Source organism: Eschrichtius robustus, chromosome 6 (genome assembly GCF_028021215.1).
Source record: "Eschrichtius robustus isolate mEscRob2 chromosome 6, mEscRob2.pri, whole genome shotgun sequence".
Taxonomy (NCBI): domain Eukaryota; kingdom Metazoa; phylum Chordata; class Mammalia; order Artiodactyla; family Eschrichtiidae; genus Eschrichtius; species Eschrichtius robustus.
This window is the reverse complement of record NC_090829.1, coordinates 100,361,133-100,425,832: the sequence shown is the minus strand read 5'-3', so window position 1 is coordinate 100,425,832 and position 64,700 is coordinate 100,361,133. Positions and strand designations below refer to the sequence as shown.

Genomic DNA, 64,700 nt, shown 5'->3' with positions numbered 1-64,700 from the left:
ACCTCCATCTCAGTCCTAGGGTCTCTCCCCACCTTCTCTACCTCCATCTCCCAGTAAATCTCTTGCCTACTCTTGTCATGAGGGCTGCTTCTCTGCAAACTGGAACTAACATGTGAAGAAAAATGTTTTTTTCTCTGAGAGAATATAAATTTTCTGAGGGTTCAAGAATTCTTTTGGGAAATGCTTTCCTTCAGACATGTCAAAATGCAGCATTCTACACAGTGGAATAACAAGCATTTTATACGTTTTCATACTGCTAAAGTCATATATAAAGCAGAGAATTATAAAAGGGTGCCTCTGAGAAGTATCTTGATTAGCTGGCTTAAGAAAAGTCCTGGATGACACCTTAGGTAATAGGTAATAGTTCTTAGTACTATAATGGTGAGTAATATTGCAGCTATTATTAGAGTTTATTTGCACCTTTCTCCCACTTCCCTGGAAAATTTAAAGGAAGAATGCCTTAAAATAATGGCATAACTACAAAACTATAATGTGATGTAGTGGGAAACATAAAGGCTTTAGTATCAGAAAAATTTGAGTTGGAAACCATAACAACAAAGCACAAGTTACTGACATTCTCTGCCTCAGTTTCTAACCTGTTAAATAACACTGTTTTCCATGGAGTTGTTGAGGTAGATCACACAGTAATGTCTGTTTTGGTTTTATATTCTTTATTAATCCTGTATGCATAAACACAAATATATAGTTTAACTAATTTAAAGTAATTTAATTGTGAGGACTTAAAATTTATCAAGTTGTTGTTGAGTATATATATGTTATATAAACTACACATAACTCTATATATTAGGCATAATATATACATACCTAAACATGCAGACCCAAAAAAACAGCATCCTCGTTTACTCTTTAAATAAATTATTTAAATTTATTAAATAATAAATTTATTTTAGCTCTTGGGCAGCAAGTTTTATCAATTACGTTTGAGAACTATTTTTATTCAAAGCATTATAAGACATTTATTATTTAGTTCTAGCTAGTGCTGTAACAGAAAATACCTTTAAAGAGATAAGACAATCAGTCCTTATCCCTGTGACTCTATGTCTTTCCTTAGAAGTCTCTGTAAGTAAAGTTTTTCAGCTGGGTTAATTAACACAGCTGTGTGTGTATACCTGTAACTCTATCCGAAATTATATATAAAGAGGGAGGGAGGGACTTAAGGATCTACCAAGCCACGGTTTTGCTCTGAAGATAGGAGAAAGCACTAGCTATAGGCAAGAAATTCTCTCTTTGAAAGTCAAAGTCTTTCTTGGCTTTGACATTTTTGATGACTTAAAGTGCAGAAAAATCTACAAATACAGGTCTGCAAATGTTTAAAATGCTCCATCAAAGATCAAAATATCACAAACATTTTATTTATTCCTCTATGTAGAAAAAATAAGAAATAGATATAATATTTTTCCCACTTGTCTATAACTGTGGTGCCTACAACACTGCCCTCTGGAAAAATCAACTCTGTTTTGGGGCAGGGGTGGGGTTGGCAGAGGGACAAGTAAGGGAATGGGAGATAGCATCATCATTGTTGCTGATTTTCCATTTATTTTAGGAAAAAAGTTCCTCCCCTGTGGTTTTTTTGTATCTAAAATGACTAGCCAGCTGAGAACCTAAGCTGTTGGGAAGGCTTCTCAGGGAGAGTTAGAACAGGCAGGTGAAGCCTGGGAGAAAAACTCATGTTCTCCAGCTGCACTTCAGCTCTGCACTGTGAGGACACTGACCCAGTGGGAGAGCGGAATGACCTCGTGGCCACCACTCCCTCCCTACCCTCCACCATTGGGGAACCCTGCCAACAGCGGCTGCCGTGATTGGATTACTTCAGCCATTGAACCATCTTCACATGAATGCGTGGCTTCCATCTTAACTCTAATTTTTCTTCAGCCGTTTCTGTTTTTGTGCCTCTCTGCTTTCCATTAAATTCAAAACAGCACTAATTTTTTTAATTCAATGAAAGATGCTTTAAATTCTATAGTGCTTTACAATTTTCAAAAGTTTCACACACATGATTTCATATAATCCCATAATAACCCTTTTTATTCCTCCTACCCCTAACTTGCCCCTCCCCCTTCCCTCTCCTCACTAGTAACCACTAGTTTGTTCTCTATATCAGTGAGTTTGCTTCTTTGTTGTTTTATTCACTAGTTTGTTATATTTTTTAGATCCACATGTAAGTGATATATATTTGTCTTTCTCTGTCTGACTTATTTCACTTAGCATAATGCCCTCCAAGTCCATCCATGTTGCTGCAAATGGAAAAATTTCATTCTTTTCTATGGCTGAGTAGTATTCAATTGCATAAATATATATATATATATATACCACATCTTCTTTAATCCATTCATCTGTTGATGGATATTTAGGTTGCTTCCATACCTTGGCAATTGTAAATAATTCTGCAGAGAACATTGGGTTGCATGATCTTTTCAAATTAATGTTTTTGTTTTTTTCAGATATATACCCAAGAGTGGAATTGCTGGGTCATATGGTAGTTCTATTTTTAGTTTTTTGAGAAACCTCCATACTGTTTTCCACAGTGGCTGAGCCAATTTACATTCCCACCAAGAGTGTACAAGGGTTCCCTTTTCTCCACATCTTTGACAACATTTTTTATTTGTCTTCTTTTTGATGATAGCCATTCTGACAGATGTGGTGATATCTCCTTGCGTTTTTTATTTTTAAGTATTATTATTTATTTATACATTTATTTATTCATTTATTTTATTTTTGGCTGCATTGTGTCTTTGTTGTCCTGTGCGGGCTTTCTCTAGTCGCAGTGAGTGGGGGCTACTCTTCGTTGCAGTGTGCGGGCTTCTTATTGTGGTGGCTTGTCTTTGTTGCGGAGCATGGGCTCTAGGCACACGGGCTTCAATAGTTGTTGCTCGCAGGGGCTCAGTAGTTGTGGCTCGCGGGCTCTAGAGCACAGGCTCAGTAGTTGTGGTGCACGGGCTTAGCTGCTCTGCGGCATGTGGGATCTTCCCGGACCAGGGCTCGAACCCGTGTCCCCTGCATTGGCAGGTGGGTTCTTAACCACTGCGCCACCAGGGAAGCCCTCCTTGTGGTTTTGATTTGCACTTCCCTGATGATTAGTGATGTTGAGCATCTTTCATGTGCCTGTTGGCCATCTGCATTTCCTCTTTGGAAAAATGTTTATTCAGTTCCTCTGCCCATTTTTTAATCGGGTTTTTTTTTTTTTTTGATGTTGAGTTGTATGAGCTGTTCATATATGTTGCATATTAACCTCTTATCAGTCATATCATTTGCAAATATTTTCTCCCATTCAGTAGGCTGTCTTTTTGTTTTGTCGATGGTTTCCTTTGACGTGCAAAAGCTTTTAAGTTTAATTAGGTCTCATTTGTTTATTTTTGCTTTTGTATCTTTTCCTTTAGGAGACTTCAAAAAAATATTACTGCTATTTTTGTCTGCCTATGTTTTCCTCTAGGAGTTTTAACATGTTAAAAAACATGAGCTTTTTAACATGTTAAATGATTGGTTTTTTCCCTTGCTTTACTGCAAAACACAGAAAGTGAGAAACAATGAAAGCATGACCTTTAGAAATAATGTATTTGAAATTTTCAATGTAAAAATCTAGTTAAATTCAGACTCAAAGTCAGTTAAATTTCATGTGCCAAATTTCAAATGGAAATTTGGTTCTCTGCATTTTAAAATTTATAACATTCTGTTTATAATTATAAAATTTATAATATTCTGTTTAATACAGACATATCACAATGTGCATGGTAGATCGAATTAAAGGCTTATTTATATAATTTTTTATAGAATACAACACAAACATTTCTTTCAAAGGAATTGTAAATCATCTACTTCAACCCACTCATTTTTCAAATGAGAAAATTAAGTGAAGGGTCTTATTCAGAAGCAAAAATCCTTCGCGTTTTTTAAAAACTCATTGAGCCTGTACACATGGGTACAATTATAAATGCTGTTAAGATAGTGATACATTTCAGTTCCAGGTGGTACGTAGCCACTGTCCTGAGTACTCTGAGTGCTCACCTATCATGGCCTTCTGTCACCTTCTCCAGGAGCTCCTGGACCCTTCAACATCAACCAACTCAAGGGTTAACACTTTGTAAGCAGGAGGGCTTTGGGAGACAGGCTCCTGCACAGACAGAAGTGGTGCCCACGAGGGTATAGGTTGTTAAATAGTTTTGAGCATCACCTCTGCCTGCAGTCAATGACAGAAACTTAAATTCCCAGCTGTACTGGACATTTGTTGATTGAGCCAGCAACCATTCACAAGCTTTACTCCCACCCCCAGGCAGTCATCTGTCTGCTTCTTCCCAAAGCACAGCTCATGCGTTTTGGTAAAAGTTGAACCCACTCTCAGCCCCATGGAAAAGCCTTCACAGACTTCAGGTCCTCAGTACCTTCCAGCCCCTGGCCACAGTCACCACACGGTGAGCATGTGACCAGCCAACCAGGCTATTCAGAACGCCGGCTCAGCCTTGCTCTCTCCCATCCGGGCTCTATTGAAACTTGCAGCCAATTTAAAAACTGAGTTCTTACTGGCATGGCCAAGCTGCTAAATCAATGAACCCTAACTCCTCCCTACGTCTGGACTTTCCAGTCACCTGAACCTAAGTCCGTTTGTTGTCTTCTCTTGTTGTTTAAGCCCGTTTGATTTGGGTTTTCTTTGAAACTTTAAAGGATCTCAAAGTTGTCCCAGCAGTTTTGCCAGAATTCTCCAGTATACCACTTTAGTTAATTACACCACAAAGTTATAAAACAAAGTAGAATTTCCCAAAATGTGTTCCAAAGAGCACAAATTCCAGGAAAAGCTAATAGTTATTATGGTCCTGGAGAGGAACAGCTCAATAAAGTCAGTAAAATAGACCTGGATCCTCTAACAAAGAAGATTTGCGGTGTACTCAAAATATAATTTTTATTTTTTATTCTTCTCTAATCTTTTCAAATTTATTCATTACGGTAATTGTCCCCTGCCTCTGCCTGAAGGCCTTGGCAGGTCTCTTGACTTTTCTACTTATTTGGGGGGAAGCGCTTTAAATCTCGAATCAGAGCATTAATTCAGAAAACATAATAACTTCTGTTCTTTCTTTCTTCTCACCATTCACCTACTCGCCAGCTTTTTGGGGAAAGGTGGGGTGGGATAAGCTTGCCAGATTTAGCAGATTAAAATATGGGAGGCCTAGTTAAATTTGAAATTCTGATGAATAGCAAATATTTTTTAATATAAACAAGTCCCAAATATTGCATGGGATATATGTATAATAAAAAGCATTCATTGTACACCTGAAATTCAAATTTAACTGAAGACCTTGTATTTTATCTAGCAATCGTGGGTGAAAGCAGGGAGAAAAGATAAGGGGATTTTTGTCCTTACTTTGCTGAATGACTTCATGTTCTTTGGGGATGGGAGATGGTGAAGGTGACTCACATGGGCCAATGTTAGGGGTTCTTTGAACATTCCATCATAGGGGACCTCTCCAGCATCAACTCTCAAGATTTGAGGGATACTCCTCATTCCCTCAGGATGTCTACCCCCCTTATCCCCTAGTCCATCAACTGGGAGACGCCACACCAGCCCACCCTTGATCTAGGGGAAGCAATGAAACCTTTGTCCCCATACGTATTTGGCTCCATACAGATTGGGCATCAAAGTGATGATGTGCCAACTTTTGCTTCTACATTTCCCAGGAGAGAAGCAATTCTAGCCTGCAGTGTCCCCAACATATGGGGGCATACATTAAGCTCTTCAAGTAGTCCCATTAAGCCCTTGCTCACTAGGCTGGTATAGGAGGTAGCAACTTTCCCGAGTGGAAAAGTTTGGGGCCCCATAGCACAGCTACTAGTCTCTCCCAAGAAAATCTTACAAAACCTCTCTATTCTCTGAAAAAAATCCAAGTTATGGACTAGCTTGCCGGATACTATGCTTGTACAGTCTGTATGTGATGACTTAGCAACTCCCTTGGGAATTTTGCATTTATTTTATCTTGTGCTTAGTTGAAACCTCAATCTTACATTCTGTTATACAGGTTTCTTTTCTGGGAAAATTCTCACAATTTTTAATATAGACTACATTATGAGTCTACATAGATAGCAGCAATTCCCACATGTATTTAAGTATGTAAATGTTTTCCTTTTTTCTTTTTTTTCAGGAGCTTTTAATAAAATTGGTGTTCTGTGGCATAGACTTTGGAATGTTCTGCCCAGGAAGATTTTTTTAATGATTAAGAGGAAGAGCTCTGAGTCCAGATTTGAATTCTGGCTTTGCCATTACTGTGTAATGTTAAGCTCTGGGCCGCAGTTTCTTTAATTATCAATAATGGTATTTACCTCACTGAGTTGTTGTGGAAGTGAAATTAATCAAAACATGGCAAAGCACTTGGAACAGTGCCTGACACACAATATATGCTCAATAAACATCAACTGTTATCATTACTAGTAGTAGTATCAGCATTAGTAGCAGTATAAGTAGTAGTACTGGGGCTGCTTGGGTGATAATTATAAAATGGCGAACAGAGTTTTAACTACATTGAGATGTGTCATTTTGCAAATTCATATGTTTCTGATTTTGCAGGTCTAAAAAAGCAAATGTTTCCATATGTTTGCATATGGCTAAGTGGATCAAAATGCCTCCAGAGTCCTTAAATAATACCATAATTTTTGTATCCTCTTGCATTTTAGCCATATAAAACCTTTTTTGAAATGTAGACATTTTCAGATAATTAGAAGATATATAATTAGGAATTATGTTTAGCTCTTATTTTTAAAGAAAGGAGGATGCTTAATGTAAAAGAAAAAACATTATTAGCAACTTTGGATAAGAATATAGTAATTACAAAACACAAAGTTGTCTATTTTACAACGAAATTTCCAAAAATATGCAATCACTTTTGTTCTGTGATTTTTCAACTCTTGCAGCTCTGCCTGAAGCCACAATCTTATGACTTAGAGTACAACACAAGCACACCATTGTCATTAATTTTTGAGCCGTCTCACTTGCACATGAAACTCAGAAAGGGCAGAAAGAAAAACAGCAAGCCCCACCAGCACATACCTCAAGACCACTAATTTTAAACACACAGTTGGATCCTAACTTGCGGTAAGCAGCACACCAAGCAAAGGTGGGCCCTAGATGAGCTGGTGAAAAGTCCCGGTCAGAATGTTTGGGTGTGAGTAGCTCAGCAACGTTTGTTGAGTAGCGATTCCATTCAATTTCAACAGACTGTATTGTTATGAGTTGAATTGTGCCCTCCAAAAAGATACGTTGAAGTCTTAACCCCTAGTACCTTAGAATGTGACCTTATTTGAACACAGGGTCTTTACAGAGATAATCAAATTAAAATAGGGTCATTAGGGTGGGCCTTGTTCTAGTACGACTGATGTCGTTATAAAAGGTGGAAATTTGGACACAGACACAGAGGGAATATGATGTGAAGAGACACAGGGAGAAGATGGTCATCTACAAGCCAAGGAATGCCAGAAGCTACCAAAAACTAGAAGAGAGGCCCCAAAACAGATCGTTTCCTAGAGACATCAGAAGGAGCATGGCCCTGCTGACAACTTGCTTTCAGACCCCTGGCCTCCAGATCTATGAGACAATAAATTTCTGTTGTTCTAAGCCACCCAGTTTGTAGTACTTTGTTATGGTAGCCCTAGGAAACCAATACAGTGTATGAAAGTATGTCCCTCCAAACATGCAAATTACTAAAAGCAGTTGTCCTGTACTTTTTTCTGCTAACTTCTAATAGCTCATCAAACCTCAGGATCTGCCCTTTGAAGTTAGTAGAAATTTATGTACAGAAGAACCCCACAAAATGAAGAAACAAAGGAGATAAAATGACAAGAATGCCACTTCAGTATTCCCAATTTTTATTTCAAATGGTTAAGGAAGCATCTCTTTTACTGAAGGGGGTCACAAGCCTATTCTGCCTCTGAGATTGCCACATTTAAAAGTAAAATATTAGTGTCAGAGACCAGCCATGTTACACTAAGAATAAATTTTAATTATAATGAATAACCCTCAGATCCAAGGAATGATAGCAAACCTACAACGTTTATTGGCTCCAGTCAGAGGATTATTTCCAGTAACTAACAGGTCAAAGCTTAAGCCCATTCCTGCACACACTAGTCTCTGAGCCCCACTGGAGCCCTCACTTACTGGGCATGACTTAAGCAAGGCAGGGGAGGAAGTGAACTGCTTTCTCGCTACCTGCCTCATGTATCACCCTATTTGCTGAAAATGTCCACCCTATTGAAAAAAAAATGGCAGGAATTTTTGGTGGCTGGATAGTTGTAGGATTCCTGGTAAAGCACAGTCTTCAAAGCATACCTCAGAAAATTCCCACAGGAGTTAAAAACAGTTTCCCTTTTTTGTACTCTTCTCTTCTCCTTATTCATTCTGTAGAACTCCCCACAGAGGCCTTTGCCCCTCAGGCATCTAATCTGAATAGTATCACGTGTTAAGTCCAAAGTCTCTGGACAGAAAGATAAGACCAGGGAAAACAGGGCTGTGGGTTTCATGGGCTCTAACACTCGCAATAACCACGAGATGTGGGTCTTTGCACGAGGCCCTTCCACATCGGCTACAGAAACCTCAGACTCTTGTGTGTGAAAAGAGGAAGTTGCACTACATGGCTTCAAACAACCCTTACAGCTTGAAAATCCTATGACTTTGATTGTTTTGTTTTGTTTGTTTTTTGTTTTTTAATTTTTGTTGGAACATAGTTGATTTACAGTGTTGTGTTGCTTTCTGCTATACAGCAAAGCGAATCTGTTATACATATACATATATCCACTCTTTTTTAGATTCTTTTCCCATATAGGTCATTACAGAGTATTGAATAGAGTTCCCTGTGCTATACAACAAATATCATATGATATTGCTTATGTGGAATCTAAAAAAAAATGGTACAAATGAACATATTTACAAAACAGAAATAGAGTCACAGATGTAAAAAACAAACTTATGGTTACTGGGGGGAAAAGGGGGGAGAGGGATAAATTGGGAGATTGGGATTGACATATACACACTACTGTATATAAAATAGATAACTAGTAAGTCAGACAAATATCCTATAACTTTGATTCTAAACTCCCAAGGGAGCAGGGCATGGATGCTACAATGATCTCACACCTTAGGTTAATTTTAAGAAGAATAAAAAGAAGAACCCTGACTGAAAAGATGGTGATGTTATCAAAGAAGAGGGGTTTTGTGGTAGATTCCCAAGTGTTACAGTATTAAATGATCCTACTTGGAAATAGAGAAGTAAGACTTCCAACTGCAGCCGACCAAGCCATTCCCAGGCAGTGGGTCCTACTGGGCCAGTAGGTGGTGTGTCTATCACAAGTTGGGTGATCCATTAGTGGAATATCTCTCTTTCTCTCTGTCTCTCTCTCACTCTCTTTCCCAGATTGCTCTTACAAAACTTTCACTTCACACTGGGAATGACTCATATTCTTTCATGATCTTAGGTGTTGTATCAGGATCCCAGGAGGAAAAAGGTGGCATCCCAAAATTTGTATAATTTAAGGGGGGCTTAATAAAGGGAGATCACAAGGGGTAGTGCACTAGCCTGGGATTGGTAACAACAGAGCTTATATCTATTTCCAAAAGGAAGAGGAGAGGGGGCAATTGCCAGCACCTGAAAGAGGAGCGTCTAACCATCTCTAGAGAGGGCTGCCAGCTTGAAGCAACCGCACAGGGAGGGGAACCAGGGGAATAAATACTCTTGAAGCCGATACATGGCATTTTGAAAACATCTCAATCCTTGCTGGTTGAAGCACTTCCTGAAGTAATTCTCTTAATATCTCCAATCTGCTGAAAGTGTATCCCTACTGAGGAGAAGCAGAGGTAGAAAATTTTTATTTACCAATGCACTCTCAAAACAATGCAAAGTTTTTGGTGTGGAATAGGTGTAAGTATACAAATTGAACCTGATTCCTTACCTCCAGAATGTGCTCCTCTACCAGAGATTAAAAGGTTGGCCAAAAAAAGTTCTAAAAGTTTGCTACTTGTTATTCTTTGTAATTAAATACATGAAAGACTGATTTTCTTCAGATACACTCTGTGAATATACTTAACCCATGACCAAACGCCTAGATTTAAAATGGGGGAAGTCACTCCAGAGCTCTCTCTTGAATGCCCAGCATTGCTTCAGAAGGCCATTAGGGTCAAACTTCTACAGTCTTACCATAGAGCTACTTCAGTCTGAGAATCTTACACTGTGTCCTGCTTTATCTGGTATGTTTATTTATTTAAAAACCCCAGTTGGATTTATTCTCTTAATTGTGTTTCTACCCAAAAGAATAAGTCAAATTATTCAGCGTCTAACCTGGGGTAGCCAATATATGGCGAAGTGCTTCCACTCTTCACTCCAGTATACTCACAACAGATGTGACTAATCCACCGTTTCTAGTTCCTGGAAATTGCAAAATATGGTAGCGTGTGTCTCTGTCAACAAATTCTCTGTTGGCCAAAGGAATGAGCTTCTGTTTCTTTCTTCTTTTAGTCCCCTGAGGTTTTTCAAAATGGTATGTGTGTACGTATATGTATAGCTGATTCACTTTGTTATAAAGCAGAAACTAACACACCATTGTAAAGCAATTATACTCCAATAAAGATGTTTAAAAAAATGGTATGAATATGTGCTCTAAAAGCCTTGCTAGGGTCTACTGCAATAAACCATTACAACATAATAATAGCTTACTCCCTGAAATTACCCTTCTGCCAGCTTACTTATAATTCATGCTTCTCTTTCTTATCTGAGCCTCTTAATCTTGTAACATCCCTGGTGTTAAGGAGTGGACACAACTAATTAACATTTATCCTTCAGGTAGGTCATGCTGTAAATACTCCAGTAATCAGTGTGTTTTCTTATGGGAATGTTGTTGATAACCAAAGCCAGCATTCTTCCACTCCTGAGTGAAACAGGGTCAGCTGAGGCAGGGAGAACATCAGCTTGAGGGTATAGCATTCCTTCTGTGTCTTACGCTTTAAAACCAAACAAATCAAACCCTGGAATACCAAAGTTGGGGGGAGGGGAAAAAAACTTTCTTGATGTTCAAGATAGGTAATTTTTAAGATAATATAAGACAATTAAAACAAAGAACCTGTCACGTACAGTTGGTAACATAAACTAAGATTAGCTTCAAGGTAACGTAGATAATTACATGTTGGTTGACTTCATGGCTCATTCATTTGTTCAGCAAATATTAATCACTCCTAAGCCAAACATTTGCCAGGCACTGTTATTGGCATTGTTTATAGGCTCTTCCTAAACTTAGGAAGTTGTCTGGAGGGCAATCAGCAGGTCATTGCATATATTAACCCTGGATCAGTCTGAAACAGGTGGAATTAGGATGCATGGATCATAGATCTGACCCAGTTTGGCATTTCCTGTAATCTAATAACATTTTTATTGTGGATATTGATTTGCTCAAATACATAAGCATAATACACCTAATACAAACCCTTTGATCTGAGTGATTATAAAGAATGTATAAATAGACAAAAGTAAACACTCCACCTGAAGTTCCACCTGTTCACCTGATTAAAATCCTATTTTTTTTTTTTTTAAGATGGATGCTTTGGAAAAATACTGAGTTGACTTTTTCTATCCTCTGTACTGGGCTAAACCAGTTTCTCTAATATCAAAGTTTCCTTTTACACCAACTTTATCCACTCTTCTGCTGCCCAAAGTTCTCATCCCCACAGCTTCACTCTACCCAGTCTGATGACAATACACTGAACACTTGCAAACAAGAAGGAATGCGGGCTTCCCTGGTGGCTCAGTGGTTGAGAGTCTGCCTGCCGATGCAGGGGACACGGGTTCGAGCCCTGGTCTGGGAGGATCCCACATGCCGCGGAGCAACTGGGCCCGCGAGCCACAATTACTGAGCCTGCGCGTCTGGAGCCTGTGCTCCGCAACAAGAGAGGCCGCGATAGTGAGAGGCCCGCGCACCGCGATGAAGAGTGGCCCCCGCTTGCCACAACTAGAGAAAGCCCTCGCACAGAAACGAAGACCCAACACAGCCATAAATAAATTAATTTAAAAAAAGGTTTCTTTAAAAAAAAAAAAAAAAGAAGGAATGCTTGTGGGATACGATGACAAGTGACTAAATAATTTCAAAATGCTATTGATTTGCTTTCTTTCTGGAGCATACATATAGGAACAATAATAAAAGTTCAAAGGAACTAAAATCCTTATCCCTTTCACCACATAAATTAACACCTCCTTTACATGAAAGTGATTAAGTACAAAGCTGTTCAAAGAAGGAGTTTAGATTTGGGTTTCATTTAGAATCTCTCAGTGGCATATTTTGTTTTTCTCCTATTATTTAACAATTATTTTAATGTACATATCATTCCTAGTACTTAAAACAAAAAATGGTTGTGATTTTTTAAAATGCAGTTAGAAAAACAACAGAGAAGAAAACATGGCACCAGTTAGGAGAACAGTCATTGAAACAAAATTTATCTCAAGAAAAGGAAACCAACAATGCAGCATAAGCAAAAAGATCTTTCTAGCATTATACTTGTTGACTAGTGACTGATAATTAAGAGAATAAACACACCCACCCTCTTCTACTATTCAAAATACCTTCTCTTTACACATAATTATGCAGAATCTTACCTTAAAGAGGACGATCACAGGCTACTATATCACTGCTTTTTTATTCAAACTAAAAATCATACCTTTGTGTTTTTAAAAAGTTAAATGAAATCCTGAAAGCCAAATACAAGGCAAATAGAGAGAGAGAGATAGAAACCAGATGCATGCCTGTATTTCTGGAAGAAGGGTTTCTGAAGGGTTTTTTTTTTGAAACTTCTTTAGCTCCAGCTAAAGTTAAGGTTAGCCTGAGCATCGCGTGCCATTTTTGAAGGGTCCTTGGGGCTGACTCATTTGCTTTATCATATCTTGTGAAAACGAGAGGTGGCAGGTATCACTGGAGGGCAAGGGGTGACTTGGTGACTGATCTCTTTACTGAACTGAGGGAAGCAATCACACGCAAGGTTCAGAACCTCCCCACTCCCAGAGAAACCCAGCAGCTTCGTAGAAAGGAAGTTATTTCTATCCAAGAAGACAGGTGGTAACTGAAAATACAAACATGAAGAAAAGAAGAATAAATATCCTTTTCAGAAATATATCAGCAGTAACAGTCAGAATTATTCTACTTCTCACCTCTGTCTGATGTTCTTAACTGTATATTTCAAGTTAAAATAGAATTGATTGTTGTTCTGTGTTTTAAAAATCCTCTCCCTTTCTAAATGCACCACTTCACTTTTAGCTGTCCAAAGAACCCTTTACAGTTTACTTCCTCTAAAACAGGTGAAATTTTAATAGAATGATGGGGGCAAAAGCCACAAACCCACCCAAAATGTTGAGGAGTGAGCAATGCAGACAGTGCGCAGAGGGAGACAGAAAGTAATAAATGCCCTAAAAGAAGTTATGGGAAAAGTCAGAGATTCTTCTTTTCTGGGCCAGTGGGGCTTGACTTCTGACTGAGCTGAACTTCAGAGACAGACAGTAATGTCTTTTTGCATGGATTTGGGAAGGAAATAGAAACAACAAAAACCTTTGTTGGATACTTACTGAGATGGAAGTGGGGACAGACAGGCACTTCTCTAAACACTTTACAAACATATCTTTTTTATCCTAGTTTTAGAGATGAGAAAGTTCAGACACCGAGTTAATGGAAAAGGAGAGTAAAACAGGCAGACTGATCCCCTTGTCAATCTGGAGTCTAAATGTTTCAAAAGCACATCTGCCTTCTTTGTGACTAATAATCAACATTTTTTATTACTTCAATTAATGAAGAAGCATGTTCTCCTATATTAACTGAATTCATCTTCATTAAAGCACTAATAGGACGCTCTTATTATTTAGCTTGTCACTCAGGTGAGAAAAACGCGTCATGGGGCGTTCTCAAGATCACTCATCCTGAAAATGACAGGGCCAAGATCGGAACGTAAATCTTGTGCCCTCAAGCTCTTCTGCTCTTTCAGTTTTTCCTTTTGCCTTTCAACTCTGCTCCCCTCCTCTCTTTAGGATTCAGGAGAAGGCTGTGATGTTGTAAACTCCAACATCCACCTGCAAGCCAGAACTGAAGCTTTAGCCCATCAGCTTTACAGCTTCTTTCCCCATTGAGAGACAAAGGTACTTAAGAGAGATAGCACTTTAATCTTCCATCCATCATTTGCACTTTAGTATGACAAAGGGTCTGAGATCAGTTGCTTGTTTTTTTATAGACTTATTTTTTAGGGTGGTTTCAGGTTCACAGCAAGATTGAATGGAAGGTACAGAGATCCCACATGTACCCCCTGCCTCCACCCATGCAGAGCCTCCGCCCACCCCCCAACCCCTGTTATCAACATCACCCACCAGGGTGCCACATTTGTTACAACTGATGAATGTACATTATTAAAACATCGTTATCACCCAAAGCCACAATTTACATTAGAGTTCTCTTGGTGTTGTATATTTTATAGATTTGGACTAACGTATAATGACATATATCCACCATTATGGTATCATCCAATGTAGTTTCACTGCACTAAAAATCCTCTCTTCCCTGCCTATTGCCCCCTCCCTTCACCCTAACTAAACCCTGGCAACCACTGATCTTTATACTGTGAAATTAGTTTTTGATGGGGGGTGGGGAAAGAAAATTAAAATAAACAAACAAACAAACAATCAAAAAACGCAGAAGATGAGAGCATTTAGTCCTAAGGTATACGGGGTGATGTGGGTGGAGAAATTGAAGACCTAAAGAGAAACTAAAACAACTTTATAAGTAAGTTAGACACAGCTTTCTCTGCCCCACTCATCCTCGCATCTTGCTGAAGACTCAGCTCAGTGGATTTGAAACATTTTTAACAGTGAAAACCTTTACTGAAATAAAAGCTTACATTTTTATACATAATGTAGTAAGAATGTAATCAATATAAATATATGTTATCATGAACGTTTAGCTATTTTAATGAAAGTTATAGTCTTATGTGCATCCCAGCATCTACCTCAGCTGGCAGCATCCAGTCTATTTTTTAAATTTTGATTTACTTTAATTGCATTGAGATTAAAATCCAATTCATAATAACAAATATTTGCAAATGGTTCTTTAAAGGAACTCACACTGCAGTTTAGGACTACTTCCATTAAACTGAATCAGAAGTTTTGAAGAGCACTAACAACTTGCTTGCATTCTGCAGTATAAACATAAAAGGCTAACACACACCTAAAATGTACAGTCTGCATTAACACCATCTATGTCAAAATATTATCAAAATATGACCAAGTTATGTGTTCAATTGCTTTTATCCAATTGTACTGTATCGTATTGTATTGGTGCATGAGAAAAGAATTCACCAAAAAGAGTTCCTGAGTCTTGCCAGAAACATGAACATGTAAGCATTATTATGGTGTAGTTTTAGTTGTGCATATTTATAGGCTTAAATTTTTTAAATGACCAGTGCAAAGCCATAAACCTTTCTAAACCAAGGGCACATCTATAAGAGCAATATATGAAGCCAGGGAAAACTCTGGAAAAGAAGATTATTTAAAAGGACTAGCCTTGTGAGGTATGAAAAGATATTATAAAACTCTAGTAATTAAACTGTTTGTGTGGTGGAACAGATAATCAATGAAAGAGACTACAGGGTACAGAAATAGACCCAAATACATATAGGAGATATGAATATGATCAAATTGAGCACTTCAGTATAGAAAAAAATGAATTTGTCACTTGGAAAAAAAAGCCATATGGAGGAAAAAAAGGAGGATCTCCCTCATTTCTTACATCAAAATACTTTTCTGGTGCAGGTATGTGCTGGACCTGGCGTATACCAGCTGGCAAGAAGCAATTGTGAACAACTTTTTCTAACTAACTCTGTGTTCAGTGAAGTTACATTGATAGCTTGTAATTGGGCATGGTGGGAGTGTTTACACTTCAGAAATTGGCAAATACTACAAATCAGGGCTTTTGTTTCTGTTTTTTGAGATTCAATTTTCCAGTCACCACTTCTGGTAGGGGAAAAAAAAAAACATGTAAGATATGAACCAGAAGATAATATGAGCGTTTTTCTTTTTCTTTTTAATTGTAGTATAATTGCTTTAGAATGTTGTGTTAGTTTCTGCTGTACAATGAAGTGAATCAGCTATATGTATACATATATCCCCTCCCTCTTAAACCTCCCTCCCCCACCATCCCACCCATCTAGGTCATCACAGAGCACCGAGCTGAGCTCCCTGTGCTATACAGCAGGTTCCCACTAGCTATCTATTTTACACGTGGTAGTGTGTTTATGTAAAACCTAATCTCCCAGTTCATCCCACCCTCCCCTTCCCCCTCTGTGTCCACATGTCAGTTCTCTACGTCTGCCTTTCTATTCCTGCCTTGCAGATAAGTTCATCTGTACCATTTGTAGAGATGTGGATAGACTTAGAGTCTGTCATACAGAGTGAAGTAAGTCAGAAAGAGAAAAACAAATATATATTATCGCATATATGTGGACTCTAGAAAAATGGTACAGATGAGCATTTTAATAATTTTAGAGATGGTATAGAAAACTTTATATAAAAATCTAAAATATTTTTTAAAAGATACAGTTTACCACAAAAAGTAAAAATATTCTACTCAGAAAAAACTCTATAAATAATGTCAGAATGGGTGAAAATACGTACACAGGTAAGACAGGGCTAATTTTCTTATTATACAAAGAGCTCTAACAAGTTAATAGGGAAAAGATGAGCAATTCAATATAAAGCTGAGTGAAAGACGTCAATTGACAGCTAACAGAAATATAGATATAACTGCCCAATAAATACAAGAAAAAATGCTCAACCTCATACCTAAGAAATCCAAATCCAAAAAAACTTTTTTTAAACCTATAAAATGGCCAAAATTTAGCGTGGGCTGTGATGATGAGGGCAGATATGGGGAAGCCTATTCATTCACTGTGAGACTTTGTTAACTTAAATTTGATATTATTAAGTAAAATTTAAAATTCACATTTGTTTCGGGACTTTCCTGGTGGCACAGTGGTTAAGACTCTGTGCTCCCCAGTGGTTAAGAATCTGCCTGCCAATGCAGGGGACATGGGTTCAATCCCTGGTCCAGGAAGATCCCACATGCCATGAGCAACTAAGCCCATGCACCACAACTACTGAGCCCGCATGCCTAGAGCCCGTGCTGCGCAACAAGAGAAGCCACCGCAATGAGAAGCCCAAGCACCGCAACGAAGAGTAGCCCCCACTCACCGCAACTAGAGAAAGCCCACACGCAGCAATGAAGATCCAATACAGCCAAAAAAAAAAAAAAGACTCCATGCTCCCTCTGTGTAGAGGGCCCGGGTTTGATCCCTGGTCAGGGAACTAGATCCCATGTGCATGCCGCAACTAAGAGTTCGCATGCCACAACAAAGGAGCCCACGTGCTGCAACTAAGGAGCCCACCTGCCACATCTAAGACCCAGCGCAACCAAATAAATAAATATTTTTTAAAAATTAAAAAAAATAAAATTCACATTTGTTTCATTCTAGTGATTCTACTTCTAGGAATTTGTTTTATAGATTTTCATAGACTCACAAAAGTGAGTAGACATGGATGATTATTATGGCATTGTTTAGGTAAAAGTTATCTATTGCAGCATAAGAAATTACTCCCAAACTTAAAAGCTTAACACATACCAAACATTGCTTTTTTTAAAATAAATTTATTTATTTTTGGCTGTGTTGGGTCTTCCTTGCTGTACGCGGGCTTTCTCTAGTTGCTGCAAGCGGGGGCTACTCTTTGTTGCGGTGCGCGGGCTTCTCATCGCGGTGGCTTCTCTTGTTGCGGAGCACAGGCTCTAGGCATGTGGACTTCAGTAGTTGTGGCTCACAGGCTCTAGAGCACAGGCTCAGTAGTTGTGGTGCACGGGCTTAGTTGTTCCGCGCCATGTGGGATCTTCCCAGACCAGGGCTTGAACCCGTGTCCCCTGAATTGGCAGGTGGATTCTTAACCACTGCACCACCAGGGAAGTCCCCATACCAAACATGATTATCTCATGCAGTGTCTGTGTGTCAGGAGTTGGAGAGCAGCTTAGCTGGGTGGGTATCTCACAAGGTTGTAGTCAGATGTGGGTACAGTCATCTGAAGGTCTGACTGTGGCTGGAAGATCCAGTTCCAGTGTGACTCACTCTCTTGGCCAACAGGTTGCAGGAGGCCTCAGTCCTTCACCCCACGGACCTCTCAGTAGGACTGTTGGAGTGCCCACATGACATGACAGCTGGCTTCCATCAGAGTGAGCAATCCAAGAAAGAGCAAGCAGAAGCCACAATGCTTTGTATGACCTAGTCCTGGAAGTCACACATCACCATTTCCGCAATATCCGTGTTACACAGGTCAGCCCAATTCAGTGAGGGAAGTGAATACACAAGGGCATGAGTACCAGGAGCTAAGGATCACTGGAGGCCATCTTCTGAGGCTAGTTACCACAGTTTGGACTAACAAGGAAAGAAAAGGAATCTCAATATTCATTAATAAAGTAAAATTTAAAAATTTTAAACTTAAAATGTTATAGAACCATTGAAAAGAAGGAAACTATCTATGCTGCTATGGCAAAATGCTCAAAATATAAAGTGTGTGAAACATATCTATATGTTTATAATAAGATTCCCTCAATATTCTTATAAAAATAGGCATGTATGCACAATTACACGCATAAGCGCATGAAATTTCTGCAACAATTTATAAGGAGATCTATCAGTGGGCCGTGGAATTGGGGGTGATAGTGGTTAGGGATATATAGTTTTTTATTGTATGCTCTGAACTTACAGAAATGTTTGAAAAAATGTTACTATGCACATATATCACATTTATAATTTTTAAAACTAGTTAACAGGGCTTCCCTGGTGGCGCAGTGGTTGAGAGTCTGCCTGCTAATGCAGGGGACACGGGTTCGAGCCCTGGTCTGGGAGGATCCCACATGCCGCGGAGCAACTAGGCCTGTGAGCCACAACTACTGAGCCTGCGCGTCTGGAGCCTGTGCTCCACAACAAGAGAGGCCACGATAGTGAGAGATCCGCGCACCGCGATGAAGAGTGGCCCCCACTTGCCGCAACTAGAGAAAGCCCTAGCACAGAAACGAAGACCCAACATAGTAATCAATCAATCAATCAATCAATCTTTAAAAAAAAAAAAAAACTAGTTAACAATATGCTCCACAGATATTACAGGACAGACAGCCAAAGGGGGATATCATTTTAACCAAGCTCAGGCAGACTTCCCCCGGACTCAAGTTCCTGCTCGGAGGAGCTGAGTAGAAAAGCAGGGGAAATATAAGATGGTTTTCTGAGTTGAGGACTGAGTGCTGCCAATCTCCCTAGTCTCCAGGTCTCCAGCCTCTGCAAAGCTGGATTAACATGAGACGGGAATTATCCCCCAAATAGAAATCTGCTGTGGTGGATTTCTCCTTATTCTGAGGCCACGGGGTCCTTTGGAGCATCTGGCAGCTGAGATGTGCAGGAATGATAAGGTTTGCAGTAGGCAGCAGTTACATGGGGTCACACATCCACGGAAAGCCTCTCAACACCTTGACGTTAGTGAAACTTGGCTCCAGTGGATTTCCAAAGCATCCGCTACCAGGAAAGCTGGAGCATGTGAACACCTGTCCTGGAAGATCTTCAGGGACTATAGTTGCTGGAAGTTGAGTGATCACTCCTGATGGATTACCTTGAATAGGTTGGAGACCCAGGAAAGCCCATGCTCAGTTTATTATAAGGCCAAGTTTGGGGTTTGAAGCTCAGAACCGGGGTTTTTTTCCTCAGGTTGAGGAAGAAAATAGCTGAGAATTGTCTACAGCAACATGAGCAAAATAGAGTCACAGAGTTTTACGGAAGCCTCCTAATAGCTTATATCAAATGCCAATAATACAATGATAATAATTATAAAGGTGCATCTAACATTTGTTAAGTGCTTATTATTCACTTACGAGTTAGACTCGTTTTACAGGTTAAAAAGCTGAGAATTGGAGAAGGTAAGCAAACTTCCCAAGGATATTACACACCCTTTTTTTGAGTTTCAGTTTGGCAAATAATTCAGAAATGTACTTTAAAAAAAAAAAAACATGGAATCAAACATTTTAAGAATTCATGAAGCACTTCTGCCCAAGGAAATGGAAGACAACTGCTTGCTAACCTATCACTGGAACCAATGAGTGGCATTTACAGAAGGGGAGATTTCTGTTCAGTATAAAGTATAAGCTTATTCACAATCAAACTATTCAATCATGATGTGTACTTTCCTGAGAGGTAGTAAGCTCCCCATCACTGGGAATGTTCAAGCAGAATCACAATTACCACCTGTTAGGTATAATATAGAGAAATGTGAGCAGCATATCGTTAGGTTCCATTTCAAATCTAAGTTCTGATGTTCCTATGAGAATAGAGGTTTCACTTTGTTATGCTTTGGGTTGAACTGAACTGAAGCTTCTAATTGCACAAGGCTGGATTAAGTATATTTCCTGAGATTGTGGGGTTTTAAAAATGATAGTAAACACTTAAGAAGTGCTTATTATGTGTGTGGCACTGTTTAAAGTGCTTTACATAGATGAACACATAGGTAATCCTTTCTACCACCCTAGTGAGGTACATATTATGTACACAGGATTTACATAAGATCCTAACCTCAAAATCTGGGAACCAAGTCCATGCTCTTCAGCACTCTGCAATGTTTATGCTCCACGTAGTGAGATAGCTGCAATTATAGGACCCTACAAGTGGAGAAGAGTTTAGCTAAGACACTGCAGATAAATGAATAAACAGACAAAGGAAGTGGTTTATTGCATAATAGGGAGTTTCTATCCATGTTTCTATAGTTATGTCACCAAACCACAGACTGATACTAAGAAAAAAATCAGTGCCAGAAAAGCCTCGATATCATTAACATTCCTTGATTCTGAACTCAGTACAAGTCAGCTTAATCTAAAAGTTTAATTTAGTATGGGAAAAGAAAGATAAGGAGAAAATAATTAAAATAGCATTAGTAGAACATAAGTTCCCTAGCCCTTGCTCCTTTATTTTTTCTATAACAATAGGATTTTTTCTCAGAGCAACAACCACAAGACATTTACCGTCCCTTACTGGATGCAATTCATGGTGAGGTGCTGGCGGTACCATGGTGAGAGGCAAGGTCTTGGCACCTGTGCGCTTCTGTAACTCAATGGTTCAGTTGCAGCCTCAGAGCCAGACCACTGGTGGCTGGACGCGTGGCTCTGGGGTGTTGAGCAAATACTTCATCCATCCACCCTTCAATTTTTCTCACATATGCAATGGAAATAATAGCACCTCTCTCATAGGATCCTTTCAAATATTGAATACATTAACTCATGTAATTTTAGAACAGTGCCTGGCACATAGTAAATCCTCAATTAGTGTTAACTATTAATATTAGCTGGTGTGAGGGGAAATGGAACATTTAAGTGTAAATCTAAATTTGCAAAGAGATATATAATGTTACTGAGTGGTATGTGAGAATCAGATGAGAGTTACAGATACTAAAGATGCCTGGGTTCAAAACAGGGTGAGATGGTTACAGGTGGGAGTGGTAGGGGCCACTGGGACAGACTTTCAAGGCGAGGAGAGGAGCAAGGCCAAGAAACGAATTCTTTTGCCCACCTTTGATGTGGCATACTTTGAAATGCTGTCATGAGTAAAATGTTCTCAGCTAATCTAAGGTGGTCTATGATATACACTTGACCACAAAGGAAAAAAAAAACAAAGAAGAGAATCAAAAAGTTAAACAATAGGTGGAAAACAATAATACATAAAAGAATTAAAATACACAGAGAAGTCACTTGTTATTTCCTTCCCAAATAAAACATACATACGTATAAAAATATGAGCTTAATATTTTGATATATATATAAATACCTATCACTGAATTGTTTTTCACTTTTCCAGCTAAATTCCTCCATCAGATTACTCAAATTTCTTAGCTTTAAAAATAATTATTATTTTTGATGTTGACCAGAGAAAGTGAAAAGCAATTGACAGAGGCATCTATCTATATAACGTAAACATACACGTATATTTATATTTTCCACCGGGAGGGGAGCAAGTGTAACCTGCAAATGACTAAACTCTTCTTCCTGACTAATCTCATCTACTCCTTTTCCTACTTGTAAAATGATAAAAATTATTTACCTCATTTTCTTTTTATGAAATATCTGATCACTTGTTTTAATGTCTTCAGTACGGCTTTAACTGATTTACTAAATACGTAATGTCTGGATGCACTTAACAGTTTACAGAACTCTTTTCCATGCATTATCTCAGTTACCTCTCACAGTAATTTTGAGAGGAACACGTTACTCATTCTATTTTACAGATGTGGTAATTTAAGAGTAGAGTCTGTGTGACTGTCCCTAGATCCCACAGCTGTGACTGGTCTGAGATCTGGGCTCAGGTGGTATGGGAATATTAGCAAAGTTTCAGAAATGATTGTTATACATTTAAGGGTCCTCGGTTGGCTGGTTAAAAAAAGAAAAGGGGGGGACAGTACAGACTTATATTTGAGTCTCTGCCTATAAATTTTTTAGTGTTGCCATTTATTTGTCTTATTTTATTTCATTTTTATTTTTGCTTTCCCTGTTGAAAGCTAGAGAGTTATTTTTCCTCACAAGCTTCCAAAGCCTGCCAGGGTCAGTAACTAATTCCCACAACCCCTGACTATGGTCTGGGCTTTATTCTTCAGGGGAGGAAGTGAGGCAGTAAAGCAGAGACACACAGGATGGCTAGGTCTTGGAAAATTTTCCCAGGAACTGTCCTATTGTTTATCCTCATTAGGGATTAAAGTAAATTGTTAAAGCTATGGCCTGTGTACTGGCTTCATTGGCCCCAGAAAATGTGGCCTAGGTCAGCAGAGCTACTTCCTACTGTAAAACCCTTTAGCAGAAGTGCTGGCTCATAACAGGCTTGCAACAATGTAAGGAATTTTTACAAAGACCTGGGGGGCAGGGCTGTTGGAGCAGAGGTTAGCTGGAAGCCCAGGATAACCTAGAAGCCTATTCATAAGCAATTGTTGGCCACCAGAAAAGACAGGAGTTTCACCCGATACTGGAAATAGGAACTCGTGGCCTGATGGCCCCTATGGAATTGAGTCTCGCAAGTGTAAGGAGTGAGAAAAAAGGATTAAGAGAAACTTCATGGATTAGGGAAAATGGAAGGGGGAGTGTACCTCCAAAAAGGGCAAGTGGTTGGTAAAGGCAAGGAAGGAGCAGGCTTCAGCAGTGTTATGGTTACTTTTATGTGTCAACTTGGCTGGGCCATGGTGCCCAGATGTGTAGTCAAACATTATTCTGGATGTTTTCGTAAGGGTGTTTTTCAATGAGACTAACATTTAAATGAGAAGATTTTGAGTAAAGCAGATTTCCCTCCATAATGTGGGTGGGCCACTTCTAATCAGCTGAAGGCCTGAATAGAACAAAAGACTGACCTTCCCGAGCAAGAGGAGATTCTGCCAGCAGATGGCCTTCATTTGACTTGAACTACAGCACTGGCTCTTCCCTAGGTCTGCAGGCTGATGGCCTTAGAACTTGAACTGCTTAGAATAAGATTTGCTAGCCTCCATAATTGCATGAGCCAATTCATTAAAATAAATCTTTTGAGATAGAGATAGAGAGATATGTATCTCCTATAGGTTCAGTTTCTCTGGAGAACCCTAATACAGGGGGGCTGTAGTCCTCAGCCTACAAGGACGGGACTTGAAGCTGGTGAACAAAAACCAGGGATTGAACACCAAGCCAAACTGTGACCATCTGGCAAGTATTTGGGTACTGATCTCACTCTTGGCTTCTGATTTTTCCAACATTAATTTCTTCTTGCTAACTTTTCTTACTTTTTTTTTTTTTTAATTTTATTTATTTATTTTATTTATGGCTGTGTTGGGTCTTCGTTTCTGTGCAAGGGCTTTCCCTAGTTGTGGCAAGCGGGGGCCACTCTTCATCGCGGTGCGCGGGCCTCTCATTATTGCGGCCTCTCCTGTTGCGGAGCACAGGCTCCAGATGCGCAGGCTCAGTAATTGTGGCTCACGGGCCCAGTTGCTCCGCGGCATGTGGGATCCTCCCAGACCAGGGCTCGAACCCGTGTCCCCTGCATTGGCAGGCAGACCCTCAACCACTGCACCACCAGGGAAGCCCTTTTCTTACTTTTAATTGAATACATCCTATTATATATTATGTGTTATAAATCACCTTAATTCTTTTTTAGGATAAGTCAGAAGAATAAATAAATAGATCCTCATAATTTGAAGGAATTATTTATGACTAGATTTAGATTTCTACATATAAGGAAGAAACATATGAATTATCCAAACCTAAGAAGAAAATGTTGAGGAAAAAGGAAAGTATTCTAGTAAGAGAACAGAAAGTATTGAAATTAATCCAGAGGATAAAACATCAAACCACAGAGATATAAGCAAGAACCATAAACTCTATATTAAAAAAAAAAAAGATGAGTTATGAAAGAGGGAAATGAGTTATTTGTTAGTATGCCTACCTAAATTTTTATGAAAATTGTATATTTAAAAATATTTTCTGGTGTGAGAAAATTAAAGGGTTCAAGGATATGACATATAAGTAATGAAAACATGATGCTATGTTGTCTTTGTACATATACTTTTCAAAATGTGTATGCTTCTAACTCAAATATTTTTCTAAATTAAAAAAAATGCAGGTAAAATTTCATGCTACGTCAATAAGAGGATTTTAGGGCATTTCTGACTCTAACTATGATTACAGCAATACACTAAAAAATCATGAGGAACAAATAACAGTGAACTCAGAATGTCACACCACAAAAGGAGAGTAGGAATGAGAGGAATCCACCCACCTGGACACACAAGAACCTGGCCAGGGTGAAACCAAACCACGTAACAACACTGAGAGAAAGCCCATAGACTTCAGGAAGAAGCATTCTTCATCTAGTAATTCATTTTTCTTAAACAGAAAATCTCCTTCAATCTGATTTCCCTGCTCTCCTGTATTGTATCACACCAATCCAACCATGAATTAATGACACTGTAGTGGCAGCACATAGATTGTATGATAGTCCAGGAAGGAAGCCAGATATTTTCCCCAAGTCCCAGGCTGGCGCATTCCTTCCACTGAAATTCTTCTAATCTGGAGGGGATCGAGGGGGAGCAGTGAGGAGTTGTGAGCTTTTCATTGGGTAACTTTCATTTCCATTTCATATTCTAGTGATTGCCAAGGAAACCATGTTGAGGTTTTCAGCCACTGGTAGCAAGCCCTTCAAGTTGTCATTAAAATAAACTTGAAGAAAACAAAGTAGAGCTATAAAAACAGGAACGTTTATTTTTTTAGGTTTCTTTCTTTACAAACACAACTCTGCTCAAGTTCCTCTATAACTCATGAGATGCTTTTGTGGTTAAGCCAGAGGGCCGCTATATTTAGAAAACATAACCCCAGAAACAGTGGTCGTTAGATGGTCATTGATTTCAATATAACTTCTAATCTCCCAAGCAGAAACTTTAAAGAGGTCACATATCTGGGACATTGTCCAGCACCCACCCTCTGAAATGCCTTCCCTGTATACCTTGATGTGTGTGAAATCTGTGACAGTTTATTTTATGAGCAATAGTTTTACTTATTAGCATAGACAGAAAAGACACTTTAGTTCTATGGATCTTGAAGATTACAACCTGATAAATAATTCTTTCCTCTGAGCACATCTGGTCTCTTAAACTAGTTAGAAGATACCATGCATTTAAAACATCTTAACCTGAGGTTAAAAACAGGAAGAGGTCTTTAAAACACTGATAGGGTAATGGCAACTCGTGATTAAAAAAAAAAAAATCTATGTAAGAGAATGGAAAGTTCTTCTGATAAGAAACATCTATATTATGGAAAAGTATGCATAATGAAAACAATGTTTTGAGACCTTAAAAAAATGCATGGCCTTTACTTTTTAACTCTTTTATTAATCTAATAAATGTCAGCAGTTAAAAAAATCAAATAGTAGTAAAGGCTTATACTGAAAAATAGCAGTTCTCTGTCCCATGGTCATCTACCCCCAGTCCTGATCTCCAAAAGCAACCAGTTTTAAATCCTTTAGCTTTATCTTCTGTTTACCTCTATATTACTAAATGATTAGTTTAATCTCTTTTCTGAGAATATTAACTAGAGGTCGGTCTGTCTGTTATCTCTGCTTTCTCTCTCTCTTATATATTTGGAGGTTTTCCTCCAATATCTGATTATCTCTGCCCTTAAAGAGGCACTAAAAATTGGACTGAAAGCTCTAGATATGGGAGGTGGTGGGAGGTGGGTGGAGAGTGCGTAAGGAAAGAGCTGTGTGTGGTGAGAACGCCAAAGCTCCCTCCTCGTGGTGGAGTTTGGGGGGCTTTTTGTGTTTTGTTTTGTTTTGTCTAGAACTATTCTACAAAATTGTTTTCTAGAAAAGAGCTCTTGAATTTCCTGCCCAGCTGAAGGCCAAATCCCTTGAGGGAAAAGTGCGGACAATAGTTTAGAGCCCTCAGTCAGTAGGTCACTTTTCAAGAAAACCCCTATTTTTACTGCCAGCCTGTCCTCTGTCTTTGAAGATTTTAAATAAGAGAGGGAAGTGTTTAAGATATAAAGATAAGGGGAGGAAATCAGGATACAAAATTGTATACACAATTTAACTAAATTCAAATTTACATGAAGTAGCTAGAAAGAAATACATCAAAATATTGAGTGGTTATGGTAATGGTTATTTCTAAACAGTGGCACAAAATGTGATGATTATTTCCTTTTTGATACTGTTATTTTCCAAAATTTCCACAAAGTATAGGCATTAATTTAAATATTAGGGAAAAATACTTGATTTTTAAAGACACACGTATCAGGATGCCAAAAGGAAAACCCACAGAAGTAGGTACATGTTGGTATCCAAGTAAAAGAGTTTTTCTGCCCTAGCTTAAAGGGTATAATTATTTACTGTTAATATTTAGGAAATATGAGGATATTAAGAAATATCTCCTTGATATATTCAAATACTGAAATGGCCTCTTGTGTACCAGAGTCCAGCTCAAGAAATAGGACACTGCTAACTTTGAAGCTCTCTGGAAGCTTTGCCTCAGTCCTTTTCCCCACTCACCAGAATTGTATTTGCCCTTGGTTTTTCATTAGAGTCTTATCACCTAAACACAGTCTATGGGCTAGCTTTGCATCTTTTGAATTTTATACAAATGGAATCAAACTGTATGTATTATTCTACAGGTTGCTTTTTTTCACCCCATATTATGTTTGTGAGTTTTGTGGATAATTCTGGTTTATATTTTTATTCCAATGAACACCTCTATTATTACATCTTTATTTAACATCTTTGTTCTCCATTTCTTTAGACAGTATCCATTAGTTTCCTCTAAAACTGCTAAGAAATTAGCACATTTACACTTCCTACCTGGTGACTCCAGCAGGGGTAAGAAGACAAACTTTATTGTTATTGTTTTCTTCCTTTGATTTATCAAGATATTCTGCTTTCTGATTTCTCCAACTTCATTTTTAGTCCTTAAAAGTATAAAAATGTACACTATTTTTACAAGCAAATTTTGAAATTTTTTGATATGTCACTAATTTTACACTCCCCCAAATATCTTTTATTTGTGAATTAAATATATGCATTAATGTACGAATATGGACAAATAATTACATTACACACAAAAATAGAACTTCTGAAAGGATAAAAACGTTTTCTTACCTTTCCTCACTGAATTATCACATTGCCTCCCACCGGGGTGGGGGGGGGAGGCGGGTATAGACACCCTCTCGATTTAGATGAGTAGTCCTCAATCTTTTCAGGAGCATGTATCCTTTTGAGAGTCAAACTAACATTACGAACTCTAAGAAAAATGCACACATTTTCTCATGATTTCAGGCACCTCACAATTCAGGAATTCCCTAGGAACTCAAGATGAAGACCCTGCTCTACACATTGAAAATTATTGGGATTATAGACATTGCCAATTTCAGAATCTCTTTGTACTAAAGAGAGAAATGAAACATAGTGGAGCCATTTGACAAGATAGGAACATCACAGTCGACTTAACTGTGCTTGGTTAAATATGTGATAACTCCTTTAGATAATCTCTCCAACAATACCATAGTTCAATGAAGGAGAGATCTTCGTTCTCTCTCATCTTCTCTCCTTTCCTTCCTTCCTCTCCTCGTTGCTGTCCTGTTCTGTGCCTCTCTCTCATCACCCCTCTTCCCTTCCTCTTCAATTTCTCCTCCCCACCCACCAGCAAAAACAAAACCCAACACTCGGGATTAGATTTTCTTGAGCAAATGGGCTCCACCTACTGGTTCTTTAAGGAATTTCATATTTAAACAGAACTTGAGATGGAGACACTATCTGATATGTCAGTGGAAGTAATTTTAGTACCTGAGAAGACCTTGGTAATTTATAGATTAGGATCATTTCCAAAAATCTGAACTTCATTCCTAATTTATCAAACATGTTACTTGGAGCATTTATTATTTTAATATATTCTCTTATATGTAGAAACATGGTAATGTTTTAACCCTTTTTAAAATCACACCCAACTTGTCCCTTTTGATTCCCTTCTTCCCTATTCCATTTGCTCAGTGAGCTGCTCTCAGGACCCTTTCTTGACACCTTTTTCCCTGCTCCCTTCTCTGCCCCCAGTTCAGTCTTTGACTCTCCTTTCTTATTACACTGCATGTACTTCTTCGGATGGCTCACCTACTTTTTCAATTATCGCCTTCACACAAACAACTGGTAAATATATGTTTCTAGACTACATTTCTTTCTCCTGAGCTTTAGGCTCACATCTCCAAATACTGGTAGAGGTACCTTGCAGGCATGCCAGGCTGATCAAATTCACTCTCCTCATTTTTTTGATGGCATCCAACCTGTTCTAGTTATACATTGCTGTTTAACAAGCCACCTCAAATGTAGTGACACAAAACGGCAACTATTCTATTATGCTCACGGGTTCTGAGAGTCAGGAATTCTGTCTGAGAGAGCACAGCAGGGACAGCTAGGTAGAGGTGAGCAGACCATCTTTTGCTGTTACAAGAGAGATACCATATCTCCCTCACATTACTAAAACAGGGAGGGAGGTAAAGATGAAAAGGAGGTGATTATTCTTTCTTTCATTGATATGTGTACATTATTTTTAAGTACCACTCTCTTGTTGAATAGCACATCATAAGATCCAGTACACATTAAAGAATTAAAAATTACTCTCAGCAGAAGTTAGTAAGTTAATTTGTATTGATATTGTGGACAATGTCACTTGCCATTTCTGTAAACGAAGGATGTTTTGGCCATAAAGCTATCAGCCACTGCAGCTGCCCCTAACAGTACACCCCGAGGGGAATTCAGGATGGAGAAAAACAGGATACCGGCCTTAGATAGTTAAGATGCATGTCAAAGGAATAATTTCAATAAGCCCAGACTCTTGCATCTTCTCATACATAGAAAGGCAGTAAAATCATTACCTTGAGATGTCTGGGATTTTTTGTGATTAGCAGTAATCTTTTGATGTTCGACTACAGTTTTGCTTTTCTTTCCAGCAAAAACTCCTCTATATCCTGGCTGCTCCCTTTCCTCTTTGGAACTGTTCCTCAGAGCTATCTGAGAGGCTGCCATCCTGGGCTATAGTGCTCAGTAAGGTCACCGAAAAAAACATAATTCTCAACTTTTAGGTTGTGCATTTTTTTTCAGTTGACAATTATCATTTTAAATGTCCTTTGAGAATATCTACTAGTTATTTTTCATAGTTAAACAACTTGAACTACAAGAAATTGATAAATTGGGTTGAAATTTTGCATATTACACTCATGGTTAGAACGATGTCAAGCAGCAGGCATGGAGTATTCTAAAAGCCTCAGGCTGCCTCATCAAATCAGAAACTGGAAGCAAGTTTGACTAGACCTAAGCACAGATAAATCTCTATGAAGACTTTTACTTAAAAAATGCATTATTCACTTGCTGGTAAATAATAGAGACATTCAACTAGTACAACTTAATTGGGAAACTTTAGTTTTGTACCTTCGTAACCATCTCTTAAGAAAATACATCCATGACAGTCAATGTGGCAACTCTAAATGACCACAAAGCCAATTTGCTTTCCTAAGTAACTGAATTTGTGTCAACTCATTGAAACCATGGTGGATTAGATTATGCCCAGTTTTAACATTCAAACATGGTTTGAAATGTGAACAGGAATTAATAGGTGAAGGATACTTTAAAATACTGATGAGTTTAACTTCTGGAATCAAAACCAAGTGCAGAGATTGGAAGATGGGAATGCAATTACCTTGCTCTGCTGGTATATGCTGGTGTGTATCTGGCATAAAACCACCTGTAGAAACAAGTCTGAGAGGTTTTACATTGCATGACCCATGACTCAGTTTCAGGTTACAATGTAATGATACTTAGTCAAGCCATATTGCAAATGTCCAAGCTTCACTAACTTGAATGTGCTTATGTAGGTTTATTATGAAATTGGAATTTACATGTGTGTTTCTTTGGAAAGAAGGACCAACTTTCTTTAAATGTGGGATTTCAAATACATAGTTAATATTTGTGGCAAGGATAATACAAACATCCTTGAAAACAATTTCTAAATGGGCTCTTAAAAGATGTTTACCGGGAACTTCTATCTTCACAGACTAGGAATGAGACGGTTGTAAAGTAAAACAGTATTAAGCTTGATACCACAATATACTATTGCAAAACAATGTTGGAAGACAAAGGTTAACAGGTCATTCATAAGGTAGCAGACTTTATAAATGAGGAAAGACCCACCTTAAATATTTTGAAGTACAGTGTACTCTGAGTGACTATATGAATACAGACTGTGATGACAGCAATACTAAAGGTAAAATGTGCTGAAGGGGGCAAAAAGAGATTCCAAGCAGAGATAGCAGCAGCCTGAGCACAGGTCAGATGGAGGAGACTTGGGGAATGTTCAGAAAAATGCAGAGTGGTGACACGCAGTCTGAGGCTGAGGCGCAGGGGAGGCATGGAGGAGAAGACAAGGCTGAAAAGAGAGGTCTGCGTCTAATGGTGGATTGCTTTCAATGTCAGATTGAGTTCAGAAACTCTTCTGTAGGAGAAGGGAGGATGCTTAAAATATTTGAGGAGGGCAGTTAAGAATGGGATTTAGTGAAGTAATTTTTTTTTTAACATCTTCATTGGCATATAATTGCTTTACAATGGTGTGTTTCTGCTTTATAACAAAGTGAATCAGCTATACATATACATATATCCCCATATCCTCTCCCTCTTGCATCTCCCTCCCACCCTCCCTCTCCCAACCCCCCTCCCTCTCCCACCCCTCTAGGTGGTCACAAAGCACCGAGCTGATCTCCCTGTGCTATGCGGCTGCTTCCCACTAGCTATCTATTTTACGTTTGGTAGTGTATATATGTCCATGACACTCTCTCACTTTGTCCCAGCTTACCCTTCTCCCTCCCCGTGTCCTCAAGTCCATTCTCTACATCTGTGTCTTTATTCCTGTCCTGCCCCTAGGTTCATCAGAACCTTTTTTTTTTTTTTTTAGCTTCCATATATATGTGTTCCCACATGGTATTTGTTTTTCTCTTTCAGACTTACTTCACTCTGTATGACAGACTCTAGGTCCATCCACCTCACTACAAATAACTCAATTTCGTTTCTCTTTATGGCTGAGTAATATTCCATTGTATATATGTGCTACATCTTCTTTATCCATTCATCTGTCGATGGACACTTAGGTTGCTTCCTATTCGGTGAAGTAATTCTGAAGGGAGAGAATGGAGGTCAGAGTGACCAGAGGCAGGTAGGGTATGGCAAACATTCAGGTGAGAGGGAATGTGGGACCAAAGTAGAGTCATGGCAGGGGACAGAGGCAGGAAATAAGAAACATTTCAAAGGTGGACTCAACAGGATTTGATTAGGGCAATAAGGGAGGGAATGCCAAATCTATTTTGTGGTTTTGGGTGTGAAAGGCTATGCGGTGGTTTTGAATATGATCACAAATCCTTGACACTCCTCCCATTGAGAGCTGGGGTCTAATTCCCTCCCCAGTGAATCGGGAGCTGTTCTTAGCGACTCACTTGTAACCAACGGAATGTGAAGGACGTGACACTACATAACCTCTGGGGCTAGATCAGAAGGCACTGCCTCTGTTTGTTGGGTAAAATGTGTGTTCTGAGCCACATGTAGGCACCAGGTCCACAGTCCAAGCTGAGCCTAGCTCTCAAACCGTCCTAGCCTAGGCACAGACGTGTGAGTAAAACACCTGCAGACAATTCCAGCCTTGATGAATTGTAACAGCAAATGAATCACGGGTGGATAAATCATAAATAAACAGATTACCTGCCCTATTAATCTGATGCTCTTTAACGCAGAAAAGGTTTTATTTCATGAATTACTTGGTTGAATAGGTGGGTAAGCAGAGTATAGTGATAAAGTAGTGGTTAGAAATTTGCTCCAAAGCATTTATATCCATCCCCCAAATTGCCACCCCTTATGACCACCAACATACATGTGTAAGCCAGGAGCAGTTAGGTGTCCAAGACTCAGACATCAGTACAAATTTGAAACAAATTCATTTTGAATAACAGCAGAATGACTTTCCAATAGTTATGCAATTCTGTTACGTTTTTCCCCAGACATAGTCTCATCTGTAAGAAAAATACGTGATTACTGAAGAGTACGAAAAACTGATAGGCACAGAAAATTTTTGAAATTTCTCTTAGTCCAATGCCCAGACTCCAAGAGCCCTAAACACAACTAAATAGGCTGGCAGATCTAAATGATGGGGACTTTTTATTGTAAAAGGCAAACTGAAGTTTATTGAACATTTGTTCCTATATGCCTAATAATGTTTTTTCTTTCATTTAATCAACTTTGTTGAAGTATAAATCATATATACAATAAAATTTCATGATTTTAAGTGTCGAGCTCAATGAGCTCTGATAAATGTATACAGTCTGGTAACCACGGCCACAATCAATACACAGAACATTTCCATCACCTCAAAACATTCTTTTGTTCCCTTTCACAATCAATTCCCCAACCCCAGCCCCTAGCAATCACTGATCTTTCTCTTGTTAGAGTTTGACTTTCCTAGGTTTTCATGTAATGTAGTCATACAGTGAGTGCTCTTCTGTGTCTGGCTTCTTTCACTTGGCATAATGACTTTCTGATATTCACCCATGTTCTTGCCTTTATCAATAGATGTTCCTTTTCATTGTTGAGTAGTATTTTAACATATGGATATATTATAACTTGTTTATCCATTCACCTGCTGATGGGCAGTTGTGTTATTTCTAGATTTTGGCTATTGAGAATAAAGCTGCTATGAAAATTCAACTGCAAAACATATTTTTCTTGGGTAAAATACCTAGGAATGAGGAACTATGGTTTTAGTACTAAGAAATATTTATCTTCCCTATATCAATTACCCTGGAAAAAATGAAAAATACAAACATTTCTTAGTCATATTTCATAATAAAATTTATCAGCACACCTGTTGTAAGAGTTGAAGAATTCATACATTTTCCAGCTCTACAGAGTCACACATGATCATACATTCAACATATTCCAAGATAATGCTTAATAATATATAGGAAGATAACATTCCTTACAAACTTCAATATATTATGAATAAAATATTCACATTATTATATGAACAAAGAAGTCTTGAGAACTCTGTTGTGATTTTCTCTTAAGAGCAAAGGTAAGAGTTGCAGAATCTCTAATTTAAAAAGAGGACGATTTCAATTAGTCCATATTCAAGGAAATATATTTATAAAATGCCTACATGCTTCTTACACTAGTTATGTCTGCTTTCATTAGAGAAGGAAAATGTCTCTCATTTCCTAAATTCACAACATCCCCAGGATTGTTCTTAGTCTAAACCTCCATACAGAAATGTCTGGAATAGAAATTTTTAAGTATCAGAATCCAAGGGTATAAGCTTTCACATTCAAAAGTGCAAAGAATCTCAGCATCAACAAATTATAGTTCTACAAAAATCAAAATTACAACTTAGATATCCCTTGTTTAAATAACAGTGATGTCACTTTAGAGTTAACTATAGGTAGTCACTGAATTGTAACACATGCAGAGATTAAGAAAATTTCAAGTATTCCTAAATATCTATCATTACAAAAGTCAATATTTTACAATATTATGATCTCTAGAGAAAGATATATAAAGATTATGATCAAAGAAACTTCAGTAATGACAAAGTAAAATTTTTACTTTCATTTCCAGTTGCTTTCTAAAATTACTAGTCTCAATCTCATTGAATTAATGAACATAAAATTTATCCCACAACAGACTTTTGTGGCTGAAACTAAATCTTTAAAAAATATATGAAACAAAAATAACATGAGAAGTTTCCTGATACAAATTATAATATTTAGACCCCCTAAACCAATTCTTGGAAATTGTCACTGTTTGTAAACTAGTCATATCAAATGATTCTAAAAGTACAAATGAGTTTTACATCAACCAGTTGACTCTGACAAGCTGCCACCTCACCACCCATCACCGACAGCATCCAGCGGAAGCTTGTGGTGCTTAAAACACATTTCAGCAGGAAAGGAGGCAGACTCCAGGGCGGAGAAGACTGGAGCTCTGAGACACAGGTAACTAAGTGCCACACAGTGGCGGTGGTGCCAGCCAGCGGAGCAGGGGGCCCATTGTGCGTCCCCCAGACCCTAGGAAGACTGCTCTGCCTGCATCAATGCACCCAGTCCCTCGGATGGCGCAAAACGTCCACAATTTCAGCTTCTTTGGAGTTCTCTGAGGGTGAATGCATGTACTCCCATCTATGCAGTTTCAAAACAGAAGCAAAAAACGTAACAACAATAAAAAATAAATAAACAACACACATACCTCTTTATCTAAAATAAATGAAAAATAAAATTCTAAGAGTAATAAAAAGACTTATACCTCTGTCTTCACTACGCTTTCAAAAAATATTTGCTGCTAAAGAAATAAAGTTTCTTAATAATTCCTGAGCATACTCTAGCTAATATTAATATTCCAGAGCCAAAACATACTTTTACTATAAACCAGGGTTTCATAAAGTATAGAATCTCAGGTGATCCATGGGCAAACTTTTTTTAGCTTAGTACTTCGGCATTTATTTTAATGTGTTACTTTCTATTTATGACAAAAATGTTGGTTTGCCTTTAATTTTCTCTCTGAAAAAAATAAGAGTATAAAATTTAAGTAAATAATACCTCACATTATATATAAATATACAAATATGGTCAAAATGGTTAAACTGTAGTATGAAATCTGGCAAACACTGGTTTAGATCAGAGGCTGGCAAACTTTTCCTGTAAAGGGCCACATAATAAACACCTTAGGCTCTTGGGGCCACATACCTTTTGCAGTCTCTTGCCTATTCCTTTTTTATTTGTTTTTAATAATCCTTTAAACATGTAAATTCCATTCTTAGCTTAAGGGCTGTACATAAACACAAGTGGACCTAGATTTGCCCTGAAGCCTTAAGTTTGCAGACCCCTAGTGCAGACTTTAAGAAGCTAAAAATAACCTATTGCGTTAATGTTATTCAGTTGAGCGAGGGATTGATTTATAATCTGCCCTTACCTGCAGTTTGGAATGTGCATTATAATTAGAGGCCAGCAGAGATCAGGTAGACTACCCGAGGCCTTAAGATCTCATGTCTACTTTTTCTTTTTTTTTAAATTTATCCTTTTTTTTTTTTTTTTGACAGTTACTATATTTCATTGTTAGATTTTTCACAATCTTTTTTTTTTTTTTTAAAGTAAAGTGTCAATTTCTTTATTTATTTATATTTATTTTTGGCTATGTTGGGTCTTCGTTTCTGTGCGAGGGCTTTCTCTAGTTGCGGCAAGCGGGGGCCACTCTTCATTGCAGTGCGCGGGCCTCTCACTGTCGCGGCCTCTCCTGTTGCGGAGCACAAGCTCCAGACCCGCAGGCTCAGTAGTTGTGGCTCATGGACCTAGTTGCTCCGCGGCATGTGGGATCCTCCCAGACCAGGGCTCGAACCCGTGTCCCCTGCATTGGCGGGCAGACTCCCAACCGCTGCACCACCAGGGAAGCCCATGTCTACTTTTTATCACATCTTGCCTCTAGGGTGGCAAGAACACCTAACAGTGATGTGCATGAGAATCCAGCCAGGACATGAGATCCCATGAACAACAGCTAAACAAGGACAGAGCCAATGCCATTCTGAACGTAGTGACAATGGTAGAGGGTACTGATCTCACAAGGCTAGATCTGCACAGCAGAATGATGCAAGGCAGACCTTCAATGCCAGCCAGTCCATTCTTATTTGGATATTTAAACTCATGGAGAAAAGAAGATTCTAGCTCTTCTAAAACAAGCAATGGTCGTATTTTTTCTCATCTTTTCTATTTCAGTCTGGATCCACACCATTCTCACTTCCTCAAAGCCAAAAAAGTCAACTGTAGATCTTTATTAACCTAATAGCACCAACATAAATAGATTTTTAAATTCCCCACAGAGATTCAATTAACCTTTATGGAAGCACACCATGGCAGCACGTAAAGCATCTGAAATAATCCCGCATACTTTCATACAAGCTTAATACTTCATAGTGGAGAATAAGACCTTTCCCCACAAGTGCAATCATTTCCAATAAAATTAAAGAGTTGTTATGTTCATATAAATGTGCTTTGCTCATAGCTCCTCCTAGAAAATCACCAAGTAGGAACAGTCAATCTAGCTCCCTAGACACCATCATCCACCCTATCTTCTCACTCCCTCTATCCTTTCCCTGCTCTCACATATAAAGCTATATCATTTATCCTGCCACCCCTTAAAAAAACCAATTTGATTTTCCTGTGATTTGCCTGTGATTTTCTTAAACAGGCAGCAAAGTCAAAACCAATGAGTCTTTAGGAAAGACATTTGTGGTGTCAATGTTCATGTTTTGTGGAGGGTAGGGAATAACTATTATTCTTATGAGTTATTCTTACCGGGCGGTGAGAGGTAAAGACATCAAGATGCTTTCTATCCTGGATCCTGGAGTGAAGAGGCCAAACTTTGTACCCCGATCATACAGCAGGTTAAATTCTACATACCTGACATAAAGACATCAAATAAGATTAAGGATTGGCTGAGTAATCCCTTTCTTAAGATTAGTCCATAACAAATACTTAAAGGGGGGCATCTTCCCACCACCTCCCACCCCATCAGCTGGAACTGGCAGAGAAAACACCAGTCTCGTCAGTTGAGTTTTCTCCATCTGGAAAGGCATAAAGAAAAGGCTATTCTATCCAACAAACAATAGGATATAGATTCAGCCCCAACACAGAGCAGTTACAAAACAATAAGGTTATGTTTTCCAATAAATAAACAGAATGAACACAAAGCTTAGAACTTGAAGGCACAAAAACAATTAAGAAAAGCAAATGGCACCCTTTATCAGGATAAAACAGCTCTTTCTGGCCCTCGCCTAGAGTCTGAGATGCTTCACAGTCAAAGACTTCATTTCGCTGCTAATAACTCACACGAACTAAGACAGTGTAAAGCTCTTGTAATTGAAAAGCCAAGAACAGATAACAGAAATCTATTAATAATTACTAATATATTCTAGATATTTCCTTTTCTTAAACTAGTTAACAGCATTAATAAGCAGTCATATAATTCAGTCTTCCTGCAAATTAATGACAAAGTCATAATAGAAGGTAGTGATTGAGTTGCAGCGCTCAGTCCTTAGCATCAACTAAAACCTGGTTCAGGATATTAGTTTTCCATGAATTGCCATAGAGTCATATCTAAACTCTGTCTAGCTTAAAAATCTGTGATTGCCTTTAACATCAAGAGATCCTTTGTAAAAGGGTCTCTTCTCTCCAATTTCAAAAGATAATTTCTACTACCCAAAAGAATTGAGAATTATCCATAAATCTGAAAATTTCAATAGTCCCCCTTCATATCATTTCTCAACTCACTCAAAAACTACTCTCTTGGTCTAAACTTCCCTCAGATATTACCGTTTATGCATTGGTTACTGTATTTAATCACAACTAGAGAAAAATATTCTCTAGATTCCCGCAGTCCTTCAATTTTTAGAAAGCAACCTTCACTGTGGAAACTTGCCAAAGGCTCTGAGAAAATTTAAATAAATTACATTCATGGATCCCTTTCTAGTCCTCACCATTTATTTATCACTGATTGAGTTCCGTGCACTAATAACTATTTAATACCTTCTTATGTCTGTTTCAAAAGATAATTTAAGTGAATCTTCTTAACTTCTTCCTAAGACCATGGAAAAGAACTCCAGTCTCTCAGCTCCCTTTTTCACCCCTGATGTTACCCTCCTGAAACATGATACTTAAGAGATGGCTGTGATTCCCTATTTGTACAGATGTCTTGTTCAAAGACCCTTGTAAGGAGCTCCCAAATGAGCCTCTATAGGATCCCCGTGCTGCTTTTCTGTTTTGAGTGAACAATGTTCCTTTCTGTATATCAGCCTGACTCTCACCAGGTTTTGCTCAGATCTGATCTTTCTGATCCTTTCCATTCATTTATCCTCTCCGAGGTTCCTATAAACTAAGAACCTTAACCACTCCCTTCAATTTAACTGATACCTACACTGTATCCTGTTTCCCTTTCCCAAAATACAGCAAAACAAAAAAGAAGACTAAGACTGGAGGTTCAAGGTCTGGGGAGAGAATAGTAGTAACTGAGGACAAGAGACTAAATGAGATAGCCAAGCAAGAGGCTGCAAAGTCAAAAGAGAAGCAGCCTAACCACTGCAGGGGAAAGTCATACAGAAGGGGATGCGAGGAAGTGGGGAAGAGTAATACAGATAATGGGTTACGAATGCCGTGTAAGAAAGTGAAGACAGGGCTCATAACCGCAGCAAAGAGCTGGGGTTATCTTAAGCCCCAGAGATTTCTGCCATTTTAAGGCCCAGAGACATGGGTGGTAGAAGGAGCCTCTCTTTGAAAGTACAGTCACCCACCACACCACAGAAAATTAACCTAATACCCCACACTTCCGCCTAATTCAAAAAACACAGACATGAAATGATACACACAAATGGAACTTTCAAAATATGTTGTCAATTAATAATAAAAAACAGAACAAGCAAAATAAAACATCATTCCTATGTCCAAGAAGTTTTAAAGGCTTCACCTCATTAGTATCCACGAAACCTGCTACCTTTGCATAAGAAATCTTATGCAAAACTAGAACATTGCACTTTCCACAGAGTTTTTTTTTTCTTCTTTTAGTTTCTTGTTTTTTTTTTGTTTTGTTTTGTTTTTTTTAAATCTATATATTACCCCCCACACACACACACACGCATATGGGTTGGAAATGTCCTTATTCTTTTTTTTTTTAGAAATTCACGTTCTTTTATTTATTTATTTATTTATGACTGTGTTGAGTCTTCGTTTCTGTGCGAGGGCTTTCTCTAGTTGCGGCAAGTGGGGACCACTCTTCATCGCGGTGCGTGGGCCTCTCACCATCGCGGCCTCTCTTGTTGCGGAGCACAGGCTCCAGATGCGCAGGCTCAGTAATTGTGGCTCACGGGCCCAGTTGCTCCGTGGCATGTGGGATCTTCCCAGACCAGGGCTCGAACCTGTGTCCCCTGCATTGGCAGGCAGATTCTCAACCACTGCGCCACCAGGGAAGCCCCTCTTGCTTGTTTTTTATTGGAGTTTGTTGTTGTTGTTTCCACAGAGTTTTAAATTATCCTCTTAGGATGGTCTTGCCCACTAAACTGTGAGCTTTTCCCAGCATGGTCCCTAGCCATAGGAGGCACCTAATACACTCAAGTGAAGGGAAGGAGTAGTAAAGGTGTATCTGGGAAATCATAGGACCAAAAAAAAAAAAAAAAAAAGTCCCAAAACAGATGCATTGTTAAAGAACTGTCTAACAAGAACACTTAATCAATTCTCATTTTCCCAAGTTTATAAACAGGGAGCAAGCAAGCAGAGGTAGTCCTAAGAAAGAATAAACAACAAACATTTACCTTGAGACTTTGAACATTATCTAAGTTGACCTTTTAGCTTTACCTCCTTAAGTACCCAAAGTTTCATATGCCTGAGACAAAATTAACATAAATGAGGAAATCCATTTTATAGCCATGGACCAGTAGTACACACGCAATTAAGATGGTAACGAGAAACCGCTGTGAGAGGGAAGATTGGATAATTTGGAGCTGATTCACAATCACACCCCCGCTGAAGATGACCTCACGCTGGTCACCCAACTGAGCTCACCAAGCTGAGTGCACAAAGCAGGGTGGCTAAGTTGAGCATCACGGTCAGAAATAAGACGTACTTAACTTCATTCACATCTAAGAAAGTCTGCAAGTTTTGAAGGCACGATGACCTGATTCCACACCTGAGATCTTTTATTTACTAGCTGTGTAAACTTGGGCAAGGGACTTACTTTGCTGAGACTAAGTTTTGTCATCTGTAAAATGATGATAATTACACCAATCTCACAGGTTTGTGAAGAAATTTAGATGCACACTGCCTAACATATTAGCCAGCACATATTAACATCTCCATAATTAATAAATATTATCACTAAGTGTAAATAATTTCTGAAGTGATTATTTTCATCGTAACAACTTCCATGAAAACGTAAAGATAAATGAAAAAAATGTGTGATTCCAAATTTACAAAGCAGCAAAAACATTAAATGATTCTCCTATCTTGGCGTAAGGCTGGAAGGTATTGCTAGAAGAAACTGTAAGAAATCAGCTGAAATAAATTCAACAAGTTCTTACTATAGGCCTAATATGGTTCTCCAATGTATAGACAAATTAAACAAACTTTGCTCTTTTTATAATACTATTTTATACAATGTTTTTTAATTCACTTGATATTTATGTAGTTATGAAAAGAAATTAGGGTGAGTATTAACAAAACTCTGACAAAGTATCTGCCCAAGACAACATAGCATCCACTCTTATTACGGCTGCTCCACTTCCCGACCTCCTACCCCCCAGAGTTATGCAATGAGACGGTTCATTCTCCTGTCACTCACTCACCGTCCTCTCCGGAGCTGCTGCCACAACTTCTCCCGGGGGGTGAAGGAGTCATCACAGTGCTTTTTCACAAGGGGGATATAAGAAGGAATGACAGCCTGGGTACAGCTCTGCACAAAGCGAAAGACCTCCTCCTTGGATGGAGAGTCAAGGTCATCAAAAAAGATACCCCCGATGCCCCTCCGCTCCCCACGATGGGCTATAAAAAAGTAATCGTCACACCTGGAAAATACAGCAAGGCCAAATCAGGGACCAAAGAGGAAAAATCAGACAGACGTGAAAATCAGTGTGAGCATTTCAGCTTAGCGCACCATCCCTGACTAATGCCAGCACGGTGCCCTTACTTTTTGTCCATGTCTGAAAATGAAACTAGAGTTTTAGACAGATTTCCTGCAGTTATCAGCAACGAAGAAAATGCTTACACTTTTACCTACAAAGCAATAGGCAAGCTAGTACATGTCTATCTGAAGATGTGGCACTCTAAGACCTTTACTGAAAAGAAACAGAGTCCACTATTAATACTGTAGTTCCTTCTTTTTTTTAAAGCACTGTATTTCTTAAAACAAGTGACGCTGCTGCCCTCAGAAGCACTGCTACTTTCGCAGCAGGCAGGAATCCTCTACCAACAATGACACAGACCAGGTCCTTGATGGAGTGCTAACCCCTAAGCTGTCTGAATCAGTTCTTATTCACCAAAGGAAGGTAGAGTAAATTATCTCTAAGGTCTCTTTCGGCAATAAAATGTGATGACTCTATAGCATGCATAGCTCAGGGGAGGGCTGGTGGAAGGAAATGTTCAGAGAATGAGTCTTCAGAACATTAAAGGTTGCCCTTGTGAACCAGCACATGAAACTATCAATTTGTTCTTGAGTCTTTCCCCACCTGTGCCTACTAGAGCAGATTTCCTAAGTCTTTCCTAATTGCTAAATTTGCAGTATAGTTTACATCCTGGAAATAGTTTTCATTATCTCTGTGTAATGAGGGTTCCTAAATAGAAAACCTGTACAAACAAAAACTAAAAGCTATTGAAAAGGTTATCTTAAAAATAGACTTAATAGCTTAAAGTTAAAAAAAAAAAAAGGCAGCAGATGCAAATCCCTAGAACTGATGCGCTGGTATAATTCACCTTGACTGTGACTTCTTGGCTTTTCTTCATAGGTACATTTTATTAACAGAGTTAAAGTATATCCTGAGCAAGGCTGTAAAGCCAGCTTTAACTAAATCATGTTATTTCCAAATCTCTTTTCATGATATTATGAAATGAAGAGATTTACTAAATATGTACACTAAATACTTTTTAGCTAGCCCGCATCCTAGATATTTTATTAATACTACTCAGATAAAGTTCTTCAGTAACAGCGATAAAAGGAAAAAAAAAAAAAAGAGTGAGAATGTCTACCCCACTAATCCTCCTCCTGAAAGGAAGCTGATTTGTAAGAGAAAAACAACCCTTCATCCTACATCTGTGTGTCCATAGCTGTCCAGTGTTTAGTGGTAATGTCAAATCAAAGAGAGGTTATTTAAATGTCTTATATTTTCTGAGGATTTTAAAGCTGAACTCCATATTCTTAGATAAATAACATCAAGATTCCACAAATATTAGCACTAAAAGCAAAGCAAAAAAAAAAAACCCAAAAACCCTTTCTGTTCCTCCTTTTTCTAGAATGGCAATTAGCTCTAAGCCATGTTGAGTACCTTATTATTCCAAACAACTTATGCACAGACTCCATTCCACATCTACCAAATATCCTGGGTCTCCTCACAACTTTTTTCTTTACCATTAGAGTTCCTTTCACAAAGTTTCCAATCCCACTTTCTCCTTGTCCAAAATCTCCAGTACATTTGCACCTCTCCTAACAGTTCTCCAACCCTTCCCATGCCTTAGCACATTTCCATGGCAATGAGATGATAATCCTCGTGTGGGATGAGAATTTAATATCCCACTTTAGGATTAAGAAGCCTCTGATTCTCAGGCATATATCACCTTCAAGTTTATATCCTAGATCATCTGGTATCAAAAATGATATTGCTACCCAATTTTTATCACAGACATTCAAATATTCCTAAGAAAATAATGTATTAAAACCACTTAAAACTCGTATCTCACTTCTGGTGAAAGGAAGGAAGGGAGGGAGGAAGGAAACAGTTCAACCTTCATAAGCTGAAAAAGATACTTAGTGACACAGTAGTGCCTTCAGGATCTGCAGAAGGAATGTTAAATACTTAGGGGTTATGACAAGTTCAATAACTTTACCTACCATTTTTTAAATTTGGGGTAGAGATCTGGACCATGCTGGTCACAAGCCTCCTTTAGAGTCCTGTGAAAATGCACTGCATCCTCTTGGTTCAAGTATGTTGGGGTAAGGTCACATCCACCACCAAACCACCACTGCTTGTTACCTACCAAATCAAGACATGTGATTCTGATGTGGAATTTGAGATGCAGAACAGTACTCAAAAGGAAAAGTTAAATACATTGCTATAAATGCCATCACCTGCAGAGACAGCAAAAGGCGTGGCTTGCACTGCACAGGTGCTCTGACAGGGTAACAGTTGGCCCAGCTAATGGCAAACATAGACTGGAACTATATTTACATAATGAAGCATGATCAATTGCATCCCATCTTAAACCCACTGACAACGCACTAGTGACTGGCAAAGCTACATATGTGGAAAATAATTTCCAAAAGCAAGTTCTCAATGGCAACTTAACATTGCATGTGAGGTTTTCCTTTGGATGTAATAAATTTATATTTGCAAAGAACCCTGTGTGCACTTTAAGTTCGGGTTCATTAAATCATTCCTTGTGTGTTGGAGGAAAATGGGGATGCCAGAGACCAGGCAATACCACTTTCACTTTTCACATCTAATAAATAATCCATTGCACCTGCCAAGGAATAAGCTTTCACATGCTTCCCAAAAAACCTAGTTAAGATGGTATTTATTTTTTCTTGATTTTAGATGTTATGCCCCCTAACGTGTTTTAAAATACACATTTTGCACAATAGTACTTTCCACACCTCCATAGCCCTTACCGTCGGCTTCTTCTACTTCAAAGTATCTGTAGTTGAAATGGATAGTAGGAGCATGAGGGTTCTTGGGGTGGATAACAGAGCTCACACCCATAGCAGAAAACGGCAATTTACCTGGAAAGTAAAACACGCAGTGAGCTGCACTCGATCACCTGGCTTGAGACAAATTAACTCCAACATGGTTTCTGAATCAATTTTCAAAGGCTGCTTTTCAATTTGTCTCTTAAAATATAATTTTTAAAAAGTAACTGTGTCCTCAAGTCCATTCTCTACGTCTGCGTCTTTATTCCTGTCCTGCCCCTAGGTTCTTCGTAACTATGGACATACATACACTACCAAACGTAAAATCGATAGCTAGTGGGAAGCAGCCACATAGCACAGGGAGATCAGCTCTGTGCTTTGCGACCACCTAGAGGGGTGGGATAGTGAGGGTGGGAGTGAGATGCAAGAGGGAGGAGTTATGGGGATATATGTGTATGTATAGCTGATTCAATTTGTTATAAAGCAGAAACTAACACACCATTGTAAAGCAATTGTACTCCAATGAAGATGTTAAAAAAAAAAAAGTAAGTGTGAACATGCTCAGCTGGCATATGCACCCAGATGGAATTTTACAGAAGTAATATGTACTTTATAAATAAAACTTGCGGGGAGAAAAGGTTTACAGGGACTGTTAAAGGCTGTTGAGATTGTCTGATTTACCATCTTTCGTCTTCAGCTTTTTTCCTCTGCTTCTCATCTGTTTTGCTGCTTCCTCAGAAAGATTTCCATGAACGACAGAAATGCTCACCCCGGCCTTTTCAAAAACATGCCCGTCTTGAAGTACACAGCTGATGCCACCACCTCCTGTTTATGGAAATGTAAAATGAGGAGAGAATGTAAGGGTATATGCGAAGTTAAAAACAACTGCTGCATGAAGGTGATGGGATTAGGAGTTATTTTCCTCCTCTATTTTCCAAATCTTCCATAATATCAGCATATTTATAATTTTTAAGTACAATAAAATTAGATAACCAGCTTAGCTTTATGACATTTGCTACTGATCATGGGCGGATATTTTATCTCCCCACACCACCCGACTGAATACTCTTCTACATCCTTATGTCATCATCTAAAATGAATCACTGGAATAGTTTCCCTTCAAATAAGACTGTTCACAATGGCAGCTGTCAGTTGTGATGCATGAGAGAAAGCTAAGATTAAAAACAGGAATAAGTATATTCAAAGAGTGTTCCAGTATTGCCAAATTTAAGAGTTCCATATTGTTTCAATTGTTTTTTCTCCGTGTGCTGTTTGCCTTTTAATTTTGTTTACAGGTAATTAAAAAACAGATACTGAAATGCTTAAGGAATTCGGAAGCTTGAACTGAGTGAGACACACATTAACATTTAGGTATATGAGCTTTACTACTAGTAGCTGGTTTGTTTTTCTAAGACACTAGAGGTACCACAAGAGTTCATTGTTTCATGAAGCTTCATGTTTGGCTTGTTTTATTTCTAAAAATTTTTAGAGCTGGATGGGACATAAGATGACCCAGTACGACCCTTGTATATTTCAAATGAGAAAACTGAGGCCCAGAAAGGCAAAATACTTTCTCCAAAACCACGCAACTAGTAAGTGGCCCAAACAACTTGTCTCAGGACTTCCCTGGTGGCGCAGTGGTTAAGAATCTGCCTGCCAATGCAGGGGACACGGGTTCGAGCGCTGGTCTGGGAAGATCCTACGCGCCGCGGAGCAGCTGGGCCCGTGAGCCACAATTACTGAGCCTGCGCGTCTGGAGCCTGTGCTCCGCAACAAGAGAGACCGCGATGAAGAGTGGCCCCCGCTTGCCACAACTAGAGAAAGCCCTCGCACAGAAACGAAGACCCAACACAGCCATAAATAAATAAATAAACAAATACTTTTTAAAAAAAAAAGTTAACAATGAAAATTAATGTGACATTATCAATAATAAATTGTGAAGCTGAAATAAACTTTAAAAAAAAAAAATTTGTCTCAGTTCTAAGCATCAAACAATATTTGCAGCACTTCATATATATACACCTTATTTTACCCTTATAATACATTCACATGTTTTTAAATTTCATTTCATAGATGACGAAACAGAGGCACAAAAAGTAACTACTGAAGGTCACACAGCTAGTCCAGGTTGTGTCCTGATTCAACAGTCTTCACTTAAAAAATTAGAAGATGGAGGACTTCCCTGCTGGCGCAGTGGTTAAGAACCTGCCTGCCAATGCAGGGGACATGGGTTCGAGCCCTGGTCCCGGAAGATCCCACATGCCGCGGACCAACTAAGCCCGTGCGCCACAACTACTGAGCCTGCGCTCTAGAGCCTGTGAGCCACAACTACTGAGCCCACGCGCCTAGAGCCTGTGCTCCGCAACAAGCCACCCCAATGAGAAGCCCACGCGCCGCAACGAAGAGTAGCTCCCGCTCGCCGCAACGAAGAGTAGCTCCCGCTCACCACAACTAGAGAAAACCGGCGCGCAGCAACCAAGACCCAACACAGCCAAAAATAAATTTTTTTAAAAAATTACAAGATGGAAAACACTATGAAAACCAGATTTAACTTCATTTAAAATAAATGTGTTAGTATCACAGCCCCAAATCAGCTGATGAGAAGTTGCTGCAGTAGTCCCAGGTAAGAAGAATCAGAAATTCTTTAAGTTTATGACCAAGATGTAAGGTTTCACTGTATAGGCAATAACATGGTCATGAATGTAGGACGCTGTAAGAACTAGGTTTTAATACTTAAGTATTTTACCAGTGGAAATAAAGATTTTCCTGGCAGGAAATCTGATGGGTGCATTTGGCAGAACTACTGACAAGCCAGGTCAAATATTTCTTGCGCAACCTGGGAAAAAGACACAATGACACAATAACTCCCTCAGCTGGAGGAGACTGGTTTACCCTTAGTAATGAGGAGATGACTTTCTTTTTCCATCTCCAAAGGAAGAGAAAGGGTAAACGCACCCAGAGAAACAGAGGAAATGTGGAGAAAATCTATGCTCAGTTACAACTTTGGACATCCAAGCCTGTTGGCTAAAACTGACCTTAAGACTTGTATGAAAAATGCCATATAAAATTGCAAAGATTTTTTAAATGTCCAGTACTAGAGTGACAGCAGATCTGGGTCCACACCTGCAAGCTGAGGGCTGATGACCCTGTCAGTATCAATCGTTTTAAAGGTGTCCCTTTTAACCTAGCAGTCGCTGTGTAGGTACCCCTTTCCTTACTCCCATCCCCTATTCTGAGTCATTTTCTGCCGGCAAACTAAAGCCCGACCTCTCTTCCCCATCTCCACCTCCCGCTAGGGGCCGACCTCCTCACCTTCCTTCCTCTCCCACCGGTCCACAGAGAAGCGGGCGCCCCCGTCCACCTGTGCCAGCGCCTGGCACACCTGGGCCTGGGTCTCCAGGATCAGCAGCTCCATCTTGGTCTTCACGTCGCCCGGCCTCCTCCGCAGCTCGTGCAGGTCGGTCACAGGCGAGGCCATGAAGCAGCTGCAGCGGCGGGCCAGCTCGTCGTCCTCCTCCTCCGGCCTCCCCGGCGAGGGGCTCGGCGCCCCCGAGCTCTTGCTCACCATCTCCGCCCGCTCCACGTGCCCGAAGGCGGCGGCGGCCAGCCCGGCCAGCCCCGCCAGCCCCGCGGCCAGCCCGGTCCTCAGCCGGGGGCCGCCTCCCGCAGTAGGGCCGTACCCCAGCCCGCGGCTCTGCTCGGGGCAAGCGGTGCCAGGGGGGCGGCAGAAGCGTCCGGCCGCGCAGCGCAGGGACCAAGAGCGCAGCTCCCCGCAGCCGCCCCGCGCCGCGAGCCAGCAGGGGCCCGCGCTCAGCCTGCCCAGGTGCATGGCCATGCTCCCGCACTGTCACCCTGGGCAGTGCCCACCTCCCGCAGACAGGCCCCTGAGCGCCCTGGAGACCCAAGCAGCGAGCAGCGAGCGGCGAGCAGCGCAGGCAGAGGGAAACTTCTCCGGAAAAGAGCTACTACCGGGTCGGCTCCCCGGCGTAGAATGCCGGGAGCTGTAGTCCCGGCTTCTATCGCCGCCTGCAGGGGCGCGCCCGGGAGATAAAAGAATCCACCGTCCCCAGAAGGGCGGGTCCCACGGGTAGAGAACTGGGGTGCTGGGTAGGAGAGGGCAATGGAAGCGAAGGCGGAGATAAAAGAGGCCTTCTTGTCACGTACAACCTCTGGTCTGCGGTTCACCCAATCACAGGGAGAAGACAAAGTAGGGCTGGACGCGCTGAGGGCTAACCGGGGAGAAATGTGGCCAGAGACCCCTGCCCCAACTTATATTTCTAAACAGCGTTGCAAACCCTGACTCCTGTATGTATAGAAGGCCCCTTCGTCCCCGGTTCTAGTCCTCTAGAGCTTCTAGAGCTTGTAGGATTGGTGGGGGCGGAGCCTGGGAAACTCCGTACTTATGGGCTAGTTTTTAAAAGGAGTCGGAAAAGCTAGTTAAAGGACTCCTAAGAAAATCCTAGGAAAAGATTTTCTGGGATCAACTCCATATCACAGTTCTATCATAAAAATCTTCCCAGGCCTTGCTTCTACAGTGCCCACTTAATTATTTTAGAAATAGGAAAAGCAAAGTGTTTTACTAAACCGGCATAGAACTTAGGAACTGGTGTGTCTGGCTGCTCAAGGAAGAAGAGATTTAAACATACGGATCCTACAGCTGTAGAGTGCTGCCAAGTATTTCTCACGTTTAGTACTTGCAGCAACTCCGGTAAGCTAGGCAGGACAGACATTCACACTCCTTCCTCTCCTGACCCCCAGCGCGTGCGCACACACACACACACACGTTAGAGAAATGAGGAAAGAAGCTAACATAGATTTGATAGATTTTTTTGTTCCTGTAACCATGCCACAGTTCCATGTTGTCTGGACATAAAAGTGTGAGAAGGACTGTCATGGGCTAATTTGTCCCTTAAGTCTCCAGGATGATTTTAATTTCTAGTAGTAGATAATTACGTAAGCCACTGGTGGTGGTTTCTACATTTTTTCTTGGTGGCTAGATGCAGTGATGGAAATTCCATGTCTGCAGGTCAAACCAGTTTTTCAAGGCAGTATATTTTATCATCCACAACAGCATCCAGCAGCTCTTACACAGAGCATATCATTAGCTGGGTGGGCATGCTTGACTCTCTAGCAGATTCAATGAGTGTTAAAGGCCTGGATTAAGAAGTGAATAAACTACGTTGGGGGAAGATTTTAGCTGTAGTGTAACTTGCCAGGAGGCTGAGTTGGCAAAGGAAAGAAAAGATAAGAGCTATCACTGTATAATGCAGCCCACTGCAGGGAACATGGGGGCTGAGTGAGCACCAAGAGGGGACCAAACCGAGCCTGGAAGCCTGGCAGGTCTTTTGGCAGGGGAGACACCAGAGCTGAAGAACCTTAAGGAGGTTTAGCCCTCAACAGGGTGAGGGAGGGTCTGGGAGCTCTGTGGGCGAGGGATTAAGTAACATTAGCTGGGTATTAACCCTCCTTGACTGGTCTAGACCATTGAAAAGAATACCTCAAGGTGTAAGGGAGGAGGTGAAGGACAGATGGTGTTTGGGTTCAGAGAAGAAAGATCCTCAGGACAGTTTGGGGCCTCAGCCCTATCCGGGATATCCTTGCTGCATCCTGGGTCCTGGGCCTATGCACCTGCCCACAATCACTTTGTCACTCCTAGTCCCATTCCTGCCTCACCTCTCTCTACCTGGGCAATTCTTTTGTGCCTTTCAGAACTGGAATCTGGCTTCACCTCCCACTGATGCCATCCCTGACACTCCCAGGCTGACTTGGATAGCATCTTCTCCTCTTCTAGGCTCCTGTGCTCACCCCTATCTAACACTTGTCCTACAGACAACACATCTGTCTACCCCACCAGACTGTGAGCTTCGTGAGAGCAGGGTCTTTGTATCCCCAGCACCTACCACAATGCCTAGCATGTGGTTGGCTCTGAATATTTATAGAATGAATGAACAGAGGGCAGACTGAGCAGGAGAAACTGCCAGATGCTCCAAAGGAATCAAGAAGAAAGAGTGTTGTGAGACAGTGAGATGTGAGGGGCGGGGGAGAGGGGGCAAAATTGATGAAGGGGGTTAAAAGGTACAAACTTTCAGTTATAAAATAAATAAGTCCTGGGGATGTAAGATACAGCATGATGACTATAGTTAACAATACTATACTGTATATTTGAAAGTTGCTAAAAGAGTAGATCTTAAAAGTTCTTATCACAAGAAAAAAAAATTTGTAACTCTGTGTGGTGATGGATATTAACTAGTTAATTGCAGTGATCATTTTGCAATAGATACATATATATGATCATTACATTTACATCTAAAACTAATTTAATATTATATGTCAATTATACCTTAATTTTTTAACAAACAGAAAAAGACCTATCACTCAAGGAAGGCTTTGTTTGTCTTTTCTAGATGCCTGTGATGGGGTTTGACTGAGCCTGGTGGTGATAAGTGAACCTCATTAATGAAAAGGAACCTCTCTGGCCCATTTTCCTTTAAGAACCCCCTTCATTATTGCTCTAATTCTGAGAATACCCATAAAGTTAGTAAAAGATAAGCAGGCACAGGCTGTTTTGAACATTTGCCTGGTCAGATAGGCTGGACTTGAGCCCAATTGTGTGCTAGTTTCCAGGTTTCCACCCCTCCCCACCCTTAGCCTTTCTATGTGCAGGGCCTCTCTCATTTCCTCCTCTGGTTTCCAGCGCCTTCCCTACTTTCACTTTGTTATGGTACACTTAAGAAAGACCTTAACAGCCTGATTAGTGTGAGTTTAAACCACACTTCCTAGGGGTTCAAATGGTCTCCAAGGAGGATACTTGTATGTAAGTGTTATTTGTCGGGGTGGAGTAAAAGGCATCCCCTTGTCAAGCAATTTCAAGCATCAGAAAGTTGACAGGGACAGATCATATGTTTAGAGTAAGTTGTAAGACATAAGGTGTAAGGTAGATATTCTCATCATTTTTGAACCCAGTTTCCTGCACTGCTTTGTATTCTGTGTGACCCTACCAACCAAAAAGATTCTGACTAGACTTATACAGACTCATGAGGTATAGGTATATTAAGTATCATTTTTCAAACTCCACATGCTTCCCAGAATCCTTATGAACTTTACCCCTCCTCTCTGCCCCAAAGCCCTGTTGAACATAACTGACTTTAGGCCTGCTGATGGTATATGAGTCTGCCTTTTTCTGGAGAGAATTAGAAAAGACTCTGACATCCCTCTGGCAGATTTTCTGCCTTCTAAAAACACACACACAGTCATAATTCCCAGTACCTTTACTAAATTGTACTGCTTTCACCAATTCCCAAATTTTGAGAGCCAAACTTAAGAAATGTATTGGGTTGGCCAAAAGGTTCGTTCGGGTTTTTCATAAGATGGTATGAAAAACCTGAACGAAAATTTTGGCCAACCCATTATTATTCAAGTGACTGAGCTCTTGTTATTTTCTGCTAGATACAGAAACTCAGGATAATTATGAACTGTGTTGCCAAACAGATATGTTTGCCTTGGCAAACTTCTGCCAATTTATCAGAAATTCTAATGGGGGTGGTCATGGGGTGATAGTAATGAGATTAGCAAAGAAGTGGAATTTTTGAGATTTTTACTCAATTTTTGTCCTAGAGTTTGCATTTTAAACTTTTAGGATTTTGGAGGCAAATATTTACATGAATCATTAAAATAATTGTTTTTTAAAGCTAATGTAGACTAAATATCTAATTCAATTTGGTGTTGCTAATTTGTTTTTTCTTTAACTGAAGTAATTTTTTTTTTATTGGAGTAGAGTTGCTTACAGTGTTGTGTTAGTTTCTGCTGTACAGCAAAGTGAATCAGTTATACACGTATATATATCCCCTCCTTTTTGGATTTCCTTCCCATTTAAGTCACCACAGAGCAATGGGTAGAGTTCCCTGTGCTATACAGTAGGTTCTTGTTAGTTATCTATTTTATACATAGTAGTGTATATATGTCAATCCCAATCTCCCAGTTCATCCCACCCCCCGCCCTGTCCCCCCTTGGTGTCCATACATTGATTATCTATGTCTGTGTCTCTATTTCTGCTTTGCAAGTAGGTTCATCTGTACCATTTTTCTAGATTCTACATATATGTATTAATATATGATATTTATTTTTCTCTTTCTGACTTATTTCACTCTCTATGACAGACTCTAGGTCCATCCACGTCTCTGCAAATGGCACAATTTTGTTCCTTCTTATGGCTGAGTAATATTCCATTGTATATATGTACCACATCTTCTTTAGCCATTCATCTGTCGATGGGCATTTAGGTTGCTTCCATGTCCTGGCTATTGTAAATAGTGCTAAAATGAACATTGGGGTGCATGTGTCTTTTTGAATTATGGTTTTCTCTGGGTATATGCCCAGTAGTGGGATTGCTGGGTCACATGGTAATTCTGTTTTTAGTTGTTTAAGAAACCTCCATATTGTTCTCCATAGTGGCTGTATCAACTTACATTCCCACCAACACTGCAAGAGGGTTCCCTTTTCTCCACACCCTCTCCAGCATTTATTGTTTGTAGATTTTTTTGATGATGGTCATTCCGACCAGTATGAAGTGATACCTCATTGTAGTTTTGATTTGCTTTTCTGTAATAATTAGTGATGTTGAGTATCTTTTCATGTGTTTGTTGGCCATCTGTATGTCTTCTTTGGAGAAATGTCTATTAGGTGTTCTGCCCATTTTTTGGTTAGGTTGTTTATTTTTTTTGATGTTGAGCTGCATGAGCTGTTTGTATATTTTGGAGATTAATCTCTTGTCAGTTGCTTCATTTGCAAATATTTTCTCCCATTCTGAGGGTTGTCTTTTCAACTTGTTTATGGTTTCCTTTGCTCTGCAAAAGCTTATAAGTTTAATTTGGTCCCATTTGTTTATTTTTGTTTTTATTTTCATTACTCTAGGAGTGGGTCAAAAAAAGATCTTGCTGTGATTTATGTAACTAAAGTAATTTTAAAATTAGTTTTTCATGGAGGTGTAGATACCACCCAAATATTCCAGAAAAATTTTATTAAATAGAGAAAGCCATGGTGCCTGCCCTTATGTCTTTTATGTTCTGCCTTTAGCCCCTCTGTAATTCTTTCCTATAGTAATATGTATGTGATATCTGGAGTTACAGCAACCATTTTGCAACCAAGATTAAGAATGTCCCATGAAAAGGTTTGCACAGCAGTAAGATTGAAGGAGCCTGGGTCCTGGTTACATCCTTGAGCAGATGCACTAGCCCTGGGCTGCCTACCTTTGGAGTTGTTATTATATGAGAAAAAACTAATTAAGGTACTGGTTGTCAGGTTTTCTTTTACTTGCAGCTTAAGTCTTTCTAATACTCTAATTCTTCCTTGTTCGTTCAGATGCCCACCCTGGAACAAATCCACAATGGCTGGGGTAGGAGATGGGATCATGTTAGAACACAGGGGACCTCCCCCTATAATTAGTGTTGGAGAGAATGAGTGGTGAGTGTGGGATGTCATTTCTAGAAAAAGGGAAATATGGAAAGCAAACAATAGCATAATGCCCGATTTAGAGAGAAATTTTTGAAGATTATCCCAGGTATTAAGCCTGTGGATCTAAGATTAACAAAAATATGAAATTCAGAAAGAAGAACTAGCAAGTATAGGGGGGACAGGAGGTAATCACTTTGATCCAGACAGTTGTTAAAAGAGTTGTTTCCACCAGTTTAGCCAAAGCTCTCCAGAAGTCCATTTGCCTGGATACAGCAGTTTCCTGGCCACCCACCCCTTCACTATACAATGCTGTCAACATCCATTCTAGGAGGCTTAAGAATATCATGGGTCAACTGAAAGGTGTGGGGGGGGAATCATTTGGGAAAACGTTAGGGACAAAGTGTTGGGATATATGCAGGTGTCCCTTCTGTTAGGCAATCAAGGAACAATGGGCATTGGGCTGCTGTTGAGTAATCCTCACCAGACAGAAATAAGAATGACATTTAACATTGCTGCTGGGTACCTGCCTCCATGATGATTTCGTGACACTTGCAACCAATGGTATTTGCAGAAGAGATGCAAAGCTGCTCCCGTTCATGTCATGGAGAATTCATCTCATTTGGTGGACTAGAATAGTCTCCTGGAAAATACACATTTAAAACCTTTTAACTTAAACCCATATCAACATCTTACTAAGCTTAGGAGTCGAGAATTGGTTTCCTTTGTTCTCTAGAACTAGAGTGACATTTTCTCCGATGTCTAACTGTTTAGCTAGGACCAGAACTTGCTTCTAGAAGTGATGGTGTTGAATGAATGCAGAGGGAGGGGAAGCACATTTAAAATACTCTCTCTTATTGCAGACACATTGAATTTAAGATGCTGGTGGGCTGTGTAAATCACAATGTGGGTCCAGACAGGGGTAAGGACTGGAAGGGTAGGTTTGTGAGATACCCACAGCTGGAATGATGAAAAGTTCACAGAAGAACTTTTAGAACAAAAGGATAAAGGGTTCAAAGTCCGAAGACAGAGCACAAGACACATTTAATGACAAAAGAAACAAGAAGTCTTGGGACCTTTGGTGCTATGTCCCAGAGGCATGGGGTGGGGGGCATCAAGGAGGAGAGTATGGCCAGTGGACAGAAAGCTGCACTTTCTGATCAGAGAACTTAAGTGCTGAGTACCAGATACTAGAAATTATGAAGTCACCGGATGCCTTTGAGACAAAAGCTTCAGAGAACCAGATGAGGTGGCAGGTAATTTAAAAGAATATATAGAGCAATAGTAGCTCAGGGTGGGCAGTTACAAGATTGATCTTTTGTCTGAGTTGGAAGACTTGAGCATGTTTTTGTTTTTTGTTTGTTTGTTTGTTTGTTTTTTGCTGAGAGGGGTGAGGCAACAGAGAGAACTAAAAATGCAAGAACGTGCACCACTAGGAGACCCCGTGACCAGACCCAAGTTTTCATTCCTTTGCTCTTTTTCCCAAATTGAACCATTCAGCCTCCATTCAGAGAGCACAAAGGTCAAGGGGAATGGGAATGAGGATTGGGGGAAAGGATTAAACACTTTTGGTCCTGGGCTTCCCTGGTGGCGCAGTGGTTAAGAATCCGCCTGCCAATGCAGGGGACACGGGTTTGAGCCCTGATCCGGGAAGATCCCACATGCCGCGGAGCAAGTAAGCCCGTGCGCTACAACTACTGAGCCCACACACCACAACTACTGAAGCCTGCGTGCCTAGAGCCCATGCTCCGCAACAAGAGAAGCCACCGCAATGGCAAGCCTGCACACAAGAGTAGCTCGCGCTCGCCGCAACTAGAGAAAGCCCATGTGCAGCAACGAAGACCCAACGCAGCCAAAAATAAGTAAATAAATAAATTTATAAAACAAAACAAAACAAAACACTTTTGGTCCTGATATATGTACCTTCAAGGGACCAGGCTTTCTTGCTCCAAATAGTTGGTCCTACCCTCACCCTCATTCTAACCAGTTCCCAGGCAGCCTTAATGTCCTAGCCTCAGCTGTAACCAAAGGGTTATGAGAACTTTGTGGGGTAACTATTCTTGGTCAAACTGAGTCCTGGTCATTCATTCTTCCTACAGACACTTATTTATCACTTTCTAGGTGCTATGTTCAAAACAACCCCATAGAAGACGTAACCACTCTTATTACCCTCACATGACGAATCAGGAAACCGAAGTTTAGGTTTAGACAGTGACCAAGTGCAGACCTTGTTTCTAATGCTGTCTTGACATTACTCCACTGTTCTTCATCTGACCCAGAGTCGCTGTCCACTACAACAATGAAACCAGTATCTTCTAAACACCTGCACCTTATTAGGAACTTCAGAGTACGCAAAGGAGCTAATACCCTTCTCCCGCCCTCCTAGAAAGAGATTCCATTTGAGCCACCAGATAACCTCTTTAAATGAAATACCACACAGGCAGTCCCCATTCTGCATGGTACTTTGGGATCATAAAAATGACCATGCACACAGAAGCCAGAAAACCCAATCTTAATAATCAATGTGAAAAAAAACTGATTGTTTTGTGATCTTTAAAACTGTTTTGTCAAAACATTAAAGACTGGGTTTCCCTGGTGGCGCAGTGGTTGAGAATCTGCCTGCCAGTGCAGGGGACACGGGTTCGAGCCCTGGTCTGGGAAGATCCCACATGCTGCGGAGCAGCTGGGCCCGTGAGCCACAACTACTGAGCCTGCGCATCTGGAGCCTGTGCTCGCAACAAGAGAGGCCGCGATAGTCAGAGGCCCGCGCACCGCGATGAAGTGTGGCCCCCACTTGCTGCAACTAGAGAAAGCCCTCGCACAGAAACGAAGACCCAACACAGCCATAAATAAATAAATAAATAAATAAAATTTTAAAAACAAACAAAAAAAAACATTAAAGATCTAGTTACTGTAAGTTATAAATGAAAAAATATCAAAACTAGTATTTATTTAGTACAATGCAATTTAAAGCATTAGAAACATTCAGAAGTAAAGTGTTTTATTTCTTTGCACTTATCAAGAATAGTTTCAACAGTGTTTGCCTTTTTTTGTTGTATATCTTTATGATATGGAAAGAGCATTTTTTCTATGCCTTGGTGAATTGTCAGGCTCCTTTCTAAGTTTGGATTAGCTTCCAATATTTTATCCTTTGTGCTTTCAGTGTTGTGAAATATTCCAAGAGTTCCTTTAATGTGAAGGTTTTTTGTTTGTTTATTTGTTTACCAGCATGACTTCCTCTGGGACATCTTTAGCTGGCTTGTCATAACAACTTTCTTCATTTATTTCAATAAGTGAACCTTCACTAAGTTCCTGTGATGCTTAATTTTATGTGTCAACTTGGTTGGGCCATCGTGTCCACATATTTGGTCAAATTTTGAACTGCAATATCAACTTTCACCTCGGTCTCCAGTGTACTGGTTCACTATGCAGATTTTGGACTTGCCAACCTCCATAGTCATGGGAGCCAATTCCTTAAAATAAGTCTCTCACTATGTATATATAAACATATCCTATTGGTTCTGTTTCTCTGGAGAATGCTAACACAGTTCCTCTGGCTAAATATCTGTCTCAAACAGTGGTGTTGATGACATTTCCATGGTCAGCTTTTTCTAATTCTGTTTATATTCAATTAGAATTTCACTTTTTGTCACTTTACTACACTTTCGTCTCTATTGTCCAATTACCTCTTTCAGTTTCATTTTTGTAAAATGTCACATGAGTTTTTTACTGTTAGACAAAGAAGCAACATAGCTACACACTTTGCTCTCGGTATGTAGTGTGTATATGTTAATTCCAACCTTCTAATTTATCCTCCCCACTGCCACATTTTTCCCCTTTGGTAACCATAAGTTTGTTTTCAAAGTCTGTGAGTCTGTTTCCATTTTTTAAGTAAGTTCATTTGTATCATTTTTTTAAAATTCCACATATAAGTGATATAATTGGTATTTGTCTTTCTCTGTCTGACTTAATTCACTTAGTATGATAACCTCTAGGTCCATCCATGTTGCTGCAAATGGCATTATTTCATTCTTTTTTATAGCTGAGTAATATTCCATTGTATATATGTACCACATCTTCTTTATCCATTCCTCTGTCGATGGACATTTAGGTTGCTACAAAAAGCCTTTCAAAAAAAGTAATGTGATTGGTCAGTGAATATCATGTGCACCTGTTATTTATGTAGTGATTTGTGGACTGAAGAGCTAGCACAAAGTTTGTACTTTATTTTTTATTTTTTTTAACATCTTTATTGGAGTATAATTGCTTTACAATGGTGTGTTAGTTTCTGCTTTATAACAAAGTGAATCAGCTATACATATACATATGTCTCCATATCTCCTCCCTCTTGCATCTCCCTCCCAACCTGCCTATCCCACCCCTCTAGGTGGTCACAATGCACCAAGCTGATCTCCCTGTACTATGCGGCTTGCACTTTATCTATCCATCTTTATCTCTATCTACCGTGTGTGTGTGGTAACTGAAATTTGAACTATGTTGTTGGGGAGCTGGTGATATTTAACTAAACCATGGTAACTAACTGAAATTTGTGCATATTGAGGTCATGCAATTCAAGGACTGCCTGTATTTACTTTTGAATTGATTGTCTAGGTCCATAATTAATAAATCTCTACCATGAAGGGCAATAAAGCAAAGAAAACAGGTTCTCAGCTGAATCAGCAGCATCTCCGTAAAAATTCTACCATTTCATTAACTGTCATTCTTGAAATACCTGATACTTGTTTTCTTGCCTATTTTCTGTGAATAACTGGCTGCTTATAGAATCACATAAAGATGTTCAAATATAGAAAGTGGTTTGTGGCAAAGACAACTCTTTGTCCACTGAAAATCCATTCTCCTCTTCTTCCTTTAATTATGGTACTCCAGGTTTTAGTGGGGCATATAACTGCCTCACTGAAGACTACATTTCCACCCTCTCTTGAAGCTTATGGCCAAATACTTGTCTATAGGATGTGAGCAAAACTGTTGTATGCCACTTCTGGGTTTGTCCTTAAAAGGAAGGGCTATGTTCTTCCCTGGTCTTTTCTCCATTGGCTGGGATACAGATGTAAGAGCAGGAAGTGGAGCAGTTATTTTGAGCCCAAAATGGAATCTGTGTTGAGTGTAGATGTCAGAGCTACTACCTCTGGACAGTTATATCAAAGAGAATAAACTTCAATCTTGTTTTAGCCACTACATTTTGGGGTCTTTTTGTTACAGACATTTAACTCTAACCTAAAAAAATCCATGGATGGTTTCCTGTTTGGGAATAAGCTATAGCCTAACACAGTAATACAGGGGATTTATATATATCACACTAAATAGTTAATTGATTCTCCTCCCTTCCAACCCTAACTGAAAGAGGATAAGAAAAAAAACAGAAGGCTCTAAGTATAATCCCCTTCTGAGAGAATAAATTGAGCAGAACCTACTGAAGACAATTAATGATATAATGAAGCCACCACAGATAAGATGAGTAAAATCTGCCACTCCACAACGTGGATTTGATGTTCCACATTTATCAGTTACTGTGCACTAAGGCTATGAGACTCTATTCCTAGTAACCAGACGTGCTGGTATGGAGGCTTCCAATAATTCAATCGAATTCCCGGAACTGCTGAGGTCTGATGAGAGACATTTAGTGGCAATATTTACATAACTTTTGTGACAAAATAAATTTAATGTAGTGTTAATCAGTTAAGTCATTGACGTGGAAATAATTTATCCTGATACAGTTCTTAAAATTTGTACATCATGAAATGTGGCTCTTTTGTAAGGAACTGATAAAAGATCTGATTCATCAACACCAACAAATGTGTAATACTCATGTATATACACTAGAGGGCACTCACCTTCTACTATTTTCTATTTGAGCAACATTTACCATAATGGCTTTCAAACAAGTGTATAGAAGAATGACCTTGGGAATCTTATTTGAAATGTATACACTTAGGTTGTGAAGGAGCCTGTGAATCTGCATTTTAGTAAGAGGCTATAAGGGAGCATGGTTAAGAGGATGGCTCGTGAAGCCTGACTGCCAGCGTTTGAAACCTGGCTTTGCCACTTATGAACTTGGACAATTATTTAACCTCTCTGTGCCTCGGTTTCCTCATCCATCAGATGAAGTTAGAAATAGCACCTACCTCTTAGGATTGTTGTAATGATTAAAAGAGTTAACCTAGAACATACAGCCTAATGTCTGGCAATAAATATGCACTCTATTAATAGAAGTTTTTTTTGTTTTTGTTTTGTTTTGTTTTGTTTTGCTTTGTTTCATTTGGTTGGTTGTTTTGGTTTACCCAAAGAGTTTTATTTGGGCAGACCTGGGGACTGGGAGGGCCTGCACATAAAAGAAGGTGTTGGGCCTCTTGGTGGTGAAGCATGGTTTGTGCTGACAACACAGGACCTGGTGGGGCAGCCGGAAGTTGATCTTGGAGTCATGGAATTGTTTGACTGATGGTGGGGGACACCTGCTGGCTGTGATCTCCTCCATCTTCATGATCTGGATCTAGTGGGCCCAGGCGCGGGGCCGGGCGCCCACATCTTGGTCTGCAGGGATCAGGAGGGGACAGGGTGAATTGTACATCCCCCAAAACCTCCCATCACGTGTGGGGGAGGAGGGCACTTGGGGACCCGGTGGCCACAGCATCTGGTCCCAGCAGGCACTGGCTACCAGGGGTGTAGAGCCTCCAAATTCACTTTGAGAGGCACGACCGCAGCCCCCAAGTGCAACGAGATCCACTTGCTGTTAGCACCTCTGTTTAAACTGCTGCTATATGAAACAGCAGTTCTTGGGGCTAGGGCCTTAGAAGTGTTTAATAAAGATGTTCATTGATTTTGTTTCAAAGAGACTTGAGAACCATGCTTGAGAAACACAGGACCCTTTTTAAAAGAAAAAAGAAGATATTTTCAACATTCTACCCAGCTGGGCTAAGACTTCAGGCTTTAACCCCTGCTACAGTGAAAACAGAATGGCAGGAACCAAAGGTACAGGGTGGAGAATGGAGCAGGATGAAGCTGGTCTTCGTATGTTCTTCCAGACAGTTTGTATTTTATTCAGAAGTCAGTGGAAAGGCAGAAGATGGCATAATCAGATCTATATTTGAGACAGATCACTCTGCCAGTGGAGTGGGGGATGGAGAGCGAGCAGTGATGCTGAGGCAGATCGGTAGGGGAGCCCAGGTAGACGCAGTGGTGCTCCTTTTCCATCCTACGGAATGGTCTCCAGAAAGCATTACAATGATTTACATTAGTAGTGATTCCAGTATTAATAATTTGAAGCTTATAAATCCTTTCTTCTTAAGTCAAAATAGAGCGGAGTTTGTAATGAAGCGCTCTGCCCCAACCCTACCCTATGATTTATACACACTATAGAGTATAAGTACCTGGCAGGCATCCTCCCTAGGTTTTGAGGCAATCACCAACTGCCTCACAACGCCAGAGGCTGTAAAAGGGGCACATTCTGCATCCTGACTCGTGATACTGTAGAGGTTGGGGTAGATTTCCAGTAGCCATGGCAGCTTTGAAGTGTCTGACCTAAAAGGTTTAAAATAAACTTCAGTTCTGCTCTATCACTTCCCCAGCCAGAATGGGAGGAGCTGCCAGTGGGGTGGGAGGGAGTGGAGGAGGAGGGGAAGGCTGAAATCACACGCTCCTTATTGGCTTTACCTAAAATTCACCAACACTGTTCTGCTACCATCAAATTAGCAGAGTCAACAGTGCTAGGGAAAATAGCTACATGAGTCTTTTCTCTAGTTCCTGAGGAGGGGCTATAAACGATTTTATGAGAAAAGAATCCATCCCTGGAGCCCCCTCTGACAGGAGCAGTTCCTACTTGTGCACTCAGCCAAGCCTTATATATCACCCATATACCTAGTCACTAAATTCCTTAGAAACATACCTGTTTCTAAGTCTCTGAAAACTTGCAAAATGTAAATAGATAAAACAGCTCTTCCCTCTGTTGTTCAGATTGCAGAATCATAGGATATTGTCTTAGACTGCTTAGAGCTAGAAAGAACTTAATCCAATGGTTTTCAAATGTGTTTTAGTATCAGATCCCTTCAAATGAAATCCTGTCAAGTTCAATTAATATGTTCAATTAATTGAACATTAATATGTGAACAGAAAGCAGAGCTACTTCTATTTCTATCTGGGCAACACCTCTCTCTGTGTTTGTCACACCTCCAACACCCTATTGTGTGAATTAATTCTTTGAACACCTGGGACTTAGAGGAGCAAAGTCTGATTTGGAGCCAAGTCATGATTAAACAATTTCTTCCATTTTACAGAGGACAAATATGAGTCCCAGAGAGCTAGTAATTATTTGAGTAGAGTGTAAAAGCAACAGGGGGATGCATAGAAATAAAATCAAAGGCTATTGTTCAAATGCATGATAGAGCATAGAGTTTGGAAAGGATTTTCTTAATGGTTTCTTCAGAGTTGGATCAGTGAGTCAAGAAAAACAAGATAAATTGCAATGTGTGAGGGGCAAGAAGAAGGTTTAATTTAGATCTAGAGAAGGATTTCAATAGAAAGAGAAGCAAACTTTGGAACTTTGAAATCTCTGGCCCAGAATTTGTTCAATGTAGCAAAGCTGCATATCTGTCTACAGAGAATCAAAGCCAGCTTTTAATTAAAGTCCTGCATTGTGGTGGAGACCTTCAGCCCTATCAGCCATTAGTCGTCATCATCCTTGGCATTATCAAATATCCATTACAGGTCTTTACAAGTTTAACCCAGAGGTCCTTTTTCCACTGGACATGGTTTGTGCAGATCAATAGTTTAGACAGACAACAACATGGTAATTTCCTGAAGATTCATAGGAGAAAAACTACTCAGTTCCAACCTTTCTTGCTTTTTTTTCTGCATTCAGAATCAAACTCAAAACTTGCCTGGTCCAGGAAATGTCTACCCACCTGATTTGGTTCATTACTGTGCTCAGCAACTTCCGTTTTTAACTTACCTTGCTGAACTTCTGTTCCTCACCTGTAAAGTAGAGATAATAAGAAAGATTCCTTACTGTGCTTATATGAATAAATGGAAATAAAATACATTAGCCATTTAGCACAGTGCCTGGCACATAGTAATTATATTAAAACTGTTAGTTTCAGCGTGAATCTCTGATAAACCAAGGTCAAATTAATAAAAATCAGAAAGAGGTTAAATTTCTCTTTAGGTATCTTCCCATCTTTTCACTTAGAATCCACTCTAATTTCTGGGCTCTGTTATTTTTTATTTTTTCTCTTTTCCCCTTTCTTTCTTTTTATTCTGGAATAACAATGATGAACTTTCATTAGTGTAGAGGTTAACTGATGATAGGAATCAAAGTAGAGAATAAATTAGATACCCTATTCAATACTGTAGTTTGCCTTTAGTTACAACATTTTTAGAATTGCATTCCCTTAGACAGCAGAGGTGTTTGTTTCCTTTAAATCCAAAGATTACCACAGAATTTATCACTGTAACAGAATAAAGGAGAAAAGTCATAAGATCAACTAAACAGGTGATAATAAAGATATTTGACCAACTTCAACATTTATTCATGGTTTTAAAAAAACTCTTTAGCAGAAACTAACACAACATTGTAAAGCAACTGTACTCCAATAAAAATTAGTTAAAGAAAAAAAACTCTTTGGTATAGCCACAATGGGAAATAATTCAGCGCTTCCTTATAAAACTAAACATGAAAACACCATATGACCCAGCAATTTGCACTCATGGACATTTATCCCAGAGAAGTGAAACTTATGTTCACACAAAAATCTATACATAAATTTTCATAGGAGTTTTATTCATAATAGCCAAAAACTGAAACAACCCAGATGTCCTTCAATAGGTGAATGTTTAAACAAAGTGGGATATATCCTTACTATGGAAAACTATTCAGCAGTAAAAAGGAATGAACTCTTTATATGTGAAAAAACTTGGATGAATCTCCAGGGAATTATGCTGAGTGAAAAAAATCAATTCCTGAAGATTGCATACTACATAATTTATTTGATTTATATAAAATGTTTAAAAAAATTTTTTTAGAAATAAGGAACAGATAAGTGCTTACCAGGAGTGAGGAATAGTAGGCAGGGAGAGGAAAGAACTGTGCTTATAAAAGGGCAACATGAGGAATCCTTATGGTGATGGAAGCGTTCTGTATCTTGACTATGGTCAACTTACACATGAGATAAAATTGTATAGAACTAAATACACATGAGTATAAGTAAAACCAGAGAAGTCTGAGTAAGATCGTTGGATTGTAATGTCAAGGTCTTGATTGTAACATTACACTGTATCTCTGCAAGATGGCACCATTGGAAGGACCTGGGTAAATGGTACAGACTCTGTCTGTATTATGTCTTACAACTGCATGTTAATCTACAAATTATCTCAAAATAAAAGGTGTAATTTAAAAAACCACTCCTAACAACATAGTGATAGATGAGAACTTCCAAATCTGATCAAAAGTAGTTCTAAAAAGCATATAACAAACCTTATACTTCTTGGGGAAATATTGAAAGCTTTTCTTTAATATCAAGAACAAGACAAATACCTGCTCTCCACACTTTTATTCAGCACTGTATTAAAGGTTCTAGCATGGAATAATACAAAAAAATGAAATCGAAGTTATAGGACAGGAAAAGAACTAAAATTGTCATTATTCACAGGTCATATGGTTGCATATGTAAAATTCCAAAAGAATCTACAGTTAAATTTTTAGAATTAATAAGTGTACTAGCAAAGATACAGGAAAAGTCCATATACAAAAATTGTATATATAGTATACAAAAATCAATTGTATACATTAGCCAAAAAAAACCCCCAAAATATTTAAAATATGCCATTTAAAATAAAATTAAATTAAACACAAGAATAAATCTAACAAAAGACATGCAAGGCCTCTACACAGAAAATTACAAGCATTATTAAGAAAAATTAAGGAAGATCAGATAAATGAAAGAATATACCATAGGTGTTTTAAATACCAGTATTATAAAGAGGTCAGTTTTCTGAATTGATCTATGGAGCAAGTGCAATACTGATCAAAATCCCGATGAGTTTTTGTTATTGTTGTTGTTGAAATTAACAAGTGGTTATGTAATTTATATTGAAATGTAGAGAGGTAAGGAAAGCCAAATTGCTGTTAAGGAACATTATGGGAAAATTTGCTCTACTGAGAATTAGTTAACAG

At 39.4% G+C, this 64,700-nt stretch overlaps 1 protein-coding gene and 1 non-coding gene across 2 annotated transcripts; both read right to left on the bottom strand.

The window, feature by feature from the left end:
• Nucleotides 1–32,379: 32,379 nt before the first annotated feature.
• On the bottom strand, nt 32,380–48,391 carry CPOX (coproporphyrinogen oxidase). The gene is made up of 7 exons (XM_068546878.1): nt 47,384–48,391; nt 44,753–44,896; nt 44,054–44,164; nt 43,277–43,418; nt 41,022–41,240; nt 36,988–37,092; nt 32,380–34,821 (listed from the first exon to the last, which is right to left on the bottom strand). Exons 1-7 carry the CDS (start codon nt 47,904–47,906, stop codon nt 34,734–34,736), a joined length of 1,332 nt encoding a protein of 443 aa, XP_068402979.1. The 5' UTR covers nt 47,907–48,391; the 3' UTR covers nt 32,380–34,733.
• An 11,803-nt stretch (nt 48,392–60,194) lies between these two features.
• On the bottom strand, nt 60,195–60,326 carry LOC137766857 (small nucleolar RNA SNORA68). The gene has a single exon (XR_011074391.1). It is a non-coding gene; the product is annotated as a small nucleolar RNA SNORA68 (small nucleolar RNA).
• Nucleotides 60,327–64,700: the final 4,374 nt, after the last annotated feature.

What these genes read in the sequence shown, in the direction of transcription:
- CPOX (XM_068546878.1), bottom strand. Translation starts at nt 47,906, where the DNA reads ATGGCCATGCACCTGGGCAGGCTGAGCGCGGGCCCCTGCTGGCTCGCG. An exon ending in AAAGCTGAAGACGAAAGATG is followed by an intron (nt 44,165 to 44,752) that starts GTAAATCAGACA and finishes TTTACTTTCCAG; the next exon opens with GTAAATTGCCGTTTTCTGCT. An exon ending in TACCCCAAATTTAAAAAATG is followed by an intron (nt 41,241 to 43,276) that starts GTAGGTAAAGTT and finishes TGTATTTTCCAG; the next exon opens with GTGTGACGATTACTTTTTTA.